General features: G+C 38.1%; 4 protein-coding genes and 1 long non-coding RNA gene across 8 annotated transcripts in view; 1 reads left to right on the top strand and 4 right to left on the bottom strand.

Annotated features, from left to right (window-relative positions):
* Nucleotides 1-318, bottom strand: part of LOC112181235 (flavonoid 3',5'-methyltransferase) — a 2,399-nt gene extending 2,081 nt beyond the window's left edge. For all 3 annotated transcript variants that reach the window (XM_040512285.1, XM_024319671.2, XM_024319672.2), the window contains exon 1: nt 179-318. In XM_040512285.1, coding sequence (XP_040368219.1) covers nt 179-235 — 57 coding nt within the window. In that variant the 5' untranslated portion in view covers nt 236-318. The remainder of the gene's footprint in view (nt 1-178) is intronic.
* A 25,479-nt stretch (nt 319-25,797) lies between these two features.
* LOC121050882 lies at nt 25,798-27,651 on the top strand. Its single transcript, XR_005804275.1, has 3 exons — nt 25,798-25,933; nt 27,217-27,308; nt 27,463-27,651. It is a non-coding gene; the product is annotated as an uncharacterized LOC121050882 (long non-coding RNA).
* A 4,956-nt stretch (nt 27,652-32,607) lies between these two features.
* LOC112181221 (uncharacterized mitochondrial protein AtMg00810-like) lies at nt 32,608-33,690 on the bottom strand. The gene has a single exon (XM_024319657.1). The coding sequence runs from the start codon at nt 33,688-33,690 to the stop codon at nt 32,608-32,610; it is 1,083 nt and encodes a 360-aa protein (XP_024175425.1).
* A 4,994-nt stretch (nt 33,691-38,684) lies between these two features.
* Nucleotides 38,685-39,779, bottom strand: LOC112181220 (pentatricopeptide repeat-containing protein At4g31850, chloroplastic). Its single transcript, XM_024319656.1, has one exon. The coding sequence runs from the start codon at nt 39,777-39,779 to the stop codon at nt 38,685-38,687; it is 1,095 nt and encodes a 364-aa protein (XP_024175424.1).
* A 12,030-nt stretch (nt 39,780-51,809) lies between these two features.
* LOC112181219 (pentatricopeptide repeat-containing protein At2g01740) lies at nt 51,810-53,209 on the bottom strand. Of its 2 annotated transcripts, none has more exons than XM_024319655.2 (2): nt 53,081-53,209; nt 51,810-52,799 (listed from the first exon to the last, which is right to left on the bottom strand). In XM_024319655.2, exon 2 carries the CDS (start codon nt 52,782-52,784, stop codon nt 52,221-52,223), a length of 564 nt encoding a protein of 187 aa, XP_024175423.1. In that variant the 5' UTR covers nt 52,785-52,799; nt 53,081-53,209; the 3' UTR covers nt 51,810-52,220. The 2 variants fall into 2 exon arrangements, with proteins under 2 accessions (XP_024175423.1, XP_040368230.1); XM_040512296.1 differs by having other exon boundaries at nt 51,812-52,815.
* Nucleotides 53,210-72,089: the final 18,880 nt, after the last annotated feature.

The raw sequence follows: 72,089 nt of genomic DNA, 5'->3' as shown, positions 1-72,089 counted from the left end.
TTATTAACGATCAAAGATAGTACGTACAGCTACTTACTTGGAATTAACGTGACAATAATAGCAAAACTAAGAAGCATATATATTTATGTCATTTACAAAAAAAAAAATTAATTGATCGAAGAAGTGATCAAATGCATTAAGGACTAAAAGCATTCAGGAAGAAATTATATATTAGAACCTTCAGAAGGGCTGGGCTTTTGAGTATGATCTTTTCTGCTACCCCAGGAGCAGCCATGATTTCTGTACAACTCTAGTAAGAACTAATCGATCAACCAATTAGATTTTCGAAGAAAAAAAATGAGCAAGCTGAGAACTTAGCACGCTTTCTGTACGTATTCATGGAGGGTGGTAGATATATAGATAGAAAGCAAATGGTATTAAACTTGCTAGCTTTCATCAAATTGGATAAACAATCATACACCCATCTGTCATGAAGGCCGGCCTAGTTGACTCGGTAATCGCTATAGAATTTACCTAATTAAATCCAACTTTGTTTAATTTTCGATCGGTTGGCCTCTGGTCTCTTTCATGCATTCTTTAATTTAACCAGTTTTGTAATGAGCTGTTGATAGTAGAGGTAGCTGAACAAATGCTTAACTAACGTGAACCTTACGATCAGCAGCTCATAGCTCGCGATTACATTAATTCACCTCCAATATTACTCTCATTTAAAAATACATCGATTGTTTAAAGTTTAAAGGTTAAACCATTCTGAATACGTGCAGATAACCAATTCCTTGTTTGTCGACTTCGATCTGTTTTCAGATGATATGTAATATATATACTTCCTGTGTTCATTTAATTAGGTGATAACAAGATTAAGTCGAATCTTATTAGGTGTACTTATTCGTCGAGACTCAATTGGTATGCTAGTGTTTGGCTCTAACCATCTTATGGTACGTTGATCATTTTTTTTTTTGAAAAAAACCCAAAAAATGAAGCTCCTATTAGGAAAAACTCATTCATGTTCCAAGTAAATCCAGAATATGTGTCTGGCTCAAACTTTAGGTTACTTGACCTAGTTGTAATAGAGTTTTGAATTAGAGATATTCTCGGAGATATTCATAGATATCCGATTAATTGTACGATTATATTTCCTTGCACTACACCAAAAAGTTAATCACACAACACTAATCACACAACGAAACGAAAATCATCTGTTGTGTGTTTTAGTAAGCTCTATTGTACAACGGTATTAGTGATATTTTATTGTGTGAATGTCAACAAAGTGCTAACTTTTTTATCAGAACTAGGTTGCACAATGGAATTAACCATTGTTCGTCGTCTGAGTCTTAAAAAATTTAGCGGCAGATTTCCCTCCACTTTAGAGTCTTGGTTGGCTCTTAAAACACTGACATTTGGGTTACTAGGTACAATGGGTTTCACTATTTCCGTTGTGTATGTGATTGAAAAACTAAGCACCAAATTACGTTTGAGGAAGCTTGAATGTCTTCCCTTAGATAGGCCTAGTGTAAGCTGCTATAATTGTACAACAGATTTAAGATTTTATGTTGTGTGAACTTGGAACTGGGCAGCAACATTTTGAGCCAAAATGTTATACGCGGCATATTTCCCTCCATGTTTTGACATTTTGATTTTGTATTCGTGCGCTCCTACAACAGTATGTTACATAATCATTGTGGGAGTGACCTAGAGAATTTATTGAGGGTTAATTGTGTCCCAAAATCTAGCCATATCTCGACCTAATTGTAAAGTGGATAAAAAAGAAAACAAAACCTCTCTCTTGACCCTCTCAAACCTGTCGACCCGTCTCGACCCTCGGTCATCTTCGCCACTTTCCGTTCCCCTTCTTATCCAAAATGCAAATCCTGTGCCCTCCTCACTTGTAATCCAAATCTCTAAATCCAAACCACTAATTCAATCCCGCAATTTCCCCCATTTTCCACTCAATTTTTCGAAATCCATACCGAAGTTTTCCTCAATTGAAAAAATGGGATTTGAATTGAACACTTTAGGGTTTCGAGTAATCGAGCAGCAGTGAGATGAGCAACAACACGGAAAGTGCAAATTCTGAGCCTCTTAAGCGTGACGACGGCGCTGAGGCGGTTACCTCAATTCCCGATTCTTCTGGCATTGAGGATGCGGTGTCGCCGCTGCTGCACGTCGTCATTTCAGAACCATCGAAGAGTAAGATGAGAATGAATCTGACGACGATGAGGATATCCCCAATAAGTTCGGTTGGTTTCTTCATGTTACAAACCCTCAAGCTCGCCGCAATTCCTTCACCTTCTTCTTCTTTACTCTCCGTTTTCAAACCATTATCCAAAACCTTCCTCTACTGTCATAGCCACACACCAAGACCTCAAGTTCCTCTCTTCTTCGTCAAGGGCTTCTTAGCCTCGGCCGTACAAGCCAGTGTCGCTATAGCACCAAAAGCAACAAGCCCAGATGAGAATGGTTCTCTCTTTTCATAAACTCGTTGGGTTTTTGAATAAAGTAGAGTTCTTTAGATTATATTTAGTTAAATTTTTTTTTTTTTTTTGGGATTATAGGTGTGAAACTGCAGTGGAAAGTGATAGATTTCAAGTGGATAAGGGAGAACATGGATGCTGTTGCTTCAGTAAATGGTTTATCATTCTGCATATGGTTTACTGAGATCCCATTCTTCTGGTTTATTGAGATATGGTCATAGGCTGAATTGGATATGCTTCTGGTACTATGAATTGAGATATGCTTATAATTTTTATTTTATTTTTATAGTATTGCAGCCTAGTTTCATCGGATTTGGGTGATATCTGGTATGAGTCTGGAAATACATCCTTTTCATATGGCTTGATTATTGAGATTTTGATTCATTTGTGAATGTGCATGCAGTTTCTAGAATTGAAATACATATAATATTCTGCTTGTTTTAGAACTAGGTTGTGTTTAGAGCGGTCTTCTTTTTTCTAGCTCACACCACCTGTTCAATGTTATGCCTCACAGAACCCTTCACTTTAGTTGGGTGGGAAAAACAATATTTTTTTAGCTTTCTTATTACTTGGGTGCTGGAAATTAATATATTGTAGATGAGTAGAAGGTTGTTGGTGTGCTTTATATGATCGGTCATGAATTTAGGTTTCTTTTTGGTTGTCCTTTTGTTTTGCATCTTAGAAAGTCAAATCTGCAATTCGATCATAGGTTTTAGTGTAGGACCAACTTTGCAGTCTTTCTTTGTAGTGAAACTAGAATGGCTGGGAATCCATTAGCAAGTAGCATGGCTTCGTTTTTCTTGTATTTCTAGTTGATGATGCCATTTTTGCTCTTTGATGGTTTTCGGATGGTATTGCACTACTCATTTGGTTCATGCTAGAATGGAGTTGAATGAAATATTTACCGGATATCGTCTAATTGGGTATTCAAATGGCTCTTTGCTTCATGTTTATTTTGTTCAATGATCATAGTTATTGTTGATGATCTTATATATCCTATGCATGACTTGGTGTCTGATGGGGAATAATTTTATATCTATAGTTTATCTCTACATCCAAAGATACATCATAAGGTTATATATAAATTCTGACACTGATACTATGCCAAAAACAAAGTAATGAAGTGATTATTCAACTTTTCGTTCAGGTCATTAATGGGACTAATAAGCAATAGCCTTGGTACTGATTTCATTAATCAATGTACAAATATTGATCTTAAGAATAAAATGTATATGTATGAAATTAAAATTACTGGAGGTCAGCAGGTTATCTGTGTGATTGATTCACTTATTTGATGCTAGTATTCTTTTATTTTATTATTTCTCTTCTTAAAAGGATTGGTGTTGCAGATCGTATTCAGGACTCTAGTCTTCCATTGCAATGTTGATTCTTCTGGTAATGTAAGTTTGGAAATCGTAAAGGATGGTTGGAGTCCAGCTCCAACGATTACAAAGGTGCTACTAGTAATTCGGTCCATTTTCACAAAACCTGATCCTTGTAAGTTCTTCTATTATACTTTGAGCTTAATTTGTGGTATTGTTTGTATGCATGTTCTTGGTCTTGGTCTTTGTATAGCAATAGTTTACTTGTAGGACTAAATGTTAGTATTTTGAAGCTGGTGTTAAACACTTAAACATCATCAAAGAAGAAAGCGGCACTAATTTTCCTTTTTGTTTCCTGACTTGATCATTGGTTTAAGATAAAATATATTCCCCAATATCAAACTCGTTTAGCACCAACTCCAAATGATCTGTTGCTCGTACTGATATTCATCTTTGAGCAAATAATCTGCTTGTCCCTACATCGCCCATTTGTACTAGGCAGTTAAAGCTAAACACAATGAACTGGCTTCTGAGGGGACAATGCGATTCGCCAAGTGAGTTTTACATAGTCTGCTCACATAGTGCAAGCATCATGGTCATCATATGTAATTTTTCTTGGATTGCACTTTAATAAAATAAAGATAGAGGTTAGTGTAAGTAGTACGCTCTAGCCTTGTTAACAAAGTAAACCTTCATGCTGTCAAAAGTAATAAAACATGCATTTTTTTTTTAAATTTGGTGATTAGTAAGAGATAATGGTCACTGGAAGAAATATTTACCAAATTTTCTCAATATCTTTATAATTTTGTAACGCTCTGAGCATAATATGGAGTTCAGTGTTCCTTTTAATATAATATCTGGTGCAAACAAATTGTAGTGCCAGCAAGTGCTTAAAGAGCTAGAAGCATCGGTCAATCTTGCTGGGGGTTTCTATATAGTCATAATTGCACTTTTGGTTAGTATATATTTGTTGGATTTGATCATCTGCTACAAGCTTGGCCAAGTGGTTGAGACTTGCTGTGAATAAATGGGGACAACATCATTGCTGGTAATAAGGTGGAAGTCTGGGGCACGAGTTCTTGTTGTCGTGGACTAGTGAGCTCACTCTCTCTTTTGAAGGCGAGGTTTATGTGTTTTTTACTGTTATGCCCCAGAAGGTCACTCTCTGTTTCTTTCTTGCTTGTATATTATAAATTGTTTAATTTGAAAATGCTTGTATATTATATAGATAGTAAGGCATTATCCCTCTTGTTTTCATTGCATTTGTTAATTGTGTCAGGAACTATATGGTGGAATGTTACATAAAGAGTCTTTGGGAGATCGAGCGTGGAGTACCAAGCATTAATGCAGCAAGCCATATTTTGTTTTATCATGTAAAACTTAACCAGGAAACTTAAATGCTTTTTAGTCTATGAGATGTATGAATGCTTTAGCAATGTTCCTTAAATTCAATATTTGATGAATTGATGTATCACAATGATTTTGGTACAAATGTTGATCATTTGATGGTTTGCATTCAATTTGTATTTCAATTGTTCACTATTAATTTATATCCATTCAAAATTTGGGTATTCACACAACGCAATTATATATATCACACAATGGATTTTAACGACTAACTAATCTCATATAACATAAAAGGCTAGAACTCAGTTGTCCCAATCTAAATCACACAACAGAATAATTAAAAAAAGTTGTATGAGAATCTTAACCCACAACGGCATAAAAACAAGTTTTGTTGCGTGAATTGTTGCACATGGCTGTGCCTGGCATCTGTCGAGTTCTGGGACAATGGTGCAAATGAATATATGTCGACTGATTGCATCTCACACAACGGTGAATTCACCGTCATCTGAGTTTTCATCAGACAACATCTAGATAGACGACGGTGAGTCTCTAAATCACACAACATTTTTTTGCCGTCGTGTGATGCAGTTTTTGGTATAGTGTTGTACAACCCTGATTCTATGTCTTATAATCCTCTATATAAAGAGGCCCTATTATTAATGAAAGCACTACTCAATTCTCTCCCCAATTCAGTTTTCCTTAAATACGTTATCAGCACGAAGCTCTAACCCTGAAATCCTAAATTCGTAGCCTTCAAATTCTAGAAACCTCCACCGCACACCTTGAAGCCCCAAATCCCAAGAGTCCAAAACGGGCGGCCCCACCCTAAGAACCGGCCAGATTTATACTGAACCGGCGCCTAGAAGAAGCAAAAGCTCCCCTGCCCAGTTTGCACCTTTCCAGTCCACCTCTTACTATCATCTTTCACCACAATCGGTGAATTAGCCCCAGGATCCGGGACCTGGAAAAATTTTCCTCGGAACAGGCCTAAAAATATGTGAACCGGCTGCCTGAGTATCTGTACACTTGAACCGGCAGAAGAAGAAAAGGAAAAAAAAAAAGAGAGGAAGAGAAAGAAGCCCAGAAGCCCACTGACGCAGCCCAAAAGCAGGCCCACTACCACCTCAGCAACCTCGTTAGCTCTGCCACGTCAGTAGATCCGATGCCACGTCAGCTCCGGCGACCTATTTTGAGGTAATGTTTACTAAAAGTTCCCATTTTTGAAGTTTTAATTCTTTTCTCAGGGACTTGCAAACTCCTTTCTTCTACCCCCGCTTTCTTCATCATAAGGGAGACCTAATTAAGCTGAACTGTGGGGGTTTATGCTCACTCCAAGCTTGGAGCTTGTAGAGTCCTCCAAACTTAGAGTTTGTTAAGAAGAAACGATCGACCACAAACATCATTGTTTCGATCTAATCCAACCCCTTTTGGAATTGAATTTCTTGGAAGCGACTATGCTCGGAAATTCCTAATTTCATTCCTAATTTCTTGGAAGCGACTACGCTCAGAAATTCTTATTGTTTTCGTGGTAGCCTTTTTGTTGAAACTGACCCTAATCTTTTATTGTTTTTCAGGATAAGTAACCTGAACAAGTTGAGCTTCGCTTTATAGAGACAATAGGTACAGGATACCACAAGTGGGTCGGTGATGTGCACCAGCATCTTAAGACTGATGGGATCCTAGATACGATCCGAGACTAGGGCTGTCAATGGGTCGTGTCGGGTTGGGTTCGTGTCAGGTCAAGGTATTTGTCGTGTCGCAAGATACTAACCCAAACCCAACCCATTTAATAATCGTGTCAAAAATATAAACTCAAACCCAATCTATTTATTAAACGGGTTACCCGTTTCCAACCCACTTAACCCATTTAATAAATAGGTCGCGTGTCGTGTTAGACAAAATGACCAATTTAACTAAAAAATGCATAAATTGATTAAATTCACTAAAAACTCCAGAAGACGAATAATATAAATAATTATATATAATTCATAAATAATTAAATCCAATAATTATAAAGGAAAATATTTCAAATTGTCTAATCCTATGATCAAATACTCTCAACGTCTAAAATTTCAAGAAGAAGTATAACATAATTGGGTTATACGGGTTCACTTCGTGTTGGCGGGTTGACCCGTGGCCGACCCATTTATTAAATGGGTCATGACAGGTTGACCCACGGCCGACCTGCTTTTTAATCATGCGGGTTCAACCCACTTTATTTCGTGCGGGTTTCGAGTCGTGTTATCGGGTCGTGTCGAAATTGACAGCCCTATCCGAGACCCAAGTCAGAAAGTGCTTATTCCTTAACAAGCTGCTGCTTTTGAAGCGAACAGAGCTATGAGAGAGGCCAATGAAGCTAAAGCCATAATTCTCATGACAAGGCACATGAATGATGAGCCCCAGAATGAGTACCTCAATAAGGAAGACCCTAGAAATCTATGGGTAGAACTCGAGCAGCGATTTGGCAATGTTCGTGACTCCCTGCTTCCTGATTTAGAAGTGAGATGGCATAGCCTCCGCTTATGTGATTTTTCAAGTCTGTACTTGACTATAATTCGAAAGCACTTCGTATCAAGTCTTTGATGAAATTCTATGGATAGAAAATCACTGATACGATGTTGATCAAGAAGACTCTCTCTACCTTCCCCGTCTCTGCATTAAAGATAGCCAAGAACTATCGAATTGATGTCAATGCCGAACGCATCACAATATTTCATGATCTTATTGGAGCCATGAACGTAGCTGAAAAGTACGACAACATACTTATGAAGAACTATAACTCTAGACCCGTGGGAGCAAAGCCAATTCCAGAGTCTAATTATAGTCGCGCCCCTAAGGGAGGGCGCAAAGAGCGAAACCTAAAGAAAATGGATAATTCTAGATGTTCTTATCCATATTCTCGCCCCAAAGAGGAAGGAAACCGCCAAGATAGGAGTGCACTGAACCGTAGAGGTCAACATGTAAAGAGAGAGAGAGAGAGGTAGAGCCTCTGGCTATGGTGGTGGAGCCACCAAGGATCATAGTCGTCCCTAACGCGCCCCAAGCACGCCTCGATCAAGGGAGCTTGACCATAATGATGCTTGTCTTCGTGTTGAGCGTCCGGACATTGGGCGAAAGCATGTAATGTACCCTAGAATGTTGCTAACGTGTACAAGACGTATCGTAAAGCAAGGGAAGCATATTACATGGAGCATGAAGATCAAGATGACGATCTCGCTCCAAGGGTTGAAGGCTTCAAAGGCCAAGATCTAGAGACTGGCGATTTTGATTAAGTCTTTTTATTTTCCAAGAGATGTAATAGGTAATTGCCATATATTTTTGTAGTAAATGTCAATGCTTTAGTCTTTCTTCAAAGTAGGTTCACCCAAAATAAATGTGATGTTTAGGAAGGTGGTTACATTTATTTTAGAGTTACCAAAAGAAGTTAGATGACTACCATTGTTTTGCATTAACTAGCATTAGATTTTCTTTGGTCAAAGAGACAATGATGTAACTCCGTTGGCTTATGAATAAAATTTCGAGTTCTTTTCATTATGACTCCATTTTGATTATGAGTATATGACTTTGTGACTACGATGGCTGGACCATCAGTAATAATTCAAGGACATGGAATGGCCCAAGTTCCCCTTGCCAAATGGCACCTTGATTATTGTCACATATCACACATATGAATAGCTAACGGATTCCATGCGAAAATGCATGTAGAGAACGGAAATGAGTTCCTTTGCAATAACTCTAATGATTGAGAACAAATTAAGACGCATCTTGGAGAAGTTTATGTGTCTCTCTAGTGGACTCTATGTCACCATTCAAGTTATTAAATCCAATAAAGTTATGAGAGCAGATCTCTTGGATTTAGACACATATTGGCTTTGACAAGACAGGATAGGTCATCCTGGTCCTGATATGATGACCCGTTTACTAAAGACTTTAGACAGACATCCTTTCTTTCGAGCGAAATGAAGCATGAATCAAAAGTTGATTCTTGGACTAAGTGTGACCAGCGCCGTCCACCACCAGCCTAAGGCTGGCACAGTCCTTATCCATGACGCCATGAATGGCATCCATCCTGGTTATGGCACCCCAGGTGATGCTGCAATAATCACCAACTTTGCTTCAAATAGCATTTCAAACTCTCAGGCCCAACCAAAATCCTCATTGGTTTCTTCTAAAGCCTCTCGCTCATTTCACAAAGACTGTTCCTAATTAGGGAAATTAGAACGGAGACCGTCCTATGCAAAAGATATAACAATACTCATTCTAATCTTACATAGAATCCATAATGGGGATTCTGTGGACTGATTTAACCAACTTGCAGATGCTTAAATATCTCATGATGTTGGTTGACACACAAATACACTGGTCACGTGTTCTGCCATTGTCCACTTGTGATGTTGCTTATACTACACTCCTAACACATATTATATGACAACGGGCTCACTCCCCGAATCATCTTATTCAGTCAATGGACTTGATAATGCTAGAGAGTTTACATCGAAGACTTTCAATCGTTATTGCATTGGGACTGATGTTGGACATCATATTCTCATGTACACACCCAAATGGTCTCGTGAAAATGACTACGATGGTAGTTTGAAATTTGGTAATGCGCACCAATATCTGAATCCGCTAGTGACTGGGTACCATCTCGTACTTATGCAAATTTGAGTGTTCTATTTCTGTGGCAATTGCGCCGCCACAGCGCACTATATGGGTTCTTACAAACGAATGGGCAACTATGTTGGATTTGAGATTCCAACAATCATCCGTCACTTAATGCCCTTGCTAGGCGATCTCTTTACCGCATGCCTTGCGGATTGTCACTTTGATGAGACAGTCTTTCCGTCGTTAGGAGGAGATAAGAAAGCGAATGATGTTCAGCAGAAACAACAGGAATTGTCGTAGTCTGTCCCCACTATGTCTCACATATCTGCTGCAAATATGCCTACAAGGAGGGACGTCCCTACGAGAGGACGTAGCGTCACCCTACTTAGAGGTAGTCATGACGCCAACGCCAAAAAGAGTGGTACTTTGGCGTTATAGGCCATGGCCCTAGCGAGGATGAGTGGGAGGCCCCTGGGTTTGAATGATACTTTGACACATTCCAATCCTTTGATCATCAACACTCAAAATCCATCTCATGAGAATCTTCCCGATTATGGTTATCATTAGGAGACACCTCAACATCACAACCTATTCCTGAGAATAGAGAGCTCTATGAAAATTACACTAGTGAACATGAGACATTGGATAGAAACTCCATCATGATTGATGATGTATTCGCGCTTTTCATTGCGCATGAGTTTGTTGAGTCTGATAATATCAAACCACGCTCCGTTGATGAATGAATGCCAACGTAGAGAAAATTGGCCTAAATGGAAAGATGCGTTTTAGGTTAAGTTGGATTCTCTAACGAAGAGGGAGGTTTTTGAGCCAGTAATGCCAACACCTTCCAACATAAAACATGTTGACTAATGGGTCTTCGTTAGAAAGTGTGATGAGAAAAAGAGATGGTAATCTCGCCTTATGGCGCAAGGCTTCTCACAAAACACCTTGGAATCGACTGCGATGAGACATATTCTCTTGTAATGGATGTCATTGCTCTCTACTAACCTGTCAGTTTAGCAGTTTTTGAATAACTGAACATGCAGCTTACGAATGTGGTCACTACGTATCTCTATGGGGATCTAGATATGGAATATACATGAAGGTTCATGGTGAACTTCATTTACCTAAGTTAAGTGGCTCTAGTCCACATAGCGCGTTTTACAAAGAGGTTGAAAAACTCACTAAAGTGACTACTTGATTGGGAAGGGATATTCCCACGCGTTTCCAAAATAAGTTTTCGATTCCATCGCTATTCATGTTGGACATGATCTTCATTGGAAGCCCTTAAAGAGTTAAGGGAAACTGCTGAACACTTGAAATCCGATTTTGAGACTAAGGATTTTGGGAGAACACGACTATGTCTCAGTTTGGAACTTGAGCATCGTGTCGATAGATGCTTAGGCATTTTGACAAGGAAAACCTTCAAGCACCCCCATGATCGTCTGTAGTCTGCTTGATCCTAAAAAAGATCATTTTCATCCAAAGGATGATGACGAAGATGTGCTAGAGGCAGAAGTGCCTTACTTAAGTACAATAGGGGCGCATTATTGTACTTAGCTCAATGCACAAGACCGGATATCTCATATGTTGTGAACTTGTTACCTAGATATAGCTTTGCACTAACGCGATGCCATTGGATTTGTGTAAAAGATATCTTTCTATATTTGAGATGTACGATTGATATGGGCTTGTTCTATCTCTACAGAGAGATGATAGATTCGGACCCATCACACACTAGGAAAGTCGCCAATATTGGTCTGCGTCCTCTATCCATATCCCAAAATGACATGTGTTTTGGACGGTTTTGCTGATGTTGGGTATCTCTCTGACCCACACAAAGGTCGTTCTCAAACTGTTTAAGTGTTCACCATAGGTAAAAACCATGATATCTTGGAGGTCTACAGAACAAATCCTAGTCTCTATATCTTAGAACCATGCAGAGATTATTGCTCTTCACGAAGTGGTTCATGAATGTATATGGATTGGATCCATAATTACGCACGTTCGAACAATTGTGGTTTGAAGTCTACCACAGATGAGCCTACGAGCATTTATGAGTATAATGGTACTTTTTTTGAACAAATGAAGCAAGGCTACATCAAAGCGTCAACACTAAGCATAATCAACAACAACAGACTCTCCTCAAGATCAAAGTAAACTAGGTTTGATATGAGGACAGTGTGACAGATTTACTCAGCCTAAATTCCACTTTCGAGAAATATATTGGTAGCATCGTTTGAGGAAGTAATCCGAACTCCCATAACCATTGTCATCAGGGGGAGATGCAGACATCAGGGGGAGATGTCTACATGTATGATTTCGAAACGTGAAGAGTGTGTTGTGCTCTTTTTCCCATTCAACCGAGGTTATTTTGGTCCCATTGGATTTTTATTACTCGGCAAGGTTTTTAATGAGACAACGAAAGGAGCACCATGTTTGCGGGACACGAGGGTGAGTGTTCAAGTAAATCTAGAATACGTGTCTCGCCCAAACTCTAGGTTACTTAACCTAGTTGTAATAGAGCTTTATTTGAATAATTAGAGATATTCATAGATATCCGATTAATTGTACGATTATCTTTCCTTGTACAACCCTGATTCTATGTCTTGTAATCCTCTAAATAAAGAGACTCCTACTATTAATGAAAGCAAGACTCAATTCTCTCCCCAGTTCAGTTTTCCATAAACAATTCCTATATTTTATTTTAGTCTACACCCATTCACATAATTAAACCATCCTTATAGGTTTTAATGTCTATAATCATGATTTTTCACCTTTTTCTAGTTTGACTATTTTACCCTTCTAATTGAATAGGTAAAATATTCCTCAAATATAGTTGTTTGTTTAAGGAAAATTGAAATTGGGAGAGAATTGAGTCGTACTTTCATTGATAATAGGGGTCTCTTTATATAGAGTATTACAAGCATAGAGATAAAGTTGTACATGGATGGATATCTACTAAGATTCTCCAAGATTATCTCTAATTCTAACTCTATTACCACTAAGTCAAGTAACCTAGAGTTTGGGCCAAACACATATTCTAGTGTCATGGCCATGGGAATTGGCATCCATGGAGTCATGGCCATGGGTGGCGTCATCAAAGGGGATGGTGGCGGCCCTAGACTGGCGGTCACACTTAGTCCGGGAATCAATATTTGATTCTTGCTTCATTTTTCTCGAAAGAATGGATGTCTATATAAAGTCAGTAGTAGACAGATCATCATATCATGACTAGGATGACCTATGCTGTCGTGACAAAGCCAATATGTGTCTAAATCCAAGAGATCTTATCTCACGACTTTATTGGATTTTAATAGCTCGAATAGTGACATAGAGTCCACTAGAGAGACACATAAACTTTGCTAAGATGCGTTTTTGTTTGCAATCATTAGAGGTATTGCAAAGGAACTCATTTTCGTTTTCTACATGCGTTTTCTCATCGAATCCATTCGCTCAAATAGCTCAATAGGGTGTGTTTGGCCCTATGAGCGTAGAGAGCTTCTGTGACATTAATCAAGGTGCCATTTGGCAAGAGAAATTGGGCCTTTCCAGATCCTTGACCTAATCCTGATGGCACAGCCATCGTAGTCAAAAAGTAATATGCTCAGAATCAAAATGGAGTCATAATAAAAAGGACTCGAAATTTTATTCATAAGTCAATGGAGAACATCATTGTTTCTTAACTATTAAGAGAATCTAATCCAAGTACTAGCTCATGCAAAACGATGGTAGTCGTTTAACTTCTTTTGGTAACTCAAAATAAATATGATCAAGTGAGTAGAGAGATGTCGGTAGAGCAAAGCTCACTTAAGTACCACTTATCTCAAAACCTTCCTAGACATCATACTCACTTTGAATGAGCCTACTTTAAAGAGAAACTAAACCAATGGCATTTAGTACAAAATATATGGCAATTGCCTATTACATCTCTTGGAAAAATAAAGACTTAAATAGAATTGACGATCTATTGATCCTAGCCAAATTTGAAGTTTTCAACCCTTCATTCTAGATCATTTTCTTGATCTTCTTGTTCCATATCGTGAGCTTCTCTTACTTCACAATATGCTTTGTAGGTGGTGACAATATTTCTAGAAGCTGTACAAATGTGTGCCCAATGACCGGACAGTCCACATCGGGAATATACATCTCTGTGCTCAGACTCCATTGATTGAGGCGCTATGACGCTGGCTAGCTTTTAGTGTTGGTGTCGCCACCAACATGGCCAGAGGCGTTGCTTCTCTGTCTCTTTCCACATTGACCTCTTCGGTTTTGTGTTCGCCTATTGTGGCAGTTACCTTCCTTAGTAGAGTGATTATATGGACCAGAACGTCCAAAAGTATCCCTAAGATTAAGGTTTTACTCTTGGCGCCCTCTCTTATGGGTGCAACTATAATTGGACTCCGGAATATGCTTTGTTTACACGGATCTCGAATTATAGTTCTTCACAAGGATGTTGTCATGCTTTTCAGTGACATTCACAGCTCTAGTGAGCTCATAAACCTTGTAATCCGTCTTACAGTAACATTGATTCGATAGTTCTTAGCAACCATCAATGCAGAGACGGGGAAGATAGAGAGAATCTTCTCAATCAACATTGCATTTGTGATCTCTTTACCACAGAATTCCATTAAGGATTTAATGCGAAGTGCTTCCGAGTTGTAGTCAAGAACTAACATGAAATCACAGAGGGGGAGGCTATGCCATCTCACTTCTAGGTCAGGAATCAAGGAGTCACGGACATTGCCAAATCTTTCTTCGAGTGAGACCCATAGCTTTCTGGGGTCTTCTTCATTCATATACTCGTACTGGAGCGTCCATATGACGAGTCATTAGGATGATGTCTTTCGCCTTATTTGCCTCTAAGGGTGCTCTATTTGCTTCCAAAGCTTGAACTTGCTCAACAGTTAGCACGTCATGGCTAAGCTCGAGAATCATACCCAAGATTTCATAGGCCTTGAGATGCTGGCGGACATCACTAACCTGCTTGTGATATCGAGAGCTAGTTGTTTCCAATGGAGCGAAGTCCAGTTTGTTCAGGTTACTCATCCTGAAAGAGAACAAGAAATTAGGGTTCGTTTCAGAGTGTAAAAGGCTACCATGAAAACATATAAAATTTCTGAGCTTAGTGGCTCCCAACAATTGTGAATTTCAGAGCGTAATCGCTTCCAAGAAATTAGGGATTTCTAAGCGTAGTCACTTCCAAGAAATCCGATTCTAAGAGGTATTGGATTAGATTGAAACAATGATGTGTTTGTGGTCGATCATGACTTCTCAACAAACTCTAAGATTGGAGGACTCTACAAGCTCCAAGCTTGGAGTGAGCACGAACCCCACAGTTCGGCTTTTGGTCTCCCTATGAAGAAGAAAGGCGGGGGGGGGGGGGGGTAGAAAGAAGGGAGGTTACAAGTCCCCGAGAAAAAGAAGAGAAAAACAATAAATAAATAAAACTTTAGAAATGGGAACTAAAAGAACCTTTAAGAGCAAGTCCACCCATTAAGGTTGGCAGGTTAATACTATTCACTGCTTTTTGCCTTTCATTTCCACCATTTTTCTTGACCAGCCAGATACTATTCACAAAAAGTCACTCAAGGTCACTTTCTGGTCAATTTCTTGACCTGCCAACTGACATTCGATGACTTTTTGTGAACGGTATTTGACTGGTCAAGAAAAAGGGTGGAAATGAAAGGCAAAAAGCAGTGAATAATATTGACATGCCAACCTCAACGGGTGGACTTGCTCTAAAACATACCTAAAAAAGTGTCAAAATTTTGCCTAAAAAAGTCGCCGGAGGTGGCCTGAAATTGTCGCCGGGGTGGCCGGAATGAGCCTGTTTTCTTTTCTTTTTTTTCTTTTAGCTGGCCCATGGGCCACTGCCTTCCTTCTATTTTTTTTCAACCTGCTTTGGCCCACTGTTGACTTGGTCTGTGGGCTACACGTGGGCAGCGTCTACCCCCTTTTTTTTTTTTTTTTGGGAAGGCCTGTTCGGTACTTTTCCGGCAGACAGTGGTTCTGCCGTCGGTTCTGGGCTCCTGGGATATTGAGCTTCAAGGTGGGGGTTGGTGGTTGCTAGGATTTGAAGGCTATGATTTTAGGGTTTCAGGGTTAGGACTTCGTGCTGATAACGAGTTAAAGGGAAACTGAAAATTGGAGAGAATTGAGTCGTACTTTCATTGATAATAGGGCCCTCTTTATATAGAGGATTACAAGCATAGAGATAGAGTTGTACATGGATCGATATCTACTAAGATTCTCCAAGATTATCTCTAATTCTAACCCTATTACCACTAGGTCAAGTAACCTATAGTTTGGGCCAGACACATATTCTGGATTTACTTGAACACTGTTGACTTTTTAGTAAAACATTCATTTCACCTCATTTACCGGAAATGAAATAGAATAATCCAACACCCTTGTCATTAACTTTCACTTGCTAATTTTGGTATTTCTAGATGAACCATAGGTATAACTATATAATTTTTCCTATCGTACAGGTGTTAAATATCATGTGAGTTTTAACATAAGCAAATGATTTAGGTACCTATCATTTAGGAGTTCACAATTTGTACCTATCAATCAGGGAATAACTTAGGTAGAATGAACCATAGGTAAAATTGTATAATTTTGTCTATCACAAGATCTTTCCTGAACGATCCTTAATAAAAATCAAAGAACACCCGTCCAACATCTTGTAGCACACCAAGCGATATCCGGATCCGAACGTGGTCCCACCACAATAATGATCCAATTTCCTCAAAGTAATCATCACTGAAGTACATCACTTACAAGCATGTTACAATACCTTCGACCCAAAATAACAAGAGTCCTGGTCAAGGCTTGACTTAAAATATTTCTAGAGCTAACTGAAAACTTATTTCCTTAAAGTTATTCCACCATCCACCAATATCATATCACAATCCATTCGTCAGGCAAAACTTCCACCAAGAGTCTATCACAATTCAACCTTTAAGGCTCCGTGATTCAAAACTCAAATCAGATTTCGTATCACAGAGCAATTCCGTTTGAACTTCTATGGACAACCAACAAGGTCATTACTGCTATTCCCCAATCTTATGTGTAACTATTTCACTCAAAAGCGGATAACCAAGGACACCCATTTGTATAATATCACATACGAAGAGTTGATTCCAACTCTCCCAATTATTTACTGACCAAAACCGTAACTCTAATATAAAACCTTAAACATTCTTCCAATTTCTCGAATTTCAAGCACATATCAACTTCAAAAGCTCACTCTTGTTCATCTCCCTACTCGTTACCATCCAAGACTCAGAAAGACAAAACTATAAATTGTGGTATCTGACATCAATTTATATTATTCCGAGCATAACTATGCTCATACACCCTGGATAGATCAACGACCCAAACCGACAATTTTTCAAAAATCTCATTCTAATTACAATTCTCATTTATTGTCATCACTTCCCACTTATCAACATCAGTGACCATAACCACTTGAAAACACGGCCTCTAGACATAACAGCCCAGAATATCTCTTCAATTTTCTCTCTTGTCTACCAAAGGTGATGCGTACATGACGCCGACATAAGGTGTCTAGTTGGGATACATCCTAATCTGGATTCTCTATGAATGATCCAATAATGAGATTCACAAAGAATCTCCATCGAATTCCATTAATATTCCACATACAGCTTACAGGGCAGATCTTATCAAGTAACACATTCTCCAAAACTCGGTTCAAGGTCAGAACCACCATTACTACTAATTCCAATTCTAACAACAATCCTGATTCTGAAGGAATTATAGTACTCAGCGACAACCCAAAACAATGGTCACTCATCTCTAACCATCGAGTACAAAATAAAACTCCGGTCTTGCACCTTAAACTATGCCCCAACAAACATGTCGGCATTGAGGAAGGGATAACCATAACATTTCCTCGAATCATATTTCATAGTACAACTCGAATCTGTAGAGTAGCCTTACTCTACCAATACCAGGGAAAGGTGCATGCATGTAAGTAATCTAATACGCAGCGGAATCCCTATGAGGTTGGCGTACAGGAGGCATAAGACCTAAAGGAAAACTAACTAGACATGTACCGTACACACTTGATGAGTACAACAGCACCGAAGAGTATATGATGGGGAACCGCTGCAGTCGAGCCATCACTCAGGAGGCACTGAGTAACATCAAGCATATACGGTATCCAGATAGGAACAAGTCTACAGAATCTGACAACCTAATGCTCTGATACCAAATTGACAGGACCCGCCCCGAATTTCACCCTGAAATCCGAGGTGGCCCTTTGGGGCCCACCTTAGGAATAGCTCTACCAAAAATTCGGCAGAGTCACCCCTAAAATGGACTACCCAAAAACCTGTAAAACACACAAAACACTTCAAGCAAACCATCCTTATACTCCTGGAGCCACCCTGCTCCCAATACCATCAACTCCATTTTCGCAAAACACAAAACTCAACTAAACAATACTAATCCCAAAAGGTTATCAGAGCAATACTAATACACAAGGATATAAAAAGAAGAGTAAAGGATTAGGGGATCGATCCTACACTGCGGAAGTAGTGACAACTATGCCTCAAATGCCATGTACGCCCGACCTCCACTAATTCACCTGCAAACTGGGCATTTGAATCCGAAGGGCCCAGGGGAAAGTAATTTAAAACACGTTAGAGTGAGTGGACAAAAATAAATAAGTAAGAAATTCAAATGAAAGTAAAGCTTTAATATTTTTCCACATTTATTCCTTTAAAAACTCGATGCATGCAACGTAGATAAAACATATTTCTCGCAACACGAAAATTCGTGAAAACATTCCAGCCCCGTTGGTCAAAAGAAATCAAGCTAGCCCCGCTAGCTGAAGGTATCAAATCAAATATGGGGAAGAAGTTCTCACCATACAAATAAGGGAGCCTCCCAGGTTCGGGTCGGAGTGTCCCACACTCTGGAGCATCCATGCTCTGCTCTACTCACCCACAAACACATAGTAAGCAGGGAGGAGTACTAATAGGCTAGCTAGCAATAAATATGGCGACCCAGGTATGGTGGTTTAAAACCATACGAAAACTCGAAAATCCGTAAGGCTTCCCCATTACTCACGAGAGAAGACATATTCCAACAACGTGGCCCCGCACGCCAAAATAATCTCGAATTTATAAACCATCAGGCGAGAAATAATAGATAAATATAATTCCCTCGAAAATCCCATTTTCGAAAGATATTCCAAAAATCTCAATATCAACGAATAGAAATGTATTATAAATTTCCGGAAATCACCTCGGAAAATAATTCGTCAAAAAATCATGCTTTCAAATAAAAGCCATATATCGGAGATACTTATCGAAGGCTCAAAATCCATTTCCGAATCATAATAGAAAATAATTTATAATTAATCTCCGAAACTAAATCATAAATCCAAATCTGAGCATAATAGATTTGTAACCGAAATTCATATGGAAAGACAATGTCAAAATTATAATCTAAGTCAAAATATTATGCTCAATAAATAAAATAATAATTAAATTAATCAATAATTTCAAAATAAATGCATGCATCATTATTTAAAACAAATTCCACTCACTGTTCTATTTAGGCGATCACGCATACGAGTTCCTTCGTCGAGCAATAGCTCGGTACATTGCCCTGTACACAATTATATTTTGTGAATCACTATTCAACAATTTAATACAATTCCTAAAATCAAATCCACATAATCATGTCTCCACTTCTTCTCGGATTCAACCCAAATTACATCACTAATATCCATCCGTTAATTTAAATGTTCCAAGGCAGAACCGAGAGATATCCGACGGTCGGATTCTCATAAATCGATAATGGAATTTCATAATCAACACAAATTTTCTTCAATTCCAACCAAATTCACATTTCCGAGCTCTACATCAATTATAGGATTTAATAGGCTAAAAATCCAAGCCAGAAAACTGCCCTACGTGCCTCCACGAGCCACCTACAGGGGCGGCGCGTGGGCCCCACGCGCCGGCGGCCACCACCTCTGACAGCCACCAAATTTTGGCAGTAGCAACATCACAACAGACCCAACATTTTTCTCAACTACAACAAGTTCCAATTATACCTGTAGGTGATCGAAATTGGCCGGTGAAGAAAACCCATAAAATCCAAGAACCCTAGAATCGGGTTTTGATCGATTCTCCCTCTACATTGCAAATCGTGGCTCGAGGCTAGGGGAAAAATGATCCTTGTCAAAAACCGAACCTTCGACGCCAGTTTGGTAGCCGGAGACGGCCAGAATCGGAAGAATTATCGGAAAACCCCAATCTGCTACAGCTTGCTTCTTGCCTTCGATTCTCTCTTCTCCGGCCAAATAGTTTTGATCCACGGGTACTAGCATGAAGAGGGGGGAGTAGGCGTGCCGGTGACAACTTGTGGCTTGCCGTTTGGTCGCCTGACGGAGAAGAAATGGACGGAAGAAGAAGAAGAACAAAACCGGAGAAGGAGAAAACTCGGGGGAGAGGAGAGAGAGAAGGTAGATTTCCAGAAATAGAAATCTACCACAGTAACTTCCTATATATATAGAAACTTACCATGAACAGTAACTTTCACATTTTTGCTTATACTTTCGTATACGAACTCCGATTTTTACGTACCACATATGCACTAGCTCTGTTTAACGTCCTCTACAACTTTCATGAAGGAAATTTTCTTAAATTTTGATCCGAACAAAAAGTCATCTTTTAGAGCCCCCTAAAAGTACCGAAACGACAATAAAGGTGAAAGTAAAACTCATTTACAGTCTAAATAACTAGTAAATCAGTAAATTCAGGTTCGGGACGTTACAAAGAATGACTTAGGCACCTATAATTCTAGCTTTTGAATGTGGAGATTACATAACCTTCAACCCAGGTATTGATTTCAATTGCTGGCATGGAATCAAGAGTCGATTAATTCTGGGCGATGTCTTTGCTCAACCGTTTCAAGACTTGCATCTGCAGAAAGTTTGGAAATGGTGGCAGCTTTAGTAATTCTTAACAACAATGGGTTTTAATATTGATCTTGTTATAAAGTAGGAAGAAGATGAAGAGAATAGTTGGAAGGAAGTAGAAGTGTTCTCATTCAGTCTCATTAGCCTCTTTTATATAGAGGTAGGGTTTACATCAAAGTACATAACTAATGAGTATTTACGTGGACAACCATACAGATAATAATATTTACAACACTCCCCCTTGGATGTCCACTAATGAATGATGGTATTGGACGCGCTTATTGTTGACTCGTTAAAAGCCTTGCCAGGTAACAAAAACCCAGTGGGACAAAAATAACCCTAGTCGAAGGACAAAAAGAGCACAACGCGCATATGTCATAGGTAGCATACTTCCGGATGCTCCCGATGATGAAAATCTCCCCCTGATTGTCGCAAGCCTCAATTATGTATGTGATAAGCTACACGTACCATGTATAGTGGTTTGATGTGTCTATCACTGAGGTGCGACCATGTGTGCTTTGCATATAGGGGCTCATCACAAATTTTCATACTTGCAAAGTTAAAGCAATACTAACAAAGCTAAACAATATAAAGAAAATGACACATTTAACTATGTATAGTTTAAAACATTTAAAAATCATCATGGCATACCTAGCCATACACATCAATATCTTTGTGTATTGATATGTCTCATATAAGCTCTTCAAGAGCTCTAAGTAATTCATAACTTTGCGAAAGTTAGAATATGTTGCAACATTATATTCATAATTTGAATTCGATTTCATAGTCTTGTCATATTACTCATTGAGGCAATTTAAGTCACGTTAACTATAACGGAATGAGTACATATGAGCTAGCTTAAGACTCTTTATTCTATGAGTGAGTTTCAGGCTCTTTCGACTTTTCATGGACTTGCATTTGAATTATTCATGTATTTGAATCTCTTGAGGATTTGATAAGCAATACGCTTACAATGACACTTTACTTATGAGATTTTGCTTTTACCAATGTGTCTTTAAGATCTTCATAATATAATGTGACAACATGCCATAAATCTCTCTTCAATATAACATCTATATGTAACATTGTACTTATAGAAAATTGTCATTCGTATAAGGGAAGATATTCATAATCTCATGTCTCGATAAATAGACATTGTGTCATAGTGATTTATCTTCACTTTTGATAAATACCCTTTTGTACCATGTAGGGTTAAAGGTGCAAATATTTCATCACGTTTCAAATATTCAATTTCATTGGAATTGTCTCTTTCCAATTTGGCCAATAATATACTTTGTCGACATTCATGGTGAAATGTGGTATAGCGTTCATACAGCCCTTAAAGATTTTTGGTAGCTACCAAATGTAAATTGTCATCGATGATCAACAATCATAGATCTAACACATTCTTATATGCATGCATTAGCTATAATAAGCTTATTGATATTGGGTACCCATGCCACTTCTGGGGCATACATTGTCACTTCTAGGACAATCATCTCTCATAGATGAATTATGTAGTGAATGTGGATCTTTTTACTTATAATCTCATATAGAGCATTATAGGGCTTGTATAATCTTCCCTGTTTTGGGAGTTTAAAACTTTAGACCTGGAGGATACAATCCACACAAATTCACGCCGTTATTCAAATAACAGTAGTATTTCCTCCCCCTAACGACGGGAAGACTGTCTTATTATGACCATGCTCAAAAGATGCATTTAAAAATCTATCACTTTCTTTGGAGTGAAGATGTTCATTGGATGGTGGCGAACCCAAACCAAGTTTTAGGTCAAAAATGTTTTGTCCATTAGCAAAAACCATATTGATTTATTATTTGTATCACTAAGACATCATTTCCTAATGGCGTACCTACACCCTCTGTATGTGTAGCCATATTAGGAGCTGTGATATTGTTTAATGACATTATCTTCAGAAGAACCATGTCAATTGGATACATTTGCATCCCACAAATCAAATGGAGTCTACATTGTTTGTATTAATATGGTTGGTCTCAAGGACTTTAACCCAAGCAGATGCCTTTGCATTTAGCATATAATTTTGTCACTTTCTTTTATCAATTCACTAGTTTTGATATTTCTCGAAGTCAAAATGAGAATGTAGATAAATATCTCACACCAATTCATATCGTTCTTCAAGAACAATCTTTCTCCCCTTCATGGTAGGAGGATTGTCTCATTAAAGTGACAACTCACAAATATGCGGTAAATAAATAATTTGCTTGTATATAAGGTTAGCAGTCATCAAAACTTATAAGTGATTCCATGCAACATGGTAGACAAAACATGATGTAACCGGTTAAGCCAAATAGTGTATTTGGTTCAAGGAACTTCAGGTTCATGACATCATATGCCTTAGTTTACTGTAGAAAATTCGATACAGTATATATCTGATGGCATAAAGCCTTCTCCAACCATATAGGAGGTAATTAATGCAACATGATTTCAAATTTGGTAACATGATAGTCGCTCATTTGGAGCCATAGATCAAGATCTGCAACTCTTGATATGGGTGTTACCTTAGCTTCAGTAAATATTAATTGTGGAATACTGATAATTGGAATAGACCAACTTCATTTTGAACTGCTGGCCAAAATGTTATATTCCGAATTTCAAGTTGAAGACTATAATCCATAATAATAGAGTAACTTCATCATGTGGAGAACCTCAAGTTCTGTGTCACATATAAATGACGCAGTCATAAAGAGGAGGGACTTCAGGCCCTCATATAATTGGAGATCCAAGAAACTTGAGGTTTCAATTTTTTTCAATTTATAACAACCTCTTAAGGAACATCAGGTTCCTAGATAATCAGATTAAGAAACATTTAGTTTCAATGGGAACTCGAGAGGTTACAATAAATCTATGGAGTAGCACAATAGTGCTTTCAAGTTGACTATTGTAAGCAAAAGACATCAGGGATGTGTGATGATCTCAATGTTCTTATTAGTCAATGAAATTTAATTTGACTAGTGCCATTTTGAAAATGGCTTGATAAACATCCACCATATAGTGTACCATAGGTGACACGCCCAATTTTTAATTTCCTCACATGTGTGGCTGTTAGGGTAGTATTTACCTTGACTCCTGATTTCTCTCTTGCCATAATCCACTTCTAGTGGCATTTCATGGTGTAGCCATGTCAATTGGCTTTCTTGCTATACAATGAGATCCATGAGATGGAGAGGTTATACATTTCTGGTAATATTGGAGGCGCATGATGCAAAGAGACAATAATATGTGCTCTTCTGGAGCCATCAATCAAATATGTAAAATCTGAGATGATTATTATATTTTCTTCATGACCATAACTTATAAATGAGGGATTTTAGATGGTCATCTAGTGAGTATGATCATTGAGGAACTTTAAGTCCTCATGTAATTAAGGATCAAAGAACTACAGGTTCTGATCTCTTTTAATTACAAAATCTATGATCACAAATTTGGGGTATACTCATACTCATTCGTCATAAACCAACGGTTAAATATCTGCTTACTTTTAAATTGGTGTCAAAATAATCCCCTCAAAGCTTCAGGTTTGAGATTGACCCAGATTAAAACTTTATGATAAATTGTCTATATATTCACTCGAGACTTATGGTTCGAGTATGCACAATTAGAACTTCAGGTTCTAAGGTGGAGTGAACTTATGGTATAGTAATTAATGTAAGAAAACAGTAAGAATGCTTTACGCAAGTATAAAGAAGAATGTATCAATTAACATATGAAAATTCACTCGAAACTTCTGGTTCGAAATGGACATAAAGTTAAAATAAATCATGTGTAATCGTCAGGTTCGAATTTTTTAATAGTAGAACTGCTGGTTCTAAAATTTCATATGTTGAACTTTAGGTTCAAACAAATTTGGTGCTCGAAACTTCAGGCTCGAGGTGACTAAAGTGAATCTTCAAGTTCACTTTATTTATATTTTATACTCAAAGCTTCGGGTTTGAGTTTTATTGTTAGAACTTCAAATTCTGGTATGAAATTTTTGAACTTCTGGTTCAAAAATATTACATTCGAAATTCATATGTTCGAGGTATAGGATTACTGGTATGTATGAGTAACAAAAAAAATTAATTTAAAAGATAAGTACTATAATGAAAGTACATAATAAAATAGAAAAATTGCAAGGAGGAAAAATAAATAGAAATTAACTGTGGAAACTTCTGGTTCCATTAATAAAGAAATTACACAGAACTTCTGGTCTGCTTAACTTCACAAAATGATAATCTTTCTTCGCTCCTCTAATCACACAAGAACATAATTTTATCTTGTGGAGAACGTAGCCTCTTACTTTGGCCAAGTGTTCAAAATTGAAATTGAAATTCACATTATCGTACAGAAGAGGGAACACCAATACCAAAAAAAAATCGAGGGACTTCCGGCCTCTTATAATTATTAGGGATAAAAAAATATGCGAGTTCATATATTACATCGAGCATCTTCTGGCCCTCGTGAATTGCGTAATTGTGATGAACTCCATGTCATGATTTCTCATTGTATCCCTCTGAGGATCTTCTGGCCCTCATAATTGTATAAACTCTGGGAAACTTCATATCGCAATATTTCACTATATAATCCTTGAGGAGCTTCAGGTCCTCTTATAATCAGATAAAGAGACTTTAGGTCTCGATCAATTTTAATTACAGAATAAGGTGGTCAGATCAAGTAATAAATCAATAAAACAAAGGTTAAAATAAAGGTATTGATAAGTTAATCTCACCCGTACCGGGCTTGTAGACTAGAGGAAAACTAGTCCACTATTTCTAGAATAATCAATTGTTTTGATACAGAACCAAACAAATTTATTTCCTCACCGCAAGTCTACAACAGTTATCAACTGTGTGTTCTATCAACCAATTTGGTTAATAACTCTGTCGTGTACGACTTAACCTTGCATATGTAAAAAGATCATCAGTAACAAAGCATATATGAATTAAATAATTGATATGCTGTATTATTGAAATATATATCTCTATTAATAAAGCGAAGAGGGTGTTACTGTTCATTTGGGGAAACTTTTGAACTTTCGATTTTGCCCTTAATATTTCCTATGATTTACAGGGACATAGAAAGAAAGAGGTGGATGGTTCTGGGTTTTGCCAACACAGAGGAGACGTGGCTATCGATGAGGAAACAAGAAGAAATTCAGAGGAAGAAAGAAAATGGGAGAAAGGAAGAAACAGAAGAAAAGAAATGAAGAAGAAGAAGAGGGAGATGGGAAAAGGCAGAGAAGAGAAAGGTACAATTTTTACAATGAAAAATTCATATAATCCCCTGTCATTGATTCATGATCTATGGAATTGATGCTTAATGCTAATTATACGAATTATATTGTCTGAGACCAAGTCGAGGATCGATCCTTCATCTGAGGATGATTCTTGCTCTCTTTGTTGTTGTTCTTACATTTTTCTTTAATGGGTATATCTCTGTTTTGCTAATGGTGGCTATTGACTGGCTCTTTTTACTTTGCTCGATAGAGCTTACTGTTGTTTTGCCTTAAGTCTGAAAATTCCCCCCTTTGGGAGATATCTTTGAATCTGAATGGTATCAATGTGTGGTTGGAGTGATATAAGAAGATAAGAAACCAAAAAGCATACGAGTTCTGCTTCTGGGTCTGTGGTTATTTGTGGTTGCATTGAGAAGTATATATATTTTTAAATTAATTGTCTATGGATTGGTTTGGAATTTACCATTTAGAATCTGTTAAACAATGGATGTGGTTTTGAAAATTCAATGTGAGCACTTCTAAATTAAAACTAGGTGATTTGTGTTGAAGATTTTGGATTTGTTGTTCTTTGGCTTACTTAGGGATTTGTAATTCAAAGGGTATGTGTTTTAGCTGCCTATAAAGGTTAATCATTTATGTGCTGGTACAAAGTGCATCGTAAGTTGAAAAGGAAAAACTTTGTGTCTGTTCTGAAGTGAGTTTCAGTTTGGAACTCTTTTTTGTATGTTCTGAACTAAAACTGGCATTGTATTTCGATAGTGATGTGATGCAATCTTCTTATTGGTAATGTTTGGCTTTTATTTACACCAAGAGACATTTGAAATAGGTATTGTAATTTTTTGGAAATGATGGGGTGGTAACTGGTAAGATTTTGAAAGAGTTGGAAATATTTGCATTTTTGTTCTCAAAATGTTGTTATATAGAATTTTAATGTGTGATGGAGAACTTGATCAGACCTGGAAATTATTGATGCTGAGTTGGGTATATCTCTTTTTTGTATGTTGTGAACTAAAAGTGGCATTGTCTTTCAGTAGTGATGTAATCTTATTGGTAATGGTTGGCTTTTGTTTACACCAGGAGATATTTGAAATAGGTATTGTAATCTTTTTTAAATGATGGGGTGGTAACTGCTAAGATTTTGAAAGAGTTGGAAATAGTATTTGCATTTTTGTTCCTCAAAATGTTGTTATATAGAATTTTAATGTGTGATGGAGAACTTGATCAGACCTGGAAATTATTGCAGCTGAGATGCTCTTTCTTTGTGATCTTAATAAAATTGTGTTCTTTCGTGGCAGTGAACGAGAGAAGGAGAAATCGTAATGTCAAAAGATGTCAAAATGGCATCGTTAAGTTTCTGATAGGTTACATATTTTAAGTAGGCATTCAGGTCATATTTCCTTCTCATTCTCCTGGGGATATTATGAAGTACTTTTGACTTATATTTCTTTCAAAATTATTATGCTCTCTACAAGGTTTTCAAGAGAGATAATGATTTCATCTTTTCATAATGCAAAGTTCTAACTTTGTGTTTCTTCTTGCAGATCAATGTTAATATATAGGTCGTTATCGGATACATTTCCAATCTAATTCTTCAGTTATTTATGAAAATGGTAGCTTTTTGTGATTGAGGTTGAAGATGCCTGATTATTAACCACTGACATAAATGAACAATTGACAAGTCCTTCCGCATGCGTGAAGCACGTGTAGGAAGGCTAGTATGTGATAAAGAGAACAAGTCTATTCTGCATGATTATCAAGTTATATATTATATAAAAATAAACATGATAATACTCATAGAAGACGTATCAGACTTGAAAACAAAAACAGAAGAAAGGAAATGTCATGGTGCTAGAGATAAATAACATATATGAAACAGAATCAATGGCACCCATTTATGATTATAAGATTTGATTAAGGGCAAAGTGGGCTGCGATTCCTATTATCTCATAATGGAATCCAGTGAAAGCAAACGCATATATAGCATATATAAGGAACAGTGTCCATGCAATTGAGTAATTAACAAGCATCGGTTTAGATATATATGATGCTGTATATCTTCATAAACCCTGATATACCTAATTGACATAGATTGTAAATAAACTCATAGATCATGAGTTATAGTTAAGAGCAATAATGTTGCACAATAAAACTCGCAGATCATTATAGAGTTTTCAAAAGAAGAAAAAAAATGAAAGCAAAGCGTGCTGATAACGTATTATAAAGTAGGAAGAAGATGGAGAGAATAGTTGGGAGGAAGTAGAATTATTCTCATTCAGTCTCATTAGCCTCCTTTATATAGAGGTAGGGTTTACATCAAAGTACATAACTAATGAGTATTTACGTGGACAGCCATACAGATAATAATATTTACAACAGATCTTATTTAATAGGTTATTTTTTTTAGATAAACCTAATTAATAGGTTTGGGTGTATATTAAAACAATCTTATAGATAGGTTTAATCTAAAAGATGTGTGTGAATTTAGGTGTAGAATCAAATTCCCTTTTTTTTTTGTTTACTAAGTTAAGCTTTCAAGAGAGATCACATGATACCATCACATGGGTCAGTTGCTTCTACTATTTTTTATTTTAATGAAAGATTCCACATTAGAAAACTGACAGAAAAAAAATATAACTTATAAGTGGGTGCCTATTACCCAATTGTACTGAGACATTTCGTGGTTAAAACCCAAAACATAATGGATAGTTAAGTTGAGACAATATCGGTACAATGATGGTTGTCGCTGTTTAACAAATTTGAAGTCACCCCTGAAATTATTGCTTGAAATTTTGAAAACAACCCTCTCTCACTCTTTGTATTGTGTTAACGTTGCTGTTACGTCTTAACTGTTTTTTTTTTTTTCATAACATCAGAGCTTCCATGAATTGGGAAGTCTCACGAACTTAGGGATCCAACTCCAAATGTTCTGCTTTCTTCTTCTATTCCCCTCCCCCTTTCACAGTAGAATTACATAGGTTATTTCAATTTGAATTTTCTCTTTTGGTTATCCAAAAGCTTTCACGGTAATTTTGTTTCTTCTCCACTTATTCAGTATTGTTGAGAGCAAATGATCGAATTTTCCACTTATTTTTTATTTTGGTCCTTTAATGTTTTGTTTATTGCATAATTAAAAATGACCTTTTAGATAAGATTTGAGAACATAACTTTTTTTTTTCTATATATATATGCTATTCACTCAATTTTGTTTCTTATCAAAATTAAATTTTATACACCTAAAATGGAAAATAATAAAAAAAATTCAATTGAGTGTGTATTAAGAAGCTAGTTTTAACTTTTAATAAAAAGAAACTTTCTGTATTGGCAAAAAAAGAAAAAAAAAGAAAGGGAAAGCTGTCCTATTCCGTTTGGTTTATTTGAAAATTGAATTACTGATCAAGTATCTTAATCCCTTTTCTTTTTAGGAAATCCTACACGTGTCTATATACAAACCTTCCCGGTCAGTACCCGCTTCACAGTCACCATTACCATCACAAATCTCTCTCTGGCTCTGTTCATCAGTTTTGCTCTCTACATACCCACCAAACCCTAATTCTCGTTTTCTGCAATTGCGCCCTGAATTGCTTCAATTCTCAAAAATCCCTCTCACTTTCCTTCGTTTCGGTCTGAAACCCAGGAAACCCTAATTGTTATCCTCTGCAAATTTCTCTCTGAAATTGCAGATTCAGAGAACCACCCAACCCTAAAATAGTGCGATTTTTGTTCCAAAGTCGTTTTCTTTCCACTAATCGATGAGAGTCGTGAGACCAATAAGGATGAGGTTGGTGCGCACTGGGGCTGTTAGTGAGAAAGATGAAATCTTTGAAAAAGCAAAAAGAGGATCTTGAAAAGAAGAAGAGGGCTCATCAAATTCAACGCGAAATGTTCTCTCTCGATGAGTTACTTCTGGAATTTGATGATCAGCAGTTTGATTTTACTGATGATCTGGAGTTATTCTTCTCTGTGGATGAGTTGCTGCGCGACCAGCTTCGCAAGGAGGAAGAGGAGGAGGAGGAAGAGTGTATTAACATGTCATGGCTTGTGTTGATCAATGGGTGGCTAATGATGATCCTACTGATTGAGTAGAGCCATTTTTTGACTTTTATGAAGGAAATTCCCAAGTTGTTCCATCAACATTTTTGATTAGTGATTGAACTGGTTGGAGACTTGTCCTACCACTTTTAGGATTTTAGTGTAACCCAGTTGTAGCTGGGAACTGTTTCAGAGACTCTTGTATCTAAACTTATTGGTTTAATTGGTTGCTTCTCAAACCAATTCATCTTGTAATTTTGTTATATATATATCAATAAAAGTTGATTCTTTCTTCATTTTACACTCTGTTATTATCTCTTCAATAAAGTTTGTTCTTTTTTCATTCTACCTGTGATTGTGCAAAATATACATGGACTTTCATGTCACATTAATACTAATCACTTTGTTTGTTTGTTTGTTTGTTTTTTTTTTTTTTTTTTCACAAACCCATATACATATAGACAAAGGGATCCCATAGACAAAAGAGTTCAAAAGTGAAATCCAAATGGACCTTCAAAATCAGCAAAAATGCCATAACCCTATATTCCTATAAATGGAAAAGATCCACATGCCTTTCAAAGCTTTTCCTTTCTTCTATTTCAGCGAGAGTGCCCTGCTATAAAAGAATTTTAAAGATGTTAGATTTCGGTCCTAACCACAGGTAGCAAACTCAATGAAAATAAACCTAAAATGCTTTTGGGATTAAACGATTTGGAGTCAAGTAGAAGTTTGTATGGTTCCATATGAAAATCTTAAATTATTACAAATCAGAAGTAACAAATGAGCTGTGTCTTTTAAATGGTTCTTTGCAAGCTAATATGTAGCAGCAGAAGCTGTTTCTGCTGTTTCTGTTGTATACACAATTAAAAAGGTGATACTAAACAATGAGCACCAATCCGTGCCATCAAAGTAGCAACAAAATGAAAGTGGTATTCAACAAAGAAGAAACATTGGTGGTGGTATGGAGAATTGAACCAGTGAACAAGTCTTGTAAAAACTCATGTGCTAAAACAATGTTAATTACCAGAGAACTGAGCAGTGTCTGTTTTTGAAAGTGGAAACTGTAGAGCCTGTAGTATGCTAGAGGAAAGCTTACCTTGGTCTCCAATATTGTAGTGTCTTCATAAGCTGTGACCTTGATTCTAAGTTTTTAAGTGCAGAATAATATAACTTCCTGGCATTTACAAGACTGGATGTGAGGTTTGATTCCAACACAATGCAGGGCCTATATGGAGCAAAGCCAGGGTGTGGTATAGCAATAAAGATGCAATTGAAATGCGAGAGAAGCTTAGAAACTTCTTGGTGATCAAGAAAACTGCAGAAGCCAAGAGAACTAAAAGTCAAACACTAAAGAACTTTTGTTGAATGGCAATGTAACGATATCATGGATATGAACAAGTCCTAGAGATGAAAAATCTATCTCTTAATGAATAACATGACCTACCGTTTATACATCTCTGTAGACTGTCGACTCCATGTTTTTGAAGAGCGAAATTCATAATAGCAGAACAGAAGAAAGTCCATATCTACTTCCACCATCTTTATCTACTGATTTAGCAGAAATTATGTACTGTTTTTTTTTTATTACTCCCCATGTTTGCAACTGGAGATATTCTCTCTTGTTATAGTAATTCGACTCTCTAGAACCAACCAAGAATTTTGCTCACCTGCCTTCCAGCTGATAAAGGTTCTATTTTCTTTAGATCATCAACATTGTGTAGAATTACTGGCACCTTTTGCTGAATAAACCGATCTCTATCTGAACACACCTAATATTGTTGTCCAGAAAGGATGCATTGCAAAAACTTTTCAAGTAAAGCAGACCGTATGATACTGCAGATCAAATAAAAATATATCAAAAAAGGGAAGTGGTCTGGTACCTACACCACCAAGCTCCGTAGGGATCACAATGCAGAAGACAGGACTAATATAGTACTCCAACAAATGCAGACGAAAGAAAATGCTTTGACAAAGTTAATACTGTTCTTGCCTACATCTAACATTCACCTCGCTAAATATAATGGCATTAGCAGCTACTAGCCCAGTAAGTTCATGTTTACTAACATGCTAGGTATATGCTACTTGATAAACGAACGTTATTATTCCCTCCAACACATAATTTTCAGATGATCAAGCAACTGAGAATCATAAAATTTCAAACCAAAACTCTAATTGTTGAAGATAATTTTCCTTATCATTCTCATTACAAGTGTACAGTTATATAGCAGCCTAATTGCTGCTGTTACACAAAGAGAGTAAATGGTAATTACATCAAATCAAAAACTGATATGCATTTACAACAAATATACAACTAAGCAAGACTGATGCTAGATTGTAGCCATTGCATTATTCTCTCTAACACCCCCCTTCAAACTGGGCGGTGCTGGACGCACAAGTTTGGTACGAAGGAGAAGGTGACGATGTTTATGGAGTGGTTTGGTTAGGAGATCAGCAGGTTGATCCACCGAAGGGACATAGTTAACACGATGACTACGAAGTGCTACTTTTTCACGGACAAAGTGATAATCTAACTCAATTTGTTTTGTACAGGCATGGAAGACCGGGTTAGATGCCATGTAGGTTGCAGTAAGGTTGTCACAGTAAAGCAAGATAGGGAACTAAATATGAACACCAAGTTCATATAATAAGTAGCCTAACTAGGTGGTTTCGGCACTGGCATGAGCGAGGGAGTGATATTCAGATTCCGCACTCGAACGAGCAATGGTAGGCTGCTTTTTGGAGCACCATGAGATTAAGTTGCTGCCAAGATAGATGAGGTAGCCTGAGGTGGAGCAACGGGAGTCCGGACAACCAGCCCAATTTGCATCCGAATAGGCTGAGAGATGAACAGGCTGGAGTTGAGGACAGAAAGACAGACCATGATCTAGTGTTCCTTTGATGTAACGAAGGATCCATTTGGCAGCAATAAGATGTGGAACATGGGGCTTGCTCATATATTGAGACACTGAATTGACTGCAAAGGCTATGTCAAGGCGAGTAATGGTGAGATATTGTAAGGAGCCAACCATCTCGCAAAACGTAGTGGGATTGTCAAGTAAAACCCCATCATTGGTGCTCAGAAGAGACTTTGTCAACATGGGTGTGCTAACGGGTTTGCTGAGTAACAGATCATGTTTGACTAGGATGTCATGTGCATACTTGACTTGATTTAGGTGAATTCCGTTGGAATGAGATGTGACCTGTAAACCTAGAAAGTAATGCAGAGGACCAAGATCCCTGATATCAAACTCACGACCTAAGGCATTAATGAAGCACCGTAGAATCCGATCATTACTGCCCGTAACCACAATATCATCAACATATAGTAAGAAATATATGATATCTGAGCCATGTTGATAGATGAACAAAGAAGAATCAGCCTTACTAATACGGAAACCAACTGTTGACAGAAAGGAGCTCATGCAGTGAAACCAGACACGAGGAGCTTGTTTGAGACCATAGAGTGCTTTATGGAGCTTGCAAACATAAGAGGGATGAGAGGGATCAACCAAACTCAGGTGGGTGTGACATGTACACATCTTCTTGGAGATATCCATTGAGGAAAGCGTTCTTGACATCAAGCTGACGAAGAGGTCAACTCCGAGAGACAGCAAGACACAGAACCGTGCGTATAGTAGCTGGCTTGATGCCAGGGCTGAAGGTTTCACTGTAATCGATGCCTTGCTGCTAATGGAATCCCTTGGCAACAAGGCGAGTCTTGTACAGTTCCACTGAGCCATCGGATTTACGCTTGATGCAAAATACCCATTTGCAGCCGACAACATGTTGGGAAGGGGAGTGGGGAACCAGAGTCCACGTAGTGTTCTTGAGCAAGGCATTAATCTCATCGGTCATGGCAGCACGCCATACCTCATGTTTAGAAGTCTGAGTATAACATGTAGGTTCAGGTGATTCAATAATAGAGAGAAGAACTCGAGGAATGGGATACCTAACCACGCCATCAGTTCGAATTTTAGGCTGTGTGATGCCATCCAGGAGGCAAGTTGTCATGGGGTGAGTGGAGGAGGGGACCAATGGAGCCGCAAAAGGGTAGGAAGCATCCGGAGGATGGGGGCCGACCCAGGAGGAGACACCAGAGGTGGAGAAGTCGCCGGGTAGAAGTGTGATGGAGCAATGAATGATGTGATCGCAGCAATGGACGGGGACGAACTGGTGCAGCTAGCTGTGGTCGACGGCGGTAGGTGATGACCGGGGCGGCGGTGGAAGTGGGCGTCAGAGGCGGAGTCAAAGTTGCAGGGAGCGACAGATTGAGAACCGAAGTCGCAAGGAGTGCTGGAGGTCGCGCCAAGGATGCAGATCGAAAATCTGGGAGTGAATTTAGAGCAGCTGTGATTGGTGAAGATGCGGTGGCCGGTGTGGGAGGTTGGGATGTCGTCGTTGGATGATGAGGACGACGCCGACACCGACTGTACTGGAGAACTAAGGCCGGCGGCGACTGTGGAGCACGAGATGACTGCTGCGATGGAGGAGATTCTTGATCAGATGTGTTGGCTGGGACAGATGTCAGGCTGGAGAGGGGTGAAGATGGAACTCCGGCAGCGTGAGACAGCGGGAGATCTGCTAGGCATGTGTTGGGCACATGATTGTTGGATTGCGGGTCTGATGCAAGAGACACCAAGGGTGAAGGTTGACCAGATTGGGAACTTGGGTCAATGGGCCGTGAACTTGGACTAATGGAAATTGAGTCTGGTGAGGTAGGAAGTGGACCAGTGCTGGTCAAAATTGTGAATTCCAACGGACCAGGAAGTTGTACCTACAAATTTTTGTATGGAAAAGACGTTTTGTTAAATAAAACATGCCTAGAGACATAAACATGACTAGTGGTTGGATCGAGACAACGGTAACCCTTGTGTTGAGGACTGTAACCCAAAAACACACACTCTATACTACGACTCGAGAGTTTGTTGGAGACATAGGGACCAAGATGAGGAAAACAAGAACAACCAAAGACTTGAAGAGAGGAATAAGAAGGAGAATGACCATAGAGACGTGTGTGAGGAGTATCCCAATTTAGAGTAGAAGTGGGAAGAAGGTTAATGAGATATACAGATGTGAGAACAGCCTCAACCCAAAGATTTTGAGGAGCACCTAAGGTGAGAAGGAGAGTGTGTGCCATAGTAGCAATATGTCGATGTTTTCTTTCAGCAAGCCCATTTTGTTCTGGAGTGTATGGACAAGAAAATCGTTGTTTGATGCCTAAAGAGTCACAGAACTGGGAGAAGGCATGGTTGACATATTATGTACCATTGTCACTTTGGAGGTATTGTACAGAACTGTGGAAAATATTGTGAATCATGACAACTAATTTTTGAAAGTGAGCAAGGACCTCATTTTTGCGGCGCATAGGATAAAGCCATGTATAATGAGAGTATTCATCTGTGAACAGAACATAATATTTGAAACCAGTTACAGACAAGGTAGGGGACATCCATACATCACTATGTATTATAGAAAAGAGAGAAGAAGTGGAAATATTTTTTGATGGAAAAGGTAATCGATGGGACTTGCTAAGTGCGCAATTATTACAAAAGGAATTAAAAGAAAGTGTGGAGCCAAGAGTAGATCCTATACGAGCTAAAATGGAAGAGGAGGGGTGACCTAAGCGATTGTGCCAAATAGATGAGTGAACAGAGGAGAGTGCATGAGGGACTGTAGACTCGGAAGATAAGCGCTCGGAAGATAAGCGAAGCGGATAGAGACCATCCTTGCATGGGCCCTGAAACAACAAGCGACCAGTAAGTAAACAATAGATTTGATAGAAATCTGGAGCAAATAGGAAGAAACAAGATTGTCCCTGGTGAAACGGGCAACAGAGAGAAGATTTTTACGAATTAATGGAATGCGAAAGACATTTTGTAATGAAAAATTGGAAGAACCTAATGACAAGGGAAGGTGACCAGTATGGGAAACAGGCATTGAGTCCCCATTACCCATATATATACATTATGAGGGCCACCATAAGATTGTGGATTGTTGACTGGCATAGCTGTCATGTGATGGGTTGCACTGGTGTCCGGGTACCAATTGGGATCAGCAGCAAAAGGGGGAGCTGTGGTAAACCTATGTGGGCATCGAGAAGAGAACAACCAAGGGACGGTGTGTTGCTGCGCCATCATGTACAGAGAGAGGATTGCGGTGGTTGCGAGAATAGGAATGTTGCTGTTGAGAGAGAGGATGACAGTGAACTACTGAGGAAGACGTGGAGGAGATCGAATGGCTCTAAGCCGTGCAAGACCAAGGAGAGGAAACTCTAATAGTCAGAAGAGAAGATGAGACACAGGTTGATACGAGACCTAGGCTGATACCATGTTGAAGATAATTTTCCTTATCATTCTCATTACAAGTGTACAGTTTATATAGCAGCCTAATTACTGCTGTTACACAAAGAGAGTAAATGGTAATTACATCAAATCAGAAACTGATATGCATTTACAACAAATATACAACTAAGCAAAACTGATGCTAGATTGTAGCCACTGCATTATTCTCTCTAACACTAATACATATTGGAAGTTGTTTAAAATTCTCTCAAGTCCAAGAATTAATACTACCAGTTTCAATTTATGTGTTCTGACTTCCGAGCAACTATTGTCAAAAGCAATCAACAATAAGGAAAGTTAAAATTGCTAGCAAGTGTTCTAATCAATCAGCCATCCACAAGGATAAAAATAACTTTATTCAACGAAAAAGCTAGCACCAACTTACAAAAACCTTCTTGCAAGAGATTGGTACTTTTAATTGAATCAGATAGCCATAGTTACTGCTGGCAAACTTTGCTTCATTAGGGCTTTCCCAATTCCATAGACGACAAAATCCTAAAAAAGAATTAAGAGTTATTATCACAAATGGTACCTGAACTTATCTTCTATTTTATCGATGGTACCTGAACTTCAATTTTAATCACAACCAGTACCCGAACTTTTCGATTTCAATTTAAATGGTACCTAAGGCCACATTCGGTCACTATTCCGGCCATAAAAGCCAAATCTATAAAATAAAATAAAAATAAAAAAAAACAAGTTCAAGGCAAGTCTATTACCAAAAAATCACTATATATGATTGCAACCCTTGAAATCATCAAAAATCATCACTATGATTGCCTTCCATGCAGTTTTTAGTCGGAATAGTGACCGGAGGTGGCTCTAGGTACCATTTAAAATGAAATCGAAAAGTTCGGGTACTGGTTATGATCAAAATTGAAGTTCAGGTACCATCGATAAGATTGAGGTATAGTTCAGGTACCATTTGTGATAATAACCCAAGAATTAAATAGCGCTTTAAACTATAATATCATATGAGAGCTCAAGCAGAGGTAAATCTCCTGTTAAATAATGATGTTTAATTCAAAACCATGATGGATGGAGAAACCTTTAGCTGCTTGTAGTCTAATTTGATAGTCATAACTCAAAGCTACTACAAGGAAGCTGCAGGTAACTGCTGGTAAACTTTGCTTCATTAGGGCCTTCCCAACACCATAGACAATAAAATCCTAAAAACTACTTAAATAGTGCTTCAAAACTATAATATCATATAGCATATGAGAGCTCAAGCAGAGGTAAATCTCCAGTTAAATAATGATGCTTAATTCAAAACCATATATGATGGATGGAGAAACCTTAGCTGCCTGTAGTCTAATTTGATAGTCATAACTTAAAGCTATTAAAAGGAAGCTGCATTTATGATTGACAGAGAATCTAATAACAATATATTGTCATGTCATCAAACTGAAAAGTGCATAATTACATATACTCCCATAAGGTCAAATGAGAAGAAGGAAATGAATGAATGTTACCTTTGATGGACTGCCGCAAAACAGAAGCAGAACACTTGTCCCTTTCTCATTTCAAAGTAAAGCAAAAACACGATTAGTAGAAAAGTTCACTCAAAGTCCTGTAATCAGACTTGAAGGGGCATCTTTACATCAACCACGGGATTGTTTTTCCTTTGACTGAAATGAAGACAGAAACAACTAAATGAAGTGATGTAATCCATAAAATAAATTGCACAAAATAATAGGACGAGTTCGTTGAGTTTGAACAGAAGAGAAGAATGCATCAAGAATAAATAAATACAAACTGCAGAGAATGCATAACCAGAGGATCCTTGTACCGAAATTGAAATTGAAGTTCCCTCAATCATTCAATCTTTTAGTTCTGAAAGGTGAATGTAACATAACTACAGTTTCAGATTGTTTATTCTTTCAGATATAAATAAGGGAGAAGCACTTCTTCAATAGCAGATTATTTCATGTGGCCAAAAACTAAAATAAGAAGAAAAAAAAAGAGACAACAAAATTGCAGAACCCAGAATAAGAAACCAAGATTAAAGAAATTAGCACCACAATATACTTTGATGTCAACATTCATTATCAGAGAGGGCAGCACAAAATCCCACATTGTAACCCATTCCTACATGATTTTCTACTTCAATGTCAGCATTCAAAACAATAGAGAACAGCACCAAATCCCTCTTCAAACTGAATCCTACATGATTTCCTACTCTGACTAACTACCCCAACTCTGAAACATCCTAATCCTAAAGCAGCTTGCAAAAATTCATAAAGCAAAGCATCAGCCCTTCAACTTGGAAATGACAATGTTCATGACCCGAGTATCACAGCTTTTGGTCTTCTGTTTAGAACCTCCATCATAGCCTTTGCATTTGGCACAAACCCCTTACCCATCATCACCTCCACCAACTCTTTGCACTCCTCCTAAGAAGCCTCATCCTCTAGCTTTGCAAAGCTCTCTATCACAGCAGTGTAGGTGGCAGCATTAGACCTCATCCCCTTGTCCATCATCTCAAGCAAGCACTTCTTGGCATCTCCAGAGAAGTTGGGGTTAGCAGTGAGTCCCTTGATTAGAACAGTGTAAGTGTAGGAGTTTGGGGCAACCCCAGCAGCTAACATGCCGTAGTATGCCTCCAGAGCACCCTTGGTCTTGCCAAACTTGAGATAGGCTTCAATAACAGAGGTGTGCACCACAACCATGGGCTGCATACACATCTCAACAACGCGCTTATAAAGCTCCATGGTCTGTTCTGCATTGCCATCCTCAATCAAAGCCTTGTACATCTTCAACGCCTTTTTGTAGAGGCAATCCGGCTTGGTGTTCCACGTGCGGAATACTTTTTGCACATCCTTGTCAGTGGTATTGGTGATGAGATCATCATTCATCTTCATTTTTTTCATTGCTTCTTCAAGGTGGGTTTCTCCAAGCTGAAAAATTTTGGACTCAGGGATGAACCCCTTTGCTTGTATCTGCTCAAGGAACTCCCTGACCTTCTCCACTGACTCCCGGCAGGCAATGGCGTCGACAACAGTCATGCAGGAGGCAGAATGGGGCTTCATCCCCTTATCCAACATTTCCAAAAAGTACTTCTTGGCATACCCAACAAAATTGACATCAGAAGACGAGTCTGTTGCAAGTGCCGTGATGAGTATAGAGTAAGTGCAGGAGGTGGGGGCGACACCGGCGGCTATCATTTGCTGGTAGACCTTGTGAGCAGCGTTGGTCTTGCCGGCATTGGCATAGTCCCAAATGACAATGGTGAAGGTGGCCACGTCAGGCAGTACAGCCAACTCAGAGCAAGGCTTAAAGAGCTCTTTGGCTTCCTCAGGGATGCCGGAATTTGCCAATGTTCTGAAGACATGAAAGGCATAGCTGTTAAGGAAGTCATAGTCGCCAATGGAATCAAACATTTTTTTCAAGACCTTGTCCTCACAGTCTTTGGTCGCATCCTTGAAAACCTTCATGACACGTTTCTTGAGGTCATCAGCGAAAGAATTGTGGGAACTAGTGTCCTCCATTGATTTGATTATTCAACTAGAATATCTAGCAGAAATTATATTAGAAACAAGAAAAGTCAGAGCTTTAGACCCAAATTAGTCGGAAGTGAAGTTAGGGTTTTGCATTCCAAATCAAACACTATGCCACCACCGGAGTGTAAAGATGAGGACTTTACTAAAAAGCGAGTGCAGAAAAGGAAAGGAAAACTCGATGAAATAAAGTTAGGTTTTCTTTTTCATAAACAAATTAACATAACAAGCAGCTACTATATGAGAGGGTTTCCAAAGAGAAGAGAACGGAGGGAAGCTCACTCATCTTTCTCTCTCTGATGATCTACAACTGTAGCCTCTGTACTCTGTAGGATTGAAATTTTGCGTCTTGCTGAGGAAGCTAGAGGAGAGAAAGAAGAAGCGAAATATATGGGAGATATTTTAAGAGAAAATTAGATATAAACCCAAAAATATAAGCTTCTATTGAGAAAAACCCATAGATATTTTTCTTTCAATTTACACCCACTCTACATAAGCAAACCTTCCATATAGAGTATATGTCTATAATTAATGGTTTTTCTCATTCTTTTGATATATCTAATATGCCCTTCTGATTATGGAGGGTTAAATTAAGTAACTTGCTTAATCTTGTCATCCATTTGAATTTGAAATATTAAGCTAAAAAATCAATCATAATTAATTACGTCCTTAATTTCTTCCTTACTTTATATTTTGATTACTGACTTGAGTATATATTTCTATATATGCTCATTACAATAGTAGCTCATTTCTAGCACAAATTTCAATTACTGTTTTCCTTATATGTAGGTATTTTTTTTCGAATAGATTTTCAATTTTCTTTTCCTTGATGGGGTCAATTATTGTTTCAAAAGATGAAAAGAGATTTTGATTCAATCACTGGGAGAAAATGTTTTTCTTGCTTGAAAGAAATGGCGAGGGGCAAGCAGGTATGATACTTCTTTCTTGTGTCTATGAAGAACGACTAAAGAAATGTTCTTAAAGAAAAGAAAAGGATTCGAGATGGGGTCAAGAAATGGGAAAAAAAAAGCTTTTGTTATTGTGTTTTCACTTCTACACTCACACTCGGTGGCTCTCTATATTCTCGAAAGATTTCTAATTATAAGGTATGTATCTTGTTCTTGGATTACTTTCTTCTTCTTTTTAGGTATATTGTCATATTAATCCCATGATAGCTTTCTACTCTCAACAACTACATTTCTAATTTACCTACTGAGTAATTAGATGTAAGTGAGGCTTGAATACCATAAACCTTCAATCTAAAAAAAGGTCCTATCTTCTACGATAATAGGTATAATATAATAGAAAACCTAATAAAGAGGTATGATACAAAACAAAAAAATGATCGTAATATAGAGGTGTCCGTGTCATACAAAAAGAAACAAAAAGAAACCTCCTATATATTAGATACATACTTGAGATCAAATTAACTAGAAAAAGTGTGCTGATGATCAAGTACTTTATTATATAGGTATACGCATATATTATAGAGACTTTCAACCTAATAAACATGGTCAACTCGCAATGATAGAATACCTAAAAAAGAGGCTGATGTTGAAAATGATTCTAATAGCAGAAGTTTTAAATACACATCCCTAATTACTTAATACACACTCCATACTTAATACACCACCCATTTAATTTCTCATTCTAATATTCTACTAAATACACAACCCAAAGTACCTAAAATATCCTTAATCTCAAAAATCTTGAAATATCCTATTATTTGACTATATTAAGGCTACTATTTAATATGATTAGTATATTCTAGTATATTGATATTTTTAAATGACCTTATTGATTACTTGTGTTACTTATTCAGAAATCCATAAAGATTTATTATTGTTCCCTTTAAATAGATGCATATAAATAGGTTTTATATTATTTGAGTTCTCATCCACCAAACACCTTGATCAAGTATAAAATTATGAGTTGAACATTTAACCAAAACCATATCACTAGTTTCTCTCCAATGGTGGAACTACAAAGTTGTCATTAGAGAGGCCAAACAAATTAACAATTATAAAGTTTTTTCACCTGTGATGTTTTATATTAGAAAATAAATGGATTAATCGTATTTCTTAGAAAAAAGAAAGAAAATGAAATTAACCAAAAAAGGAGTAAAACGATCCATTTTAAAAACATTTAATACCTTTGATTTTGCAATTCTAAATATTATGGCTTCTAACCTCATTTAATTACAATTTATTTAAGAAAAAAATAAATTAGATAGTTTCTAACTTTATTCTTGTACTAAATTAGGAGGCCATGTATAGAAATTTGTTGTGTTTATCTAACTATTTATACATAAATTATTCTATATAAGGAAAATATGACTATTTTTTTCTTTCTTTCTAATGCATAGATGTCTGTTTTGGTCATTCAACCTACCTACAAAATCTAATTTGAAATATAAAATAATAGGGATGTGTATTAAGTGATTAGGGATGTGTATTTAAAATTTCTCTTCTAATAAATAGGTTGATATGAAAATTTCTAGAAATCAAGTTAGCTAAACATACCTGTCTAATCTTTAGGTTGTAATTAACCTTTGAATTCAGAAAATTATGTAAAAAAAGATCCATAATTCTAGCAATCATGATGAATTTAATGAAAATTGCGATAATAATGGGACCAATAAAAAAGATCTACAATTAAGGTATTTGAAGATGACGTTAATTTTGCTAGTTGACTTATGTTTGCCAGAGTTAAATTATGGCAATTTGTGTAATTCTTCAAAAAATGAAATCTAATATTTTATCCTAATTGGCAATAATTGGGTGTAAATTGAAAAGAAATAATAGGTGGGTTTTTTCTATTAGATCCTTTAGAAATTGGGTGTATAATGAAATGCCCCGAACGTCTAATGTCAAATGTTGTAAGGAATTGATATTTGAGAGAGAAATTGATGTGTTTTAATGTCACGCCCCGAATTTTGAATAACCAATTCAAATCCAAAACATGAATAATAACAATTACAAAATAACTTCTAAATTTTTTTCTCAGCACAACACACCACTCGCCACTCGAATATAAAATCTCGAAAAAACCTCGAGTTCATTAATACATCTCACTCTTACAACGTAAAATTGTAAAGCTCTAAATGAGCATAACAAACCTCACAATAGAAGGAAATAAAGTAAATGCTGCAACTCTTAACCAACTCAGCCTCCGCCCTGATTATCCTGACCTGCAGGATTATCTGCTACATCATTTGAATAGTGTACCAGGATTGCAACAACACAAAACCCAGTAAACTTTCTGAAAGCTCGTATGAGTAAACAAGAAATGAACGGTTGATTTATTAAATCACAATTCTTTTAACTCAGGTAAACAACAACAATCTCAACATTCACAAAGAAAACATCAAACCAACTCACGGAAAACAACGAGGAATACATCCTCACAATCCCCTAATCTCAAAATCACCTATGTGGTCTTTCCTACAATTATTCCCCTTGCATGTGGTCTTTCCCACAACCTGCAATTATCCTTACTGCATGTGGTCATTCCCAAAACCTACAGTTATCCCCACTGCATGTGGTCATTCCCACAACCTACAGTTATTCCCATCGCATGTGATCTTTCCTACAACCTCAAACACATGCACTCCGGTTTATCGTTAAACCGAAGGACCTTAGACCATTTGGTCATCAGAACCCCACATCATTGACCTCTATACAACCCATCAAGTCAACTATGATTTTTCGAACATGAATTAATCCATCCAAAATCATCATATAAATACGGCACAATACATTTCAGTCCATATTATATATAAAATTATCACAATTCCACACTCCTCAATGTCACACCATTCCATATATAATCACGTAAATATAAATATATATATATATATATATATATACACACACACACGTAATCATCCACTCAGGGATAATCACTAATACGAACTATAGTTCAAGCATAAAAATCGTGAAATTCATTTGTATAGTTAAAATTAGGGAAAACATCATCAATGGTCACTAAGTTATGACTTATTCGACACTTAACTCACTGTATTTTTAACAATATCACTTAACTCACTCAGTTTTACATCCGTCTTTCACTTAACCTACTATCGTTAATTCTACCGTTAAAAGCTATTAAAATTTAGGGTATATTTGTTGAAACACTAAAAAAATGCATTTCTAACTTTTAAAAAAAGACAATTTTTTTTTTAAAATTATATTTAAGTTAAAAAAATCATTTTTTATTAGAAATCTCAAAAATTGAAAAAAGTCTAATTATAAATTGAGGGTATATTTGTCTAAACACTAAAAAAATGCATTTCTAACTTATTTTTTTTCAAATTATATTTAATTTAAAAAAATCTTTTTTATTATAAATTGAAAAAAATTGAAAAAAAGTCTAATAAATGTAGTTTTTTAAAGTTAAAAATTATTTTTAAGTGTTTTGACAAATATACCCTCAATTTTAACGGCTTCTACAAGTAGAATTAACGGCAGTGAGTTAAGTGAAAGACGGATGTAAAACTGAGTGAGTTAAGTGATATTGTTGAAAATACAGTGAGTTAAGTGTCGAATAAGTCATAACTCAGTGACCATTGGTGATATTTCCCCGTTAAAATTATTTTACTTACCTATGGACTGTAGTTGATCAAGTCCATATGATTTAAAACAAATGTTTATTCCATAAATATTTTCACACAATTACGACAAAATAAAGTAATTAAATGTACTCGGTTCGTAATATGAACCATGTGATGTTTACTCACCTCTAAAATCCCGCTGCGTCTTCTTAACAGCTCAAGATACGATTCACAATCGTCCGCCAAATCAATCCGTCAATCACCTAATCCAATACGATCTTAACTTAGCCAACAACTCATAAACATAATTAAACGACGATCCAACGGTCAAATCGAAATTAAACGACGATCCAACGGTCGGATCGACATTAAACGATGTTCCAACGGTCAGATCGACATTAAACGATGATCCAATGGTCGGATCCTCACAGATCGCCCTTAGGATCATCCTCCTAAATAATCACGAAGATCTAACGGTCAGATCTTCCTGAATCGCCCTTACTAACATCTCCACAAATTTATATGAAAATCCGACGGTCGGATTCTCACGAATCGCCTTCCAAATCACTATTTCACAATTATGAGAAGATCCAACGGTTGGATCTTCGCCCATGACCACACAAAGTCACTGGGACAGTCATACGATCAACATTTCAAAACTACAAGTCCATCGGACGGTCAGATCTTCACAGATCATAAATCGAACTATCGAAATCGATCGAAACGTAAAAATTCATAACTTAATCATACGATATCCAAAAATTTCGTATAATATATCGAAATGATCGTCTTAACATGTAGAACATAAAAATGGTCAGAAACTGCCCTTAAGGTCCCCGGAGGTGGCCGGAAAGGCCGCCGGAGTTAGTGGCAGAGCCGCCGCCGACCACCGCCAATGGTGTCGGAGACGGGCTGCTCCGCTTCATCTCATCAAGCTTAACAACTTCCCTAACTAGCATGTAAGATGGAAATGACCGGAAGGGGTCGAAATTACCTAGAACAGTCGAGGTGGCCGAAATTTTTCCAGAATCCGGCGAGCTTGAGTTCGACGTAAAAACTTCCACGAATCGCTTTGATCCCTTCTGTATATTTGTTCAGAAACTCAAGGCGATATCCCCAGTTCAAGAATCACTCAAAACGAAGCTCTAAAGCTCGAGATATCCCGATCGAAAGTTCTGTTCGATCTAAGTCGGGGTTGACTTGCAGCCGCCGCCACAGACAACTCCACCGTGCAAGATTTTTACTGGGAGCTTGAGGAGGTCGAGTCGACGTAGAAGGATAATTTTGGTGAGGATTGGTGGCCAGAAACACGAGGAGGATGAGTTGGTTCGGTTTCGGGTGCAACCGGATCGAGCTGGTTTGCCAGACCTTGAGGCTGTGCCGGAGGGAACGACGACTTCCAGCAGGTAGAGCGGCCCGAGGCGAAGCTATAGGAACTGGTCTGGTGTTGATTGGTGGCCGGTGGAGGGAGAGAGAGACCGGAGAGCCTTTGCTCTGTTTCTGGTGTCGGTCGAGCGAGAGAGAGAGTGAGAGAGAGAGAATTGTCTGCTTCTTTCAATTATGCAAACATGTATGACACCGGCCTTGACTCACGGAACCAAGATAGGGTGTATTAAAAGTGTCTGCCACCAATTATACTTTGATAAAAAAAAAATCAAGGTTATTACATTTAATTAATAATAGGGGTCTCTTTATATATAAAAGATTACAATGCATAGAATCAAAGTTATTCAAGGAAAGGTAATCATACATTAATTGGATATATCTAAGATTGCGGTGGTCTGAGCAGCAAAAGCCTCGGTATTATATTCGTCGTCGTGGCTATCGGTGCGGCGGGGTCTCTAATTTTGGGGCTTGGGATTTGGTGGTGGTTCTTTGTTAGGCGGCAGCGGCGGAGGGGAGGACGGCGCTGATTTGGATGACGGAGATGTTGTAGGGGAGTTCGTCGACGGACTTGACGAAATGTGCTGCGAAGGAGCCGTCGATGATGTTGACGAAGCCGATGGAGCTGGGGGCAAAGCCGGTGGCCTGGAACATCGTGGCAACGAGGGCGATGTCGTTGGTGATCTGGTGGAGCTTCTTAGCTTCTAAGTAGTTGAGCAAGATGTGGAGGGGGATGATGTTCTTGATGGAGTAGATGGAGTCGCCAGCAGCTCAAAAAAGAAAAGAAAAGAAAAATAATAATACTAATAACTTTCTTTTGCTTTTTTATTTTTTTTATTATATAAAGAAGAAAAATTAAATAAACATAAATAAAGGGTAAATTGGTCATTTTATGGACAAAACCTGCCAGTTGGCAATCTCCATTACAGAGACTAACGGCTCCCGATACCAAAATCGAGTCGGAGTGAGAACCTCAGATACCAATCTGATAGTTTTGAAAAGTGAGGTACGAAAGTTTAGAATGGGGAAAAGGTTAGACACTATTTGGGCCATTTTCCCTATCGGAAAATTATACATGGAGGCCCAATGAGCCTAAACAGAAAAAAAAACAAGTAGCGATTTTGACTAGCTATAAGCTGAGCCCAAGACGCTTCCCTCCCCCCATGGATCAGTAGATGTGGAACGGACAGCCAGCTACTTGAACAACATGACCGGCCGCCGATCACCCTACTCTTACTCACAAGAAACTGCCTAAATTTTTGAAGTAACCCCTTAACCTCCTCAATCATGCACTTGAACAACATGACCGGCCGCCTATCACCCTACGATCTTACTCACAAGAAACTGCCTGAATTGTTGAAGTAACCCCTTAACCTCCTCACGTAAGCACTAATCTTCATCCACTAAATATTGGATAATAGCTTGAGCAACTCACAACCTCATAGATATTGCTTGAACCATTAGTATCCATAAAGACATAGATTATGATTTATGACAGATTCCTATAGTATCAGTGTCTGTAATCTGGAGAAGACCAAAATATTGTGATCGAGCACCAATTCATATTGTTCCAGCACCAAAAAATTCAATGAAAACACAGACGCTAAACAATTTCCTTGGGCACCTGATACAACTCAGAAAGAAAGGTAAAAAAAGGATCTGCCTTCTATTCAACTGCTGTAGGTGATGATCTTGAATATGAAGTCAAAATTGGATACCATTCACATTAAACTATCTCGAATCTATAGTAACAAGTGCAGAAGCTGAAGCTGTTTCTAATGTTCCCAACTGCAACGTTAATGAGGATAACCAAGTTCCTTGGCAAATTATATGATTACAGATATGATACTAAACCATAAGCACCAAGTCTTGTTATCAAGGCAGCAACAAAATGATAGTGTTGTGGTATAGAAAATAGTCTCATCAAATTATATTGGTAAGAGAGTAATAAGTAGCACAACTCTTGTCCACACTTCGTCCTAAACCAAATGTTAAAATTACCAGAGAACTGAAAAATGAAAACAAAACAGGTGTGTTTTTTAACATGGAATATGAAACCTTTAGCTTTCCAGATACAAGATGTTTGTGAAAAGCCAGACCTTATTTTGATTTCGATAGGATGGCAATGTCGTCATAAGCTCCAATCTTGGTCGTAAAGTTTTCAGTGCAGATTCATCCAAAGTAAACCAGGATGTGGTAACCCAATAAAGCTGCAGTAAACAGATAACAAACTCAAAAACTTCAGGGTGAGAAACTGCAGAAGCTAAGACAATTAACAATGAATCAATGACACACCAATAAATTTTGGCAGAACTACAAATTAGCGTCATTATCAACATGAGAAATTCATAAAGGGTGAAAAATCTAGCTGATTAAATGACCGTTTATACATCTCTCGCGGAACCAGCTTTTTTTAAGGACTGAAAATCCACGTTTACTGCCAGTGTGGCACCAGATATCTAATGAAATATGAGAAATCCAACTGATCGACTTGCCAAAATAAAGTTTTTGATGTACAAAGAATTTGAGAATCTACCAGGAAGGAGATACTTTTAATGTTGTGAACAACAGGATGCTAGATCAGCTATATACTGGTAGTTATCCTCGGAAAGAAAAATTGAAATGTATAGATATCATACCATAAGCCACATGCTCTCAGCTTCTGAAATGGATTAGTACTCGTGTACATCTTTAGAAGTTCAAACATGGATAGCAGCTCAGGTTTACTCAGACAATTGGAGTCCCTAGTAATATTTCTGATTTCTACTGAAAGCCTTGGAATAGCCATAACTGCGTTAGGTGTCCAATGGTTCAGTCTGTCTATAATGATTCTCGTCTATTTAGGTGTACCAATGGCATATCTGGCTTACCTAACTATCAAAAATGCAAGACGTTTTTATCTTGCCTAACAACTCTTTGCAACTGTATACAGGGCTTTAGAGATGATCCAACTCTTCCAACTGAATTTGAGCAATAGAACTAGAGTCAGGCTGCAGCTCTACGGTAGGGGTGTGCAAAACACGGTACAAACCGGCCAAACCGGTCGAAACCGACTGGTAAATATGGTTTGGTTAAGGTTTTTTAGCGTCAAAATATGAAAGCCGGTTCAATACCGAACCAAACCGTTTATGAATTAGCTTGGTTTGGTTTTTCTTTTACTTAAACCGTGAAACCCGAATCAACCGGTATGTATTAAATATAATAGGAAAAAAATTTAAATTTATATACATAATATATATATATATATATATATATTTGTGGGTAGTCTTTTATAAGTAAGTTATAAATCTCCAATTATATTTTGATTCTCAAAATGATATACTACCATATTGAATCCTAGACCCAAAAGGCTTAAAACCCAAATAAGTGAATCATTTTGAAACTAATTTGGATTTTGTTCTTTGAATGTTAGTTTTGGATTTTGATTATTAAATTTTGATTATTGAGATTGAGTTTTAGTATTTTTACTATGAATTTTTCGTAAACAAAACGTCAATGCTATATAGGTTAAAACCGCCTTACCGACCGAACCAAACCATCTTTAAATGGATTGGATTGGATCGGATTAAGTTTATTTTCTTTGATGACCGGTTGTCTAAAATGTCTAAACCGCTTACTTTGGTATAGAGACGGTCTGGAGTCAAAACCGATCCAATCTAATCCGCGCGCAGCCCTACTCTACGGTCTACCGCTCTGTAACCAAGATCAGAGGCAAGTCTAAGACCGTGGAACAAATCCCATACATCAGCCTCCAAACAAGTACCAATGGAGGATCTGATTACATCCCCCCACATTTAGTTTCACAAAGCAACAGGAAGATACATATAAAGCCACATCCTAGATTGGTGCAGAAAATATCTATCTTTGAGATCCAACTGAAGCCAGTTCATAAACTTAATTGAGAGAAATTGAGTTGGCAAAATTTACGGGGTCAACACCAGATATGGCTCGAAGAGTTGCAACCGGTGCAAAGATTTAAACTAAACAAGCACCTAGGACACAAAGAGCCATTCCTAATACAACATCCTAGAACAAAAAAAATCTTGATGATGGTCTTTTCAAAAAAAAAAAAATCTTGATGATGGAATGGGCAAGTCTCTCCAGCCTTTCAGAACCTTCAAAATTCAATATGTTGGAGAGCCCCAATTGTTGGGTGAACCTATCACAATTTTCCACAGCCTTCAAGTATCAACCTCATATGGAACGTCTTTATTGGCATTCAGGGTCTTGGTCAAGTGTTAGCAGTTTGAAATATTAGTGAAGTTCATGACAAGTCAATCCAATGCAAGGAAAATATATCATTGTATGTAAATTAAAAATATTCTTACCCTTTCATGATTTCATCCATAGTAATGTAAAGTGGACTTAGGGGTCTTCAATTCAACCAGGTGATCTGATTGAAAACTAATTCACCAGAGATTCTAGAAGACATTCAAGCCATTCCAAAACCCATTAATCTTTAGAGAGATATTCACAGTGCACATCCAGAAAGTTCAAATTACAATTCACAACAATATCGGGTTGCGCATATTCAAGAACCAGTCAGCTTTCAGGTGCATTTCTTCTATTCAGCTAAGTTCCCCGTACAAAACCGAAAGATCGAAAGATATGAGGTTCAAATTTAATGTGTAATTAAAGCATGCTAGACATTGCATAGTAATAACAGGAGGCTTAAGAATTGTAACTGAATTAGAGATTAAATTCCATAACAAAACAAAAACAGAAGATTAATTTCAATAAGTTTGCAATGTATGCAGGTTCAGATGTTCTAGAACTATTGCAAGGATAATATCAAAGATCCTTGTTCAGCTCCCATAACTAACATTTTTTTCATGTAATAGTAATTAATACCTATCAGTTTCCAAGATCTTTTTATGCTTCTATTTTGTTTGGGTCCCTAGATAGTCTAAATGTATATAGTAAAGAGAGGTGGTACATAGTATTGACTAGACCTCAGATAGTCTATATGTATATGGTAAAGAGAGGTGGTACATAGTATTGACTTGATCTCTTACTGTATTTTGTGAGAGAACATCATGAGCATTCTCATCAAGCCATGACCACCTGCATTACGAAAAAGTAGGATGACAACCTGTTGGATTTGCCCAGCAGTTGAAGAGACTCTCAACAAGCAATATGCCAACCCATCTGTTGTGGACATGGAGTGAATCCTGCATGGCTAGTTCTTTTCCTTTCAATTTTTATCAGGGATTTATCAACTAGGTCATTCACCCCAATTAAGGAAAAACCACAATATATTTTATCTATCATGCTTGATCCTCGCCTCTGCAGAAACATGCCATCTTTATCTTCTCTGTATCCATTTCTCTGCAACTTTAAAAATATCTATCCTGATCTTAATCATTTTTATCCAATGCCTCTGACCATGTATCTACCTTTCTTCCAGACATGTATCAAGCCAAGAGTTCAAGAGCTAAAGAAGGCTCCTCAAATATTTAACAAATAGGATTTTCGAGCCATCTGAATCTGTAGATCTATAATGAATCCCTCATTTTTCCTTTTTGTACATGTACGCCATTGCTCCTGATACTTTGCCCCTGCAGCAGAGAGAATGTACTATCCTCTTGGGTTGCATTCAACTAGCAATTCTCTGAAACTGTATTGAATACCAGTTTTAGAGACTCTACATAAAAGAATTGCTTTTGCCCAGAAGATATGCAGGTAACCACCATTGTTTCTATGAGAAAGTTGACTACTATTGTCATCTTGCCCATCCTGCAGAATCAAGGATAAATCACTCAGTCCTAAGTAGCTTCGTCTTTTTTTTTTCTCCTCCATAACAGAAACAAACAGAGAGAATGAGAGAGCTTTTGGTGCTAATGTTGCATAACTACTTGACACTTATAAGGGTCTTACACTATACTTCATTTCTTAGATGCTGTCTTTCGCGCACCAAGCTTTTTCCTGAAAACATGGTATAGTCAGCAGAATAAGTTGTTTAACATTGGAACAACCAAAGCCATCTCACTACATCCAAACCCAGGTCTCATTACCATCAGGAATTAAAATGATTTACTAACAGTCCTATAGACGTCTGATCACAGCCCCAGCTTAAATATCATCAATGTAAAGCATTACCTTTGTGCAAGTTCACGACTTTTAGCAACAAAATAAGAGAAACTAGGTACTGCTTCTAAAATAAGGCTTCTCTCCAGGCAAGTGGTATTAAACTGGATGAAGGAAAGCTTTATCTGCCTGTAGACTAATTTGATAGTCAAAACTTGAAACTATTAAGAAGAATTGAAGATGCTGCATTTATTATTGACTGATAATCTAATAACATGAGAATTACTATGTCATTCAACTGAAATGTGCAAAACTTACATAAATTCCCTTACGGTCAAATGAGAAAAGGAAAATGATTAAATGATAAATATTACCTTATAGGCAGAATCAGAGCACATTTCTTACTGATTTGAATTGATCAATAGAACAATTAACTTAAGAGAAAACTTATCAGACTAAAAGAAACATCTTTACTTCAACCACATTAATTGTAACTCCCTGGCCTTCTCCACTGACTCCCGGCAGGCAATGGCGTCGAACACAGTCGTGTAGGAGGCAGAATGGGGCTTCATCCCCTTATCCAACATTTCCAAAAAGTACTTCTTGGCATACCCAACGAAAGTGACATCAGAAGATGAGTCTTTTGCAAGTGCCGTGATGAGTATAGAGTAAGTAACCGAGGCAGGGGCGACAGCACTGGCTAACATGCTGTGGTACACCTTGAGAGCAGCCTTGGTCCTTCCGGCATAGGCATAGCACCGAATGACAATGGTGAAGACGGCCACGTCAGGCAGCACGGCCAACTCAGAGCGAGGCTTAAAGAGCTCTTTGGCTTCGTCAGGCATGCCGGAATTCGCCATAGAATCGAACACCAAAATCGCATAATTGTTAAGGGAGTCATAGTCACAAAGCATCTCAAACTGTTTTTTCAAGAAAATGTCCTCACAGTCATGGGTGGAGTCCTTGAAAACCTTCATTACATGTTTCTTGAGGTCATCGGAGGTAGAATTGGGGGAACTAGTACTGTCCTCCATTGATTTGATTTTTCACTGTAGTACTCTCTAGCTTTATCAGAAATTAAATTAGAAACAACAAAAGGAAAGAGACCCAATTTAGTCAAAGTGAAGCTGGGGTTTTCTGGTCTAAATCAAACAATTAATATGCCACCGCCAGAGTGTAAAAATCGGAACTTTACTAAAACCCGAGCGCAGAAAAGGAGAGGAAAAATCATAGAAATGAATTTAGGGTTTTCTATTAGAAACAAATTAAGTCAAGTAGAGCTAGTGTCTGAGATTTAGATGTAGGAAGACGATGAAAGAAGCTCACTCACCTTTCACCGATGATCTGCGGCGGAAGCTCTGAAGGATTGAAACTCTGCGTTTTGCTCCGGGGGGGAGAGAACAGTACACCAAGCAAGAGAAATGGGACTTCAAGTTTCGAAATGTCCAAAAATATCAGACTTGTAAAGTTGTTATGGTCTCAAGTCTCTACCCGCTAAAACCTCTTTTTAATTTTTGGTTTATTTTCGATTAAGAAGTTTACGGATGAAACAGTTTCTTTCTGCTTTTTTTAGATTTCAGTTCCGTTTGTTTTGTGTTTTTTTTTGTTTTTAATTAAAAATGAAACAGTTGCTATCACAACCAAAACCTAACACCAACATTTTCATTTTTCATTTTTCATTTTCTGTTGAGTAATTTTTTTTTTCTTTTTCATTCGTTTTCCTTTCTTTATTTTTTCCTCTCAACAAACAACATCGATATTGAGTAATATTGAAAAGTACAATGAGTAGATGCAAAACGGCATCGAAATTAAACAAATACACTTTGATGATGATAATCTATACTATTATAAAGAGAAGTGCTTGCTCCCCAAAATTGAAATTTTTTACCATTTTAACCCTTATATATTAAAAAATTCTTAAATATAATTAATCAATGAAGATAATATCGTAAATTGTAAAATAGAAAAAAGAATAGTAGAAAACATGGTAATTGTATGAAAAGCTTTCCCATTACTTTTAACTTCTCCCCACACATATAGTGGGTGGGCCCTGAGTATATAACTATAGGGTTTTTGTCTATTTATCCCATTTTTAGAGATTTTTTCCCACTTATCCCATGGAATTGGAATTAATTTCATTTTCCATTTTGATGTGGTGTTTGGTTGTAATTAGATATTGGAAGGGAAATAAAAAATGAGATTTGATTGGAAATTGACTCCCTCTTAAAGCCTGAATATAATTACATAGTCAGGGGTGGTATTTTAATTCCATTTCCCACTATCAAAGGCAAAATTACATAAATTATTCCTCTAAAAAATTTATATTCCCCCACCAATATTCCTTATAAGTTGATGTCATATTTGTACTTTAATTAGTAAAAGGGCATTAATGAAAATTATAATTTTATATTTCATTTTTATGACTTACCAAACACTACAATAGGAATAGAAAATTAATTCCAGAATTTAATTTCTAGTAATGTTCCAAATACCTACATGGAAATATCATAACATATTCCATGTCACGCCCCGAATTTTGAATAACAAATTCAAATCCGAAATATGAATTAAACAACTATGTCAAGTAACATTCTGAATTTTTTTCATAAACAACTACACCACACGCCACACAAATTCCAAAACTCGAAAACCTCGAGTTAATTATTACAACTCATTCTTACAATTTAAAATTGTAAAGCTCTAATTGAGCATAACAATCCTCACAATAGAAGTGTGGGGGGCATTTTGACCGGAGTTGTACGGCATTGAAAATTCATGGGTAAGGACCCAAGACTTTGCCCCTTCGTCTGAGTAAGCAGCAACTAGGCCCAGCAGACCTCGAAAGATAATAAGTCCTAAGAAGAAAGATGTTGATTTCTTCCCAGCAGCTCCTCTCCATGTTCACAGCAGTGAATTAGTGTGCAATTTTAGTAAAGGCTTGGCAAGATGTGCATGGCGTGGGAGCTAGAAAAGCATGAGTTTCGGAAGAAGAGATTCCGGTAGTGGTATGATTTCTGGGTTTTTGGGTTAAGATTGATTGGGAGGAATTGATGGCTGGGGATTCAGAGATAGGGCTTGATCTCTTGCTTCATGTTTCTGGGTTGTTGTGGCTTTTTTTTCTTCTAGTGGGAGAGTTGCTTGGGCTGTTTAGTAGTTAGCTTGTGCCCCTCTCTCTCTCTCTGCCCTTCCACAGCAGCTATAACCATCGATTTATAGAGTGGTGGTGGCTTAGGTTTGCTGCTGTTCCAGAAATCTTGCTGCTGTAATCCCAGGAATTCTGCTGCTATAATCCCAGGAATCCTGCTGCTACTGTGACTGCAGGAATTCTGCTGCTGTAATTCCATAAATCGTGGTTCCAAGATTTGCTGCTGGAAAAAGGGGAGTGACGGGTAGAGGATTGGCTTGTGTGTAAAAGAAGGTGATATAGTACTTGAGCTGTCTGGTTTAAGGAAAATAATTGAATATATTGGGTAAAGAGAAGTGTTTGTTGTAATTGAGTGGTTTTTGGGTTCTTTCTTCTTCACTTGCCCATAATCAGAATTGGGCTGTTGAGCTTGAATTTCGGTCCCCAAGTCCGAAATTACCAACAAGCCTAAAACTAATAATGGGCCTCATGCTTTTCCGTTACCTTCCACACCACACCCGCTCTTGCAAGCCCCAAATGCGTGAATGTGGCTGGGGTCCACATGCGTGGCATGATGATTGTCGTTATAATTTGCTTATTGGGCTCGAGAAATGAATTGGGCCTGATAGCTGGATTTTTGGGCATCAACATTAGCCCCCTTGATTATATAGGCTATGCATTGACTATGAAATAGGCTACATAATCAATAAGAAAGTAATCTAAGGTAAGCATGAAAACCAAGTGTATAGAATCATGGAATTTGAGAGAGTTAGCCGCATGAGAATTTGAAGTATTTGTGTGATTTGCATTGCAGAAGAGTGCATGTGTTGCAGAAGAGTGCATGTGTTTACGAGGACAATGAACAAAATAAGTAAGCATAAGATAACGAGAATGAGTTAAGTAAAAGTAAAATTGATAATGAATTAGAGTAAAACGAGAGTGAACTTGAACTCGAAAAACGGAAGGACCAATACGGTTAGAAGCCGCGTATATGTTTTGTAAAGCATGAGCATAACAATAAAAGCATTTGAAAAATAATTGACAAATGAAAGAAAGTTAAAACGAAATAAGTAAGTATGTGTGTTAAACATGATATGTGGTTAGAGTAAAGTAGGATGTGCATAATGAAAATAGAGAGCATAAAAGTATTTATTTGCATTTGGCTTATAGATATGCTTGATGGTTTGTTTCGCATGGCGTGTGAGAAGTTCTATTTTCTTTGCTTGGCTTCTACATGCTTGATTATGTGTAGAATGAGTTGTTTTATGCTTGTCTTAAATTTGCTTGAGCTTGTGGCAACTATGCTTAGGCATGTGCATTGATAGTTTTAGCTTAATATTGCCTTAATCATTTAGCGGACCAAGGGAGAGTTCATGGACTTTGAAATGTACATGCTTAGGAGAATAGGCTTGGCATGACTCTCATATGATCTATGATAGATGCACGACCCTAGGGAGGAGCTTGGCATGGCTTTGCATGTATGTTTGATGCTTGTATGCATAGTATCATGCTTGCTTGGGTTTTCTTTGCCGAGCATGAACTTGTTTAAAGGCTTGGCGTATTCCTCTTGGTCGTGGATCTGCTTGGCTTGAGCATGAGGTTTGGCATAAGCGCGAGCTTGGTATGAGCAGTGCTTGACATGAGCATTAACGTGAGCATGTGCTTGGCATGAGCATTGACGTGAGCATGTGCTTGGCATGAGCCTATGATGAGCACGAGCTTGGCATTGTGTTTAGCTTGGCGCGGCTCGGAGTATGCATTAGATTATTGTACTTATGACTTAGCATATGAATTAGTAATATGCATGAAAGTGTGATAAGTGTTCTCTTAAATATATTGAATGATTAAGAGAGAGTGCATGGGTATGAGCTTCAGACGGTAAGCTGAGTACTCATGGCAAGTGCGGGCTTGAACTTTGAGTAATTGCTTGTTGCATCATGGAATTTTGAACATATTGCTCATATTTATGACTTCTATTGGATTCATAAAGCATGATTCAATTATGTGCATGACTGAGGCGTGCAAATTTCAATTGACAAGTAAGTAGCTTCAATGTAGGTATGGATCTTCACTGATTGCGGTGATCACCGCGGCAACTGGTCGCCTTAATAGTAAAGCCCCCAAGTGTCAAAGCATATTATTCTGATATACTGGTTGTTTTAGAATGTGATGATGAATACTGCATTTTGCTTGGAATTGGCTTGACCGAGCATTGATTGCTTGCTCTAATGGTTTTGGCTTAATTGAGTATTGCGTGCTGCTTGATTGAGTATTGATTGCTTGCTCAAATGGTTTTGGCTTGATTGATTGCTTTGCTTGAATATAGCTTCCTTGCTTCGTTTTTTTTTTTTTTTGTCTGGACTGAGTTTGGTGCCATTACCGAGACCGTGTTGGAGTGGTAATGTAATCAAGATAAAAGCATGGCTTGTGTTTAGCATGTATTCGAGTGGAGATGCTAATAATACTTTGCATTTTGTATGCTAGCTTAATAATCATGGAGACTTTTAAAGCATAACATAACCATTATGGCATAGTAAATATGCTACTAAAATTATCGCATTTTGTAGGCGTGCTTAGATTGCAGTAATCAATAAAGCATGTGGAGTATAACATTAGCTCAAATTAAAAGGGTGTAGATGAGAACTTATCTGGAGCCGTTCATAAGTGGTGAAGATATTATAAAGAGATTGGAGTTGTCCATATATATAAGACTCCACGCAGGCTAGTGAGTTCCGATATAGTGCACTTTCTTTTGCTTATATAAGAAAGATTCTCGTTGGGGTGACAGTGCCTTGCTAATGTGGGCAATACATATTGTGACTGTCCCAACGTGAAAATTTGTCTACTCTTGACGAAAGACAAAGAAGCAAGTTTGATTGTCAATATTACATATGCATAGCGATATGTAGCTAAAGATTGATATACTTAAAACAGTTGTAAGTATATGCGTTATCACTTATGGTATGGCTAGGGCATCAATTATTCAATCATGATGCAAGAATAAACTTGGGCGTAGAAGATCTAGGCTCATATGCCTGTGTGCTAATTGAGGTAGAGATGGGCCGAGTCCAGTTGGACGTGCTAATGGCCATTGGATAATCATTGGCCGTAGACATGCACGTATGTGGCCATAAAGGGAGAGGACATGCGACGTGGGCATGTTAATTATGAGACTCCAGTTTGAATTTGAAAGTGGTAATAAAATATATAGAAGCACTTCTATCACCTTAACAATGACAAGCTTGTACCCAGACTTTATTATTATGAACATCAAACTTTATTATTATTATGAACATGCAGCTAGGAGGCACACACATTATGGGGGATATTACTTGTTTATAACAGTAGAAACATGCCGAAATGTTTGAATGTGCCACATTTGTGTGGTTGATAGGCGTGGCAACGCCCTAGTATAATTAGTCAAGCATGTGTCCAACACCGAGATGGGTAGTATTATAGGTGCTGCTATTTGAGATTATGTAACATGATTTGTGCTAAAGTAAAGGCACATGTCATTTATAGCTTAATAAAGAGATGAGTGCTAAGTAAAGGAACTTATCTTTGTTTCGTGTTGTTCTGCTCTGCCTTTCAGAGAAATGTGCAGATCACATATCGGTGCCCAGATCATGTTGGCGGGTGACTGGAAGAGGATCATGACTGGAGACCAAGTGAGTTAAACCGGTTTTCAGGTAATTGAAGTGGGTCTTGAGATTGAGAGAGCCATCAAAGATACGTGCTGGTGCCTGGATTGGGTGCGCAGAATAGATATTTCGGTGCCCAGAATTAATTTCCTCCCCTTTCTCTTTTTTTTTTTGAATGGTGAAGATCACCGAGACTGAGTGATTAAGCAAGGCTGGAACTCGCCTCCAACCCCGAGACTGAGATGGATTAGCTGCTGGAAGGGGTGTTGCGATACCGAGAGAGGGAGTTGCAATAGTTAGTTGTCGGAGTTGCGATACCGAGTGAACTGCTATGCTGCGAGGACCGATCTGGCGAGTTGTTGCCGAGATGGGTTCCCGGATCTCTCTCTCTCTTTTTTTTTTTTTTGAATCGATACTTGGCCGAGATGGGTCAGCGAGATTGGGAGGCCGAAACCGAGTTATTGGGGCTCCGATACCGACAGCCCTGGGGATTCCGAGACCGAGATGGTGAGCTTCTTCGATGCTCTTGGTGAGATAAGTCCATGAGGCCGAGACCGAGAGTTGGAGACTTGACGACTAGTATCGACTTTGAATGGAGGCTGTGGTTGCCATTAACTGGTAGCTGTCCAAGGAGGAGAGACTATAGTCTGGAGCGGCTCATAAGTAGAAAGATTAGAGTACGTTGCCCATACATGAGACTTCATGCCAGTTAGCGAGTACCGATAATACACTTGTTTTGCTCGTATGAAAAAGTTTTCCAGCAAGGATTTGTAGAGCTTGATACTAGAACACGTACCAAATAGCTATATGTGTGCTGTGTGACACTGATGAAAATGGTAACATGGCATATTGAATTATTCATGGCCATTAGATAATCACTAGTCGCTAACAGGCATATATGCAACAATAAAGAGAGAAGATACGCAGTATAAGCATATTGAATATGTGTCTCCGAGTTAAATTTCAATAGGCAATGAATTTAATGTGAATGATTTTCTACAAGAAACATGGCACCAGAGCTTATAGTGCCAAATAACATGCATATATAGTTATTTTGAATGTCGAATTTGCAGGGGACAAAACCCCATTACGTGCACCGATGGAAAAGATCCATGGCGGTATAATTTATATGGAAATACACTAGGTGAGATAATCACTTTGATATACATATGCCATAGCCTCTATATATGCGTATGAGTTCCTGCCTATGTCATAAACATGAGCCTATTTTATCAGTTCTTGCGTGTACACCGAAAACATAGATAGCAGATATGTTCATGCCGTTATAATTGTCTTATGTGTGATAATTGGAACATGGTCAACTATCCGTTGCAATGATAATTGGCAGGATATATTTTTATATTGGAAGTGCTTGGCATAATTAACAAGCATGACAATGGTGACTATACGTGGCTAATTAACAAACAAGCATAATTAGGATATATTCTGATACTAGCTAACTATACATTGAAATGGCATGGCAATGAATATACAAGTCATGATGTGCATGTGACAAGTAGCTGAGTGGGTGTATGCTGTTCATGCATATAGGCAGACAAGTGCCCATGCCGTTAGTGCGTGGCACTTTGTACTCCACGTAGTTAAAAAATGAGAAATGGCAGAGCATGCCTAGCAGAATAGCAGGTCATGTGCGCATATATGTAGACTTTGTGTGGTTGACATAATCTGTAGCACGTGAAGCTGATTTAACTTCTGGATAACAATAACATAAATAGTTAGATAAGAAAGCTTATCTCTGTGTGGCTCAAAGGCAGTCGGTGTTTGAAGGAGCTGCACTCTTGAGAGCTGGTTTGTATCCAGATTTTGAGTGGGTGGACGCCCGTGAATTATGTTTGCAGGTTGAGCACAAAGTGGCATGGCGGCAGAGCACCAGCGGCAAGCGTAGCAAGGGTGCTGGTGATGAGTCTAAAGTGATGAGCTGATGGAGTTTGACCAGCGGAGGAGGGCCGCTGACGGAGATTGGCGGAAGAATGTGCCGCTGACTGGAGCTCCGCCGACTGACACTCAGGAGCTTGCTGTTGCTTGGCGTAGACCGAGAGCGAAAGTCGAGGAAGAGGTGATGTAGTTTGGCGGTGTACAGTCCAGTGTAGGGAGGCTAGCGGAGGATCGAAGGTCGGCGGAACTCAGAACTCAACGGAGATGGCAAACCTGGAGCTCGACGGTGTTGGCTAGCTGGTTGTCCGGTGGAGCCGCTGTTGCTGGCGGTACTCTGCCAGCGGTGGGTGATGAGCGAGTAACCGCTGATGAAGCTTAGCGGAAGAAGTCATCAGTGTTGGCCTCAACGCGACAACAACCTTGCTGGACTTTGGTGTGGAGCGCTGGTAGTAATTTAGCGGCGTTTGAGCTAGCGCTGGGCACTACGGGGTTGTCGACCACGGAGAGAGAATTTGAGATTTAGAGAGTACGAGTACCCAGTCAAGATTTCGGTGTCCAGATCGATTTTGGGTGACCTTGGCTCTGGCGCGGGCTTCCTCCAAGCACCGTCGACGATGTAGTGGTTAGGGCCGACCCACCGACGACTTGTATTCATTGGAGAAGATGCACGAAAAGAGGGAGAAGACTCTGGGTGTCCAGAGAGAATTTCTATAAGTACTGTGTTTCGGCGCGTGACCTCACCATCGACATCGTCGGACATCGCGGTGGCTGAGGTGGACTCGCTGGAGGCCTATGAGCGCGGTGGTAATGGAGGTGAGTCGTGGTGGTGACCGGAAGTAGGTTGTGGAGGAGAGAGAGAAAAGCCCAGATCCACTCTCTCTCCTCAAACTCTCTGTAAATTGCAACATTGATTACAACTTGCACATGGTGTTTATAACTTGCTCCCAACATTGATTACCAAGATCAGAGATTAGCTTGGCATACGTCCAACAAGGAAGAAGTTAGAAGTTAGCTGCCGGAATAAGAGGTTAGCTGCTGGAATAATGGCCTAGTCCCCAGTGAAGTCTCCAAAAATGTGGGGGGCATTTTGACCGGAGTTGTACGGCATTGAAAATTCATGGGTAAGGACCCAAGACTTTGCCCCTTCATCTGAGTAAGCAGCAACTAGGCCCAGCAGACCTCGAAGGATAATAAGTCCTAAGAAGAAAGCTGTTGATTTCTTCCTGCAGCTCCTCTCCATGTTCACAGCAGTGAATTAGTGTCAATTTTAGTAAACGCTTGGCAAGATGTGCATGGCGTGGGAGCTAGAAAAGTATGAGTTTCGGAAGAAGAGATTCCGGCAGTGGTATGATTTCTGGGTTTTTGGGTTAAGATTGATTGGGAGGAATTGATGGCTGGAGATTCAGAGATAGGGCTTGATCTCTTGCTTCATGTTTCTGGGTTGTTGTGGCTTTTTTTTCTTCTAGTGGGAGAGTTGCTTGGGCTGTTTAGTAGTTAGCTTGTGCCCCTCTCTCTCTCTCTGCCCTTCCACAGCAGCTATAACCATCGATTTATAGAGTGGTGGTGGCTTAGGTCTGCTGCTGTTCCAGAAATCTTGCTGCTGTAATCCCAGGAATTCTGCTGCTATAATCCCAGGAATCCTGCTGCTACTGTGACGGCAGGAATTCTGCTGCTGTAATTCCATGAATCGTGATTCCAAGATTTGCTGCTGGAAAAAGGGGAGTGACGGGTAGAGAATTGGCTTGTGTGTAAAAGAAGGTGATATAGTACTTGAGATGTCTAGTTTAAGGAAAATAATTGAATATATTGGGTAAAGAGAAGTGTTTGTTGTAATTGAGTGGTTTTTGGGTTCTTTCTTCTTCACTTGCCCATAATCAAAATTGGGCTGTTGAGCTTGAATTTCGGTCCCCAAGTCCGAAATTACCAACAAGCCTAAAACTAATAATGGGCCTCATGCTTTTCCGTTACCTTCCACACCACACCCGCTCTTGCAAGCCCTAAATGCGTGAATGTGGCTGGGGTCCACATGCGTGGCATGATGATTGTCGTTATAATTTGCTTATTGGGCTCGAGAAATGAATTGGGCCTGATAGTTAGATTTTTGGGCATCAACAAGAAGGAAATAAAGTAAATGCTGCAACCCTTAACCAGCTCGGTCTCCTCCCTGATTATCCTGACCTGCAAGATTATCCGCTACATCGTTTGAATAGTGTACCGAGATTGCAACAACACAAAACCCGGTAAGCTTTCTGAAAGCCCGTATGAGTAAACAAGAATGAAAGGTTGATTTATTAAATCACAATTCTTTTAACTCAAGTAAACAACTAACAATCTCAACAATCGATCACCAAAATCATCAACTCCAAATCACCAAGAATTAATACAAGATCAAAACTCACATCTTTCTTCCCAAAACCCCGAAAGCGTATTTATACAAATACGGTGACTGATTGACTGTAGCTCTAACTGTATCGTAGCCCATCACCAGGCCTAGGTTATGGCATCCGACATGATTGTCAATATCGTAGTCCATCATCATAGTTTAGAACATCTGATACGCATACTCAACTTAGCCCGTCACCCGGTAAGGGTCGTGGCATCTATTATACTCAACCAATCGTAGCCCGTCATCCACCTAGGATTAGAGTATCCGATTCCCTCATACCGGTCACTACGTCGACCCTAAATCCAAAATCGGATATATAGAATAGCTTTCACACCACATGATCAACATTTCATTATTCAACAATTAAATGCGAGAATAATAGCTTGAATAATAACCAATCCATTCCCAATCATTTCATCACACCAATCACACGTCAACCAATATATATATATATATATATATATATATATATATATGTAATAATTCACTCAGGAATGATCACTAATACCAACTATAAACCACACATAGTGAAAACCGAGAAATTCACTTTTATAGTTTAAATACATTTTACTTACCTATGGACCGTAGAAGATCAAGCCACTGTATTTTAAAACAATATTCATTTCCGTAAAACATTTTCAATCCATTACGATATAAGTAAAGAAATTTTGGTTCGTAATATGAACCATGTGAGGTTTACTCACCTCTAAATTCCCGCTGCGTCTTCTTAACAGCTTAAACAACGATTTCACGAATCGTCCGCCAAATCAATCCGTCGATCACCTAATCCAATATGATCTTAACTTAGCCAACAACTCAGAAACATACTCAAACGACAATCCAACGGTCAGATTGAAATTAAATGATGATTCAACGGTCGGATCCTCACGGATCGCCTTTAGGATCATCCTCCAAAAATCATCACGAAGATCCAACGGTCGAATCTTCCTGAATCGTCCTTACTAACATCTTCACAAATTTATACGAAAATCCGACGGTCGGATTCTCACGAATCGTCCTTCAAATCACTATTTCACAATTATACGAAGATCCAACAGTCGCCACACAAAGTCACTGGGGTAGGCGTACGATCAACATATCAAAACTACCAGTGCATCGGACGGTCAGATCTTCACAGATCATAAATCGAACGATTCGAAATCGATCGAAACGTAAAAATTCATAACTTAATCATATGATATCCAAAAATTGCGTATAATATATCAAAATGATCGTCTTAACATGTAGAACATAAAAATGGGCAGAAACTGCCCTTAAGGTCCCCGGAGATGGCCGGAAAAGGCCGCCGGATTTAGTGATAGAGCCGCCGCCGACCACCACCAATGATGTCGGGGCTGGGCTGCTCTTCTTCATCTCATCAAGTTTAACCAAAAACTATAAAGGCATGCTATCATAAAACATCAAGAAGAGGTCGAAAATTACCGAAATTAGTCACGGTTGCCGGAATTTTTCCAGAAACTGGCGAGCTCCAGTTCGACGTAAAAACTTCCACCACTCGCCTTGATCCCTTCTGGAGACTTGTTCAGAAACTTAAGGTGAGTTCACCAGGCCAAGAATCACAAGGAATGGTGTTCTGTAACTCGAGATATCCAGATCGAAAGGTTGTTTTTCAATCTAAACGGGTTGAGCTCCGACGAACGTGAAATCGATCTACCCAGGTCCGGTACTTCTTGGTGCTTGTTCAGAAAGTTGAGGCGAGTCTAATGAGCCAAAGATCAAGAGAATTGGTGGCCTGTAGCATGAGATATCGAGCTTGGAACCAAATCGGGTTTAAACCGGTCTCGTGCTCCACCTCAGTGTACGGCTCACACGACGACGAGAGGCTGCCATAGGCAGCTGCGCAAGAAGAGGTGAAGGCGTGGAACGTGGTCTGGGGTCGATCGATGGCCTGTGGAGCGAGAACAAGCTTGGAGAATAATTGCTTTGTTTCTTGGATGGTTTCGGACGAGAGAGAGAGAGAGAGAGAGAGAGAGAGAGAGAGAGAGAGAGAGAGAGAGAGAGAGAGAGAGAGAGAGAGAGAGAGAGAGAGAGAGAGAGAGAGAGAGAGAGAGAGAGAGACTTTTCTGTGCTTGCCTACCACAATCCACTAATTCGCATACAATATAAAAGAAGCAAAGCAGAAGCACTGCTTTCCCTTTGTTGCTCAAAACACGGACATGCCGCGTCATTTTTATTAAAAGAAATCTCCACTACTATAGTGCCAAATTAGAAAAATGAGGTTATTACATTCCATTCCATATCGATCTGGAAAGGAAAATAAATCATTTTCCTATTTTGATATTTCTGTCAACCAAACGGGGCCTAAGAAAGTCTTTTCTAATACCCCATAAAGTTTTTATTTTTTTAATAACATTTTACCCTCACTCATGTGTTACTTAGAGAGAGAGAAAATGAAAGAGAGAAAAACCATAGGAGACTTTTCCGGAGCCCGGTTACTTGCAGCGGGAATCCGGTGACCAGTTGCCTAATTCCAGTCACCGGCAGCTGCCCACTGGACTTTTCTGAAAACCTCGCCGGAGGTCCCCAAAGAGGTCGTCGGAGATCTCATAGGTCACGGGAAATGTTTATTGCCCCCGATAGACGTCTATTAATCCCCAATAGAACTTTTAGTCACCGAAATGGAACTAATCTTCTTAAAATTAAACAAATAAAACTTTGATTAAAGAAAAAAAAAACGAAGAGATCACATCAATTCAAAACGTCTAAACGTCTATTGTCCCCCATGTACATTCATTGCCCTCCAATAGACATTCAAAACCTCTTTTTTTTCCTTTCCTTCTACCCCATTACTTAAAAAAATATATAAAAAAATAAAAAGATTTGGCACCCAGAAAATGATCTAGGCACCGAATCGAAGCAAATCCACTGTCATGTTGCTTCTGCTGCCTAACCAAATCCACGTCTTCTTTGTCAGAGTTCCCTGCAAGGGATAGCAAGCGACGAAGTAGTTTGGATGTGTTCTCTTGCCTGGTGAAGGGCTTAACCTGAAACCGAAGTTGGGCTAAAAATCCGGTCAGGACTTGACGAAGAAGAACCCGAGCAGACCAGCGGCGACATTCAAGGACGAGATGTGATCTCAGATTGGGTCTGCCTCAGTCTCCGACCGCAGCAGATTGCTTGATGAAAATTGACGACCCGACACGCAGCAGATTGCTTATTTGAAGATCCTCTGGCAAAAACCCGACGGCCCAACACGCAGAACCAGAAACTCACCCCGATTTCGTCTCTGGCCTCTCTGCGGTGAAGTCTGTGTTCTCTGTAGTGGCGTCTCCGTTCTCTGCGGCGGTGAAGGAGTCGCTGGCGGCAGCGGGCCTTGATGGTGCTGATGATTGATCGTAGGTGCAGGGGGGAGAGAGAGAGAGGTGCTAGGGAGAGAGAGAATAGTGGCATACAATGTAATTTATTAATTAGTCTTAGGGCAAAATTGACATTTTATTTTTAATTGGGTTAGTGGGAATTAAAATCTGTTGCTGGGGTAAGTGGGATAACTTTTGCTCATTTTTTAACTTTGGGTTAAGGACCCACAACTATATTAAGAACACGGACACATTTCTTTACTTATGTAGTGTGTCTAATAAAGTAATGATCATGTATACTTCAACATACACTTGCAATGTCAAACCATTGAAGAAGTTAAGAATGAATAATGAGATTCTTTTCTTTGCTGATGATTCATTATTTTTCTTAAGAGCTTCTTTATCTAACTGCTTGCAATTAAATGAGATTCTCACCAAGTACTGCATTGGTTCTAGTCAGATAGTTAATTTCTCAAAGTCTAGCAAATTTTTCAACCCTAACACTTCAGATGCTATTTGCTCTAGAAAAGGATCACACCGAAAATTGGTGGTTGGAAAATGAGTTCTTTGTCTATAATATCTTGAAAATTTGTATTAATTTCTGGCGATTTCAGAAATTATTATGTTGGTTTTAGGACAATTACACTGTTTGGGGGGGGGTTGATGGGTGGAATTATTTTTGGACAAATAATTACTCAAAACGTGTCGTTTCAGGGAGTTCAAGGGTTGACTTTTTATACGTTGAGTTTCTCCAAACACTTCCTTCATTAATATCATAAAGCGCATCGATATGAGTTCGTGGATATGCGGCGCGCATAAATCGAAGATCATGTGAAGAAGTTATGGTATGCAAGAGTTATTTATATTTTCGGAGACGCAACGAGATTCAAAAGTGAGTAATCTCTCAATGTTCATTTACGAACTGAGTTACCTTATCATTTTGGGAGTTATTTATTTAATTGCAAACTACAGTTGGTATTAGTGGCATTCCTGAGTGAACGATGTGTGTGTGTGTGTATTTTATCCAGAGCAGAGCTCTGCTTTGAAATTAAAGTGTGGATTTAGAGTTTAGAATCACTTTGCGGTCGCATATCCACATCTTGACCGTTCAATTTTTAGGTACTAATGTATAGATCATCTCTGCAAATTTTCAGCCAAATTGATGATCGTTAAGGTATCTAACTTGCTTAAACCAATAGACAAACTGAATCTGTCCGACCTGAACCGTAATAGCTTTAAGATAGTTATTAATGCCGTAATGATCATCAATTTGGCTGAAAATTTGCAGAGATGATTTATACATTAGTACCTAAAAACTGAATGGTCGAGATGTAGATATGCGACCTAAAAGTGACTCTAAACTCTAAATGCGCACTTTAATTTCAAAGCTCTGTTTTATTTATATATATATATATATATATATATATATATATATATATATATATACGGAGCCGTTCAGAAGCGGACATCCATCCTCACAGCTGCATTAGGCGCCGACTGCGGCGCTGCTCTTACCGGACTAAGACCCTGGGCATCCCAGACGGCATCACCATGAAGATGAAGGCCAAGGTGATCGGGGTCAAAGGTCTGGTCGGCTAGCCCTTGCGCACCATCAAGGTCGATTGTAAACTCATAGCCGATCAGTCCACTTGCAAGAAAAAGCTTAAGATCAAAGTCTGGTCTCCATCAGGAGTAGCAGCGCCGCCGTCGGCGCCTAATCGAGGCGAGAGGATGGACGACCGCGCCAAATTAGCACTTTTTCATTTCTGCGGTCGCCTGCTTCTGATTGGGCATGTATGCATGTATGTATGTATATCTGTGTGTGTGTGAAAACATCTAGTTACAAAAAATGCATTTCACAATATACTCAATCTAAATACATGGCACGTAGGTGACTCTACCAAAAGAATTTACAGAAGTAGTATATTTAATAACAGTTTCTGCCACGTAGGTTAAAAAAAAGGGTTCGACTTTATATTGCATTTAAGGTTAAAAAAAAAAATCAAAGGTACCAGAAAATGCATTTCGCAATATACTCAATCTAAATACATGCCACGTAGGTGACTCTAATGAAAGAATTTACAAAAGTAGTATATTTAATAACATTTCGATGCTTGAGACACCATTTAAGGTAAAGAAAAATTATAGGTACAAAGCAAATACCTTTTGCAACAATACCATCTAGAGTTTTTACCCATTTTGTTTTTCATCCGATATACAAATCACGTTCCCAGGAATATAGGCTTAGCCTTTCGGTGGGGGCCTAGTGACGGTGCATTTTGGTACGAGTGCTGACAGTGGGGTATTTTACATTGCCATCACCATACCAGAGCTTGTCCTACTCCTGTTGGTGTCTGAGTACTGTGTGGCTCTTTTCTGTGCGGAGTTCATACACATCTGATCTTTTTCATTATCTGAGTCAGGTGCCTCTCCATTGCAGTTTGCACCAGTCTATTCTGCTATGATTTACAATGCATTTTCAAGTACCTGTGAGTCTGTTATTATCTGGTCATCGCTTCTGGTAACAGACAAGTTTGGAATTAGGAATCACATTCAATCACTTGTATAATCTCAATTTGTATATGCTATCAATTTGTCCATAGTGGCATGATTAGCAATTGAGTTAGAGAAGAACGTAATGATCACAACTTGTATAGTTGTTTTGTTTCAGCAGAGAACTTGTAGATATTATACTTTGAATATATGTCCAAGTTTTGGAATCAAAACCACCATGTCATTGACACTGCTTGATTTGTTTGATGACCAGCACAAAGTTAGTGCTCAATTTAAAACCCTATCAATGTAATAAGACTACGTAGGATATCGTTCTCAACCGGGGATTAGGGACTTATTAATTACTGAAAAATAAAATGTTAGAAAATAAATTAAAGAATATATATATATATATATATATATATATATATATACATACATACATTTTTACGATTCACACATAGAAGGGGATTTAGGAATTTATTTTTGTAATTTAACAACTAAGTAATCATATACATATGTGACACACTGACACATCAAAACACAGAATCAAGTAGAATTATATGGATGGAACAAAATTAGGTGTAATTAACTACTATTAACATGTTGGCAAGGTTTCAAACATCAAATCACGAATCAAAATATGTCATAACATAGAATCAATCAAGAACAAAGATGAACACATACAAAGTTCTTTTTACTTCCCTTAATTAAATTAACTAGATAAACGCACCATAGTTAACCTATTAAGCACGCAATTACTAGTGGTAGCTAATCACTAACAAAAACACTTTTAACGCATGAAACACCATGGAAGTTTGATCAACTCAAGCCAAGAACACAAGTTAGAACGCTAATCAAGCATGCAAGACTCATTGTTAATTTATGTAAGTAATTTTAGATTTTCCGCTTAAATTATTAAAGCCTAGAACGCTAGCACCTTAATATGGATTTAATTACATATTCATCAATCTAAGTATGCATTCAAAGATCAATTAACACATAAAAGATGAGCTTAAAGCTCGAAATTAACAATCATGCAAACATATCTTGAAATCGCAACTTTTCAATTAGAAAACTTAAAACTAAAACATGCTTCATAGTATTTGACAACTACATATCTAAAATCAACACTTCATCATCACGAGAAATAACAAATCATAGAACAATAAAACAAAAGCCGAAATCATATTAAAATAAAAAATTGTTTTACAAAGTTCTAAAAACCGAAAACATAAATAGAGTTTCATGGTTACACTTTTTGATCTTCAAGGACGCAAGAAACTTCAAAAGGTGGTGGAGTGGATGAGGATCACGGCAAGAATTCTTGAATTGAGAGGAGGATGCTTCACGACCTTGAACTTGGAATTCTTGAAATTGCCGAAACTTGAAAGAGAAGGAGAAGTGTTTGTGGCTTTTGATTCTAAATTTTGTGGTGTGTAGAATGACTTCACAAACCTCTTTTGTATAGTGAACGGCAAGGGCTAGGGAATCAAGGTTGAAATCTACTTGTGACATCATCCGATCAATGAAAATATTCCTTGTGAATGGAGAGCAAGTCACCTTGTAATTGCCAAAATCTCCCTTATACCTAGACTATATTTCGGCCTCCAACTATATTAGGAATCCAAATTCTATATTTATTCCTTTATTTTCTTCTCCAAAATTCCATAGAAATCCAAAACTAACCCAAATTAATGTTTGTCGAAATCTTCTAGTATTTTCCTTTAATGTTCACGGCATAGAGCAAGATTTATGGGCTATGGACTCCTCAAGACGTCATGGATGATTCTAGAGACTCATGTGCAAGTCACATGCTTCAAACTTCCGGCTAGACTTCTCCAATTAGGCCAATTTGAAACCCATCTTCATAATTGCCGAAATTCCTTCATTTATTCTAGAATATTCTTGTACAATCTTGAGTCATCTTCAAGACACAGCATCTCCTAGCCTCACCAGGTCTCCTAGCAGCATCAGAACTCCTAGTGTGATCAAGACTCCTAGTCCAACTGGGACTCTGTCATTTCTTCATTTCCGAACATCATTTTTCCAAGCTCGTTGCTAGTTGAGTTAGGATTCCTACTTCAACTGGGATTCCTTTTCCTGGTAGAACTGGGAAAACTTCATTTCTCCATTTCTTCTCATTTCTGCACCTATAACTCCTTACCTTCCATTTCCAGACTCAAAACTACCTAAAAACACAAAACAAGTTAGAAATGATAATGTTAAGAGAATAACTAAGCAAAATGTAGAATGAAATGTACTAAAAAGATAGTCAAAATTAATCTCAACATTTAGCAGAAAACTAGTTTGAATATTATACTTGTGTGATGGTGTTTCCATCAACTGACAAAGGGAATTGGTAATGTTCTTGGATAATTTTCTTGTATGAATTGAAGAGTTGTTATAAACTCTCTTGCAATCTAAATGCAGAACCAAGGGTTTGACATTATTTTCTTCTTTGTTTGCTTTCTCAAAGATTATATTGTGTAGTGTCCTAGTGTAGGTATCTGATTAGCTACCCTTCAAATAATTGCACAAACTACGAGGATGTCGAGGTCGTGAAATTTGAACAGAAGAGAAGAATGGACCAAAAAAGAAACAAAATGCAGGGAATTCATAACTATAGGACTCTTGTACTGAGTCGAAGTTTCAAGTTTCTTTTTCTTCCCTTAATCAATCGATCAATTTTGTATTTCTGAAATGTACAAACTCATGTGCTATAGAAATGTTTATTACCAGAGACTTGAAGAGAACAGTTTCTGTTTCTAAAAATGGAAATTGTAGTTTGCTAGATAGTAGAAGCTTTGAAAGCTAGAGGAAAGCTTACATTGGTCTCTTCATAAGCTGTGACCTTGATTATGATGAGTTTATAAGTGCAGAATAATATAACTTCCAGCTGGAGTTTACAAGACTATCTTTATAACAACTGGATGAAGGTTTGATTCCAATCCAATGCAGGGCCTGTATAGAGCAAACCCCACGGTGTGGTACATCAATAATGCTGCAACAGAAACACAAGAGAAGCTCCGAAACTTCTTGGTGAGAAAAATGCAGGAGCTAATAGAATCAAAAATCATAGACTTCCAAAGGAATTTTGTTGAATGGCAATGTAGCGATCTCATGGATATGAGCAACTATTAGAGTGATAGAGTCCTAGGAATGAAAAATCCATCTCCTAATGAAATGTATTGACCTACTGCTTAAACATCTCTGGAGCCTGTTGACTCCATGTTTTTAAAGATAAAAATTCATATTAGCAGAACAGAGGAAAGTCCATATCTACTTTCACCATCTTTATCTACTGATTTAACAGAAATTATGTAAATGTTATTTTTTAGTACGTACTCCCCATTAATGAAACTGGAGTCTGGAGATTTTCTCTAGTAATTTTGTAGTAATTCGGCTCTAACCAACAAAGAATTTTGCTCACCACCCTTCCAGCCGGTAAAGCTTCTATTTGTTTTATATCATCAACATTG

Source organism: Rosa chinensis, unplaced genomic scaffold (assembly GCF_002994745.2).
Source record: "Rosa chinensis cultivar Old Blush unplaced genomic scaffold, RchiOBHm-V2 RchiOBHmChr0c11, whole genome shotgun sequence".
In the NCBI taxonomy this organism is placed as follows: domain Eukaryota; kingdom Viridiplantae; phylum Streptophyta; class Magnoliopsida; order Rosales; family Rosaceae; genus Rosa; species Rosa chinensis.
Note: the sequence above shows the minus strand (reverse complement) of the source record. Positions and strands in the feature narration are given on the sequence as shown.

Excerpts from the sequence above, each read along its gene's own strand:
- LOC112181221 (XM_024319657.1), bottom strand. The coding sequence starts at position 33,690 with ATGGCTCAGTGGAACTGTACAAGACTCGCCTTGTTGCCAAGGGATTCC.
- LOC112181220 (XM_024319656.1), bottom strand. The coding sequence starts at position 39,779 with ATGGAGGACACTAGTTCCCACAATTCTTTCGCTGATGACCTCAAGAAA.
- LOC112181219 (XM_024319655.2), bottom strand. The coding sequence starts at position 52,784 with ATGGAGGACAGTACTAGTTCCCCCAATTCTACCTCCGATGACCTCAAG.